The 70,932-nt window shown below is 52.7% G+C and overlaps 1 protein-coding gene across 1 annotated transcript; it reads left to right on the top strand.

Moving 5' to 3' along the window:
* The first annotated feature begins 37,314 nt into the window (after positions 1 to 37,314).
* On the top strand, positions 37,315 to 57,705 carry LOC311510447 (ultra-long-chain fatty acid omega-hydroxylase-like). Its single transcript, XM_084610112.1, is given in 14 exon segments — positions 37,315 to 37,718; positions 39,411 to 39,633; positions 41,057 to 41,201; positions 47,447 to 47,500; positions 49,553 to 49,585; positions 49,588 to 49,679; positions 50,350 to 50,471; positions 51,834 to 52,101; positions 53,063 to 53,117; positions 53,322 to 53,333; positions 53,837 to 53,966; positions 54,418 to 54,551; positions 54,683 to 54,747; positions 55,249 to 57,705. Coding segments are annotated over 13 exon segments (1,419 nt in total). The 5' UTR covers positions 37,315 to 37,718; position 39,411; the 3' UTR covers positions 55,336 to 57,705.
* The last annotated feature ends 13,227 nt before the right edge of the window (positions 57,706 to 70,932 follow it).

Raw genomic sequence — 70,932 nt, 5'->3', positions numbered from 1 at the left:
AACACTCAACAGCCTTGGCTCTGAGTTTTCTCACGTGGGCTACTTATTTCTTTACAATAGGACTTTACATAAGCACTTTGTGATAGCCCTGAAAAGAATGACTTATTAACTTTTGCAAAAAGGGCCCTAACACATGATACTGCACAGCATAATACCAGTAATACAAGCAATACAGGAAAGAAAAGTTTCAATAACAGGCTAAATATACCACCAAGCCAAGACGACAAATCCCAGCCTGAAAACAAGGTTTGCAACCAATCGCTCTCTGGAACAGCATAGGCAACCTGTGCTCCAGCTCAGGCATGGGCCTCAACCTGTACCACCTTTTCATAGATCTCATAACTGCTATCATTGACATATACACAACATCGGGGCCCGACGAGGGCACAAACCCCTCCTTGGGATGCCAAGAGATTAGTCCAAAGCCAGCCTTTTTTGGAGGGAAAATGTCCTGAGCTGCTGTACCTCTTTATTTAATGTTTTTACTGCTGATCCTAAATCACTAACCATGTCCTCTAACTCGAAGGCCACTTTCTCAAGTACCACTTGCAGCCTTGCAGTATAGCGGCCTATGCATGCCGTGGCTGGCCCTGTAAACAGTGGTGCTATTCCCAGTACAGAGCACCCTACAAGCTTCTCGGTTGTGAGGGAATTCTTCATATTGCCCTCCAATGCCGTAGTCAGTCGCCGCAGGGTCTTTTCTCGTGACTCAACAGAGGTGTCTCGGGCATTTCTAATCTTTCCTTTGGGCAGTGTGGCAGTTATGGAAAGATGAGGAACTCCATGAGCTATATAACAGCTACCTGTCCAGTTGGCTGGCAGCACCTTGTAAGCCTTTCGGCCACATACAAAATAGTGACCCTGTAGGGCCCAGTAAGGACTGTTTCTTAAGGGGATTCCTGGGATATTTAAAGCTGCTTTGGCTGTTTTTCCAAATGGTTCATATGCCCTTAAAGGGGTATCCCATCCTCCTGATTGGGTACAAGTGGGGGCGTTTCTAATTATGCTGTTCAAATTACACTCGCCATAGGGACCACTACAAACCCACCATTGGCTTGCTACGTCGGAGATATTAACTGGACGGCAAGTTATATTTCCAAACCTTTCTTTTGTGGTAAAATTATTTGTAAGAGTTTCCCTAAAAGGGGAGGAACCATTACACCCACACTGTTGGCCTCCCCTTTTGGCCTTTACCCAATACCCATCAGCCCACTGTGTAATAACACAAGAGCTTTTTCCCACAGGACGCCCATAGTGATCAGATTGGTTTTGGGTAAAACATAACACTCCCTCAGTGAGTACTGCAACTGAATACTCCTGGTCCTGATAGGCGGCTTGCTGTAAAGAAGTCTTATTCCAGAACGGCGAGTCTGTTCTTTCCTGCTCTTTGGTGGCGGCTAATTCTGCTAGGGTCAAGGACAGCATGTCAAGGGGCATTCCCGTTTTGGGGGACAGTGGAGTCGGAGCACATACCCAGCAATCAGTCTGGTTTGTTAAAGTAGCAACATGGTGCGCAAGCGAAACAAAGGAGTTATGCTCCCGATATGCACAGTTTGGAAATAACAATACAGAGAATAACAATGTTACCCAATTAATTATCATCAGAGTCTTCCCAACCCAGGGTCTCCACTACCTGGGAGGGCCCATTTTAGCGTTAAGATGCCCACTATTTGTGTCTTTTAAACAGTAGCTTTAGCCCGAGATCGTCACTAGATGAGGAGTCAGCAGGTTGGATGGTCCACTGTCCTGCTGACGAGGGGGCAGTTACTGCCTTCAGACGAGAGTGATGGATCCAGTTCTTGTGTCCCTCGATCTTTGCCACTGTATGGGAGATCAGCAGGATGGTATAGGGTCCTTTCCACTTTTCCTGGAGAGGCTCGTCTTTCCAGGTACGAACAAGCACAGAGTCATCGGGCTGTAAGGAGTGGAAGGGAGAGTCCAAGGGGAGAGGCTGGGAATCCTTGGTATACCTGTGAAGAAACAAGAGAACAGCAGACAGGGAACACATATACTGTGACAAAAAAACATTACCCAGCTCCCATTCCCCTGACAGAACAGAGGTACCATTCATAGGCCATGCCCTTCCAAACATAATTTCAAAGGGACTAAGCCCTAATCTACCCTCGGGAGAATGTGGATACGAAGTAGGACGAGGGGCAAAGCATCAGGCCATCGCAGTGAGGCTTCTTGGCACACTTTTGAGAGATGCCGTTTAAGGGTCTGATTGGTACGCTCCACTACCCCACTGGCTTGCGGTCTCCAGGGCGTATGGAGTTTCCAGGGGACCTGTAAGGCATGTGAGATGCTTTGAATGATTTTTGACATGAAATGTGTCCCGTTGTCAGATTCCATCCACAGGGGGAGTCCAAAGCGAGGAATGATCTCCTTAACAAACTTGAGGGCCACTGTCCTGGCAGTGCAGTTACGGCATGGGAAGGCTTCTGGCCATCCGCTGAACCAATCCACTATGACAAGGAGATATTTGAACCCTTGGGTCCGGGGAAACTCAGTAAAGTCTATTTGCCACACTTGTCCGGGGCCCGGAGTGGGTTCTAGGGCAGCTGGTGGCACAGGATGTCCCGGTCGGGGGTTATTCTTTTGGCAGACTAAGCAGTCCGCTTGTACCTGGGCAGCCAGGGGTTGGAGTCCGGAAGTGATAAAGTATTTTCCCATTAGCTGGATAAGTGCTTCCCTGCCACCATGAGCGGTTTGATGTAGTTTTTGCAGCACTGGCTGGATCAGACCCTTTGGTAAGAGGATCTTCCCTTCTGGGGAATGGAGCCATCCCTCCTTTTCCCGGAGACCGAGTTTGTCAGTTAGCTGTCTCTCCTCCCCAGAGTACTGAGGGGTTGGAAGCTCCCCTACTGATGGGATAAGGGCATGCATATGGGCGTTCTCAGTCTGAGGGGATGGCAGGGTGGCAGCATGCTTAGCCTCTCTATCTGCCCGGGCATTACCTCTGGCCACATCTTGATCGTCCCTTTGATGGGCCTTACAGTGTACCACTGCCACTTCCGAGGGGAGTTGTACGGCTTCTAGGAGCTGGAGGATTTGGGGCCCATACTTGACTGGGGAGCCTTGGGCTGTCAGCATTCCCCTTTGCTTCCATAGGCCAGCATGAGCATGCAGCACACCAAAAGCATACTTTGAATCAGTAAAAACGTTGACCTGCTTTCCTTTTGAAAGTTCAAGTGCACGGGTCAGGGCTATTAGTTTGGCAAGCTGGGCAGAGGTCCCAGCAGGCAAACCTTCAGCTTTCACAGTGTCATGGAGGGTCACAACAGCATAACCCGCCCTCCTTTGCCCATCTATTACAGTACTGCTACTGACAGTGAACCACTCATAATCCCTTGAGGGTAAATCACTTGGTTGCCACTCCTTACCACCATCAAACAAATGGCATGGTGGAGAAGTTTAATGGAACTTTGGGGGCCATGTTCTGTAAATTCATAAATGAGCACTCCAATGATTGGGACCTAGTGTTGCAGTAGTTGCTCTTTGCCTACAGAGCTGTACCACATCCCAGTTTCGGGTTTTCCCCATTTGAACTTGTATATGGCCGTGAGGTTAAGGGGCCATTACAGTTGGTGAAGCAGCAATGGGAGGGATTTACACCTTCTCCAGGAACTAACATTCTGGACTTTGTAACCAACCTACAAAACACCCTCCGAACCGCTTTAGCCCTTGCTAAAGAAAACTTACAGGATGCTCAAAAAGAGCAAAAAGCCTGGTATGATAAACATGCCAGAGAGCGTTCCTTCAAAGTAGGGGACCAGGTCATGGTCTTAAAGGCACTCCAGGCCCATAAAATGGAAGCATCGTGGGAAGGGCCATTCACGGTCCAGGAGCGCCTGGGAGCTGTTAATTATCTCATAGCATTCCCCACCTCCAACAAAAAGCCTAAGGTGTACCATATTAATTCTCTAAAGCCCTTTTATTCCAGAGAATTAAAGGTTTGTCAGTTTACAGCCCAGGGAGGAGACGACGCTGAGTGGCCTGAAGGTGTCTCCTACGAAGGGAAATGTGCTGGTGGTGTGGAAGAGGTGAACCTCTCCATGACCCTTGGGCGTATGCAGCGACAGCAGATCCAGGAGCTGTGCACTAGCTACGTGCCAACGTTCTCAGCCACCCCAGGACTGACTAAACGGGCATACCACTCCATTGACACAGGTAATGCTCACCCAATTAGGGTCCAACCTACTGGGTGTCTCCTCAAGCTAAAACTGCTATAGACCGGGAGATCCAGGATATGTTACAGATGGGTGTAATCCGCCCTTCTGGAAGTGCATGGGCATCTCCAGTGGTTCTAGTTCCCAAACCAGATGGGGAGATACGTTTTTGCGTGGACTACCATAGGCTAAATGCTGTAACTCACCCAGACAACTATCCAATGCCATGCACAGATGAACTATTAGAGAAACTGGGATGGGCCCAGTTCATCTCTACCTTGGACTTAACCAAGGGGTACTGGCAGGTACCACTAGATGAATCTGCCAAGGAAAGGTCAGCCTTCACCACACATCTTGGGCTGTATGAATTTAATGTGCTCCCTTTCGGGCCGCGAAATGCACCCGCCACCTTCCAAAGACTTGTAGATGGTCTCCTAGTGGGATTAGGAGAATATGCAGTTGCCTACCTTGACGATGTGGCCATATTTTTGGATTCCTGGGCAGACCACCTGGAACATCTACAAAAAGTCCTTAAGCGCATAAGGGAGGCAGGACTAACTGTTAAGGCTAAGAAGTGTCAAATAGGCCTAAACAGAGTGACTTACCTTGGACACCAGGTGGGTCAAGGAACTATCAGCCCCCTACAGGCCAAAGTGGATGCTATCCAAAAGTGGTCTGTCCCAAAGTCAAAGAAACAGGTTCAATCCTTCTTAGGCTTGGCCGGTTATTACAGACGATTTGTACCGCAATACAGCCAAATCACCGCCCCACTGACAGACCTAACCAAAAAGAAACAGCCAAATGCTGTTCAGTGGACCGAAAAGTGTCAGAAGGCCTTTAACAAGCTTAAAGCGACACTCATGTCTGACCCTGTACTAAGGGCCCCAGACTTTGACAAACCGTTCCTAGTAACCACAGATGCGTCCGAGCGTGGTGTGGGAGCAGTTTTAATGCAGAAAGGACCTGATCAAGAATTCCACCCTGTAGTGTTTCTCAGCAAAAAAACTGTCTGAGAAGGAAAGCAACTGGTCAGTCACTGAAAAAGAATGTTACGCCATTGTCTACGCTCTGAAAAAGCTACGCCCATACGTTTGGGGACGGCGTTTCCACCTGCAAACCGACCATGATGCACTGAAGTGGCTTCACACCGTCAAAGAAAATAGCAAAAAACTTCTTCGGTGGAGTTTAGCTCTCCAAGATTTTGATTTTGACATCCAACACATCTCAGGAGCTTCTAACAAAGTGGCTGATGCACTCTCCTGTGAAAGTTTCCCAGAATCAACTGGTTAAAATCGTCCTTGAGATGTGGAAAATATTGTTAGTCTTTATGTACTTGGTAGTATATTTAGAGATGCATGTGTCTTATTAACTCTGTTTTTCCTAGAGCTCCAGGAAGAAATCCCAGCCAGTGTTTCACCCTAGCTGAGATTTGGGGGGCATGTCATAAATATAAAGGGAAGGGTAAACCCCTTTAAAATCCCTCCTGGCCAGAGGAAAACTCCTCTCACCTGTAAAGGGTTAAGAAGCTAAAGGTAACCTCGCTGGCACCTGACCAAAATGACCAATGAGGAGACAAGATACTTTCAAAAGCTGGGAGGAGGGAGAGAAACAAAGGGTCTCTGTCTGTCTATATGCTGCTTTTGTCGGGGATAGACCAGGAATGGAGTCTTAGAACTTTTAGTAAGTAATCTAGCTAGGTATGTGTTAGATTATGATTTCTTTAAATGGCTGAGAAAAGAATTGTGCTGAATAGAATAACTATTTCCTTCTGTGTATCTTTTTTGTAACTTAAGGTTTTGCCTAGAGGGGTTCTCTATGTTTTGAATCTAATTACCCTGTAAGGTATCTTCCATCCTGATTTTACAGAGGGGATTTCTTTACTTCTATTTACTTCTATTTCTATTAAAAGTCTTCTTGTAAGAAAACTGAATGCTTTTTCATTGTTCTCAGATCCAAGGGTTTGGGTCTGTGGTCACCTATGCAAATTGGTGAGGCTTTTTATCTAACATTTCCCTGGAAAGGGGGAGTGCAAGTGTTGGGAGGATTGTTCATTGTTCTTAAGATCCAAGGGTCTGGGTCTGTAGTCACCTAGGCAAATTGGTGAGGCTTTTTACCAAACCTTGTCCAAGAAGTGGGGTGCAAGGTTTTGAGAAGTATTTTGGGGGGAAAGACATTTCCAACAGCTCTTCCCCAGTAACCAGTATTAGTTTGGTGGTGGTAGCGGCCAATCCAAGGACAAAGGGTAGAATATTTCATAGAATCATAGAATCATAGAATATCAGGGTTGGAAGGGACCCCAGAAGGTCATCTAGTCCAACCCCCTGCTCGAAACAGGACCAATTCCCAGTTAAATCATCCCAGCCAGGACTTTGTCAAGCCTGACCTTAAAAACCTCTAAGGAAGGAGATTCTACCACCTCCCTAGGTAACACATTCCAGTGTTTCACCACCCTCTTAGTGAAAAAGTTTTTCCTAATATCCAATCTAAACCTCCCCCACTGCAACTTGAGACCATTACTCCTCATTCTGTCATCTGCTACCATTGAGAACAGTCTAGAGTCTATTTTGTACCTTGGGGAAGTTTTGACCTAAGCTGGTAAAGAGAAGCTTAGGAGGTTTTTCATGCAGGTCCCCATTCAGAGGAATGGTTTTTCCCCATTCAGAGGAATGTTTTTCATGCAGGTACCCTAGCATTCAGAGTGGGGAAGGAACCTTGACAGAGTCAAACAACATGGCTGGGGTAGTGGTGGCTGAACCCCCTAAAATGGCATACAGCTCGTCACAGAAGTGGCATGTTTGGGGCTCTGAACCGGAGCGGCCGTTCGCCCCTCTGGTTTTCTGGTAGGCTTGCCTCAGCTCCTTAAGTTTCACGCGGCACTGCTTCGGATCCCTGTTATGGCCTCTGTCCCTCATGCCCTGGGAGATTTTGACAAAGGTTTTGGCATTTTGAAAACTGGAACAGAGTTCTGATAGCACGGATTCCTCTCCCCATACAGCGATCAGATCCAGTACCTCCCGTTCGGTCCATGCTGGAGCTCTTTTGCGATTCTGGGACTCCATCATGGTCACCTGTGCTGATGAGCTCTGCATGGTCACCTGCAGCTTGCCACACTGGCCAAACAGGAAATGAGATTCAGAAGTTCGCAGTTCTTTTCCTGTCTACCTGGCCAATGCATCTGAGTTGAGAGTGCTGTCCAGAGCGGTCACAATGGAGCACTCTGGGATAGGTCCCGGAGGCCAATACCGTCGAATTGTGTCCATAGTAGCCCAAATTCGACCCGGCAAGGCTAATTTAAGTGCTAATCCACTTGTCAGGGGTGGAGTATGGAAATCGATTTCAAGAGCCCTTTAAGTCGAAATAAAGGGCTTCATCCTGTGGACGGGTGCAGGTTTAGATCGATTTTACGCTGCTAAATTCGACCTAAAGTCCTAGTGTAGACCAGGGCTTAGTGACATTGGTGCAAAAACTGAGGCAGAGCAGCCCACAGAGAGGCGGTAAAGCCAGGCCAATCATTTACCTGCTGGCCCAGGTGAGATCTTCCTTTTCCTCTTCCTCCGCTGGGTTCCCCTCTCAGCCCAGTTTTCAGAGGTATTCTGCAGCTCTGTCACTGGCAGTGTCTCTGTCCTGAGCTATCTTGGCGTTGGAGTCAGCCAGCTGGAGATGAGAGCCATTTCTTGAGGAACAGACGATTATTATTTATTTGTATTACAGTAGCATCTAGGAGTCCTGGTCAGGTACCAGAACCCAAGATATCATCCCCTTTCTTAGAACTCTACTCAGAAAAGAACTCCCTGAGACACCAACATCACTGTTACAGTCTGTGGGCTGGAGAGGTGATTTTGCATCTCTAGGGGCCAGATACCTTTGAAAATCTGGCCCCAAGTGCCTTTTGAAACTGGGATTTATGCTCCTAAATTACTTAGGGTACGTCTACACTGCGATAAAAAATCCACTGCACTGAGCCACAGAACTGGGGTCAATCGACTCGGGCTTCTGGGACTTGTGCTGTGGGGCTAAAAATCGCAGTGTAGACGTTTCGGCTTGGGCTGGAGCCCCGGCTCTGAAACATGGTGAGGGGCAGGGTCTCAAAGCCTGGGCTCCCACCCGAGCCCAAATGTCTACACTGCAATTTTTAGCCCCTGCAGGCTGCATCCCACAAGCCTGAGTCAGCTGACCTGGGTCAGCCGCAGCCATGCCGCATGGCTTTTGCTGCAGTGTAGACATCCCCTTAGGTGCTTTTGAAAATATTCCCCCTAGTGATTTTAGTTACACGAGTTGTTTCAGCTCCTACTCCTCCCCTGGGTACTCCTGCCAAGTTTTGTACTTTTACCGTTACATTTTCCTTGTTTTCCCCTCCCTGGTGCTGTGAGAGAGATCAGTGCAAACAACAGGGGAACCCGACTCACAGCCTATGCAGGGCTGGAAACCAGTGAAACTGACAAGATGCCAAGTGCCATCAATGGCACAAAGACCCTGAAAAGAGAGAAAGATGTTGGTGCCCTTTGACAAGTGGCTTTTCAGGCCCTTGTAGATTGGCTTCCTGTTTGGAGCAGAAATCGGTGACATGGAGTCAGGTGTTTTCTTAGTGCCGTTTGTTTATTTGCAAGATGTTCACCATTCTGTTTCCCTGAACAGCAATGTTCACAGACTGCACACGCGAGAACCCCTCTTGCCGGGCCCAGGGTAAGGACATGCCCAGCTCCGAAAAGATCCTCCCACTTAAAGATTGTCTGTGCTCCTTGGGTCACTGGGTGGGTGGCTATTGTTTGTCAGCTGCACCAGGAATCCTGATTGGATGAAGGCTCCCAGCTGCTAGAGGAGAAGTGACAGGGTCACAGATCTCTGTGTTCTGAAGAGAGGAAGAGTGGCTGGGTACATGTGTTTCCTTTTCCAGGAAAGATGCTCAGAACCTCAGCTGGTATAAAAGCCGTTTGAGCCATTGGGGTAGGAAGAGGCTCAGAGTGATGCCTTCAGGCAGCATTTACCAAAAGTGCGAAGAGTCCGACCAAGGGACGCTCAAGGAACAGGAGACAGAAATGGCTTTTGGGAGAGCAGGTAACCCCAGGCTGCATTAGTGGGAGAGTGCGCAATCATTTCCTGCAAATCAGCTCACTCCTTGATAACACGCCCTGATCCTGCAGACTCCACACCCCAGTGAAGCCAAGAGGAGGGCGGTGTCAGCGAGGTTTGCAGGATTGGGCCCTAATTATGAAGCGGCATAGTGCTCAGCAGCGAAGTCAGACTCGGAGGCAGGTCTGTACTCTGGGAGGGTGGCGTTTCATACATCACAGCAGGAGGTGCTGGGCAGAGCCAGGCTGAGAATTCCAGGCTTGTCTCAGCAGCATTTCATCAGATGTTTATGTTTGGTGCTTGCATACTCTGGCAATGAGGGGTTTAAAAGCGGGGAGCAAGAGAGAGAGTGTATGGGGATGGAGGGGTGCTGTATGATGATAGATAGATAGATGTGGATGAACTGGTGTGTATGGAGATTGTGAGATAGATAGGGATGGATGTGCATGTATGGGGATGGATAGATGGATGGGGGGTATATGGAGATGGATGGAGGGGAGTGTATGGGGATGGATGGATGGAATGGGGTTTATGGTGATGGGTGGATAGGGGGTATATGGAGATGAATGGAGGGGGGTGTATGGGGATGGATGGATGGATGGATGGATGGACGGATGGAGGAGTATGGGGATGGCTGGATGGGGTTATATAGGGATGGCTAGCATTTATGGGATTGAATGGATAAATAGATCCATTTTGCATCCATATTGCACTCAGGACTAGTGTCCACAATGTACGAGTTGCTGGGCGCTGGAGACCGTCGTACACAATTGCAGATTATACCATCAGGAGCCTTGGCCCTGATCCCTGTCCCAGCCCAGGGGTGGACGTGTTACGAGAGGCATTTCAGAGCCAGAGTTCTGCTGATCAGGCGGGATGTCCCTGCGTTGTGCAACAGGAACATGCCTCGTGCAATTCTGTGCTTACAGCAGATTTGTGCTTCTTTTCTTCCTCTCTTTTTACGTTCATTCCTGGAAAGTGAAGGGGGATATGTGTGTGTGTGTGTGTGTGTGTGTGTGTGAGGGGGCGCTGATTTGAGATGTAGGCGTTGGAGACACAGCTGCTTCCTTCCCCTCCCCACTGACAGCAGCACAGTGGGCTGGGGCAGTGGAGGAAGGGGGGGTTGGCTGGTGAGTACATGGTACTGTGCATGGAGCAACGCTCTGAACCAAGGGCTTGTCCCTGCCTGGAGGAGGCTACAGTGGATGGGACAAAGCAGCACAGAGCGGGGGACAGCCTTTCTGCCTGGCAGGCTTCATGGCGCATGAGTCTGCAGCAAGATGGGGAGGAATCTTAGAAGACAGTGTATGGGGGAGCATAGGGCACTGGGGGGGAGGCCAGGGCTGGCCATAGGGAGGTGGTACAAGCAACCATCAGGAGGGGAGCACGGACTGAACAGAGGGTGAGGGGGAGATGTAGGCAGGGGTTGCAGCCGCGGAGCTGTATCCTGATGGTGGAAGGCAGTCAAAGCAGAGAGAAGAAAGGGTGGGAGGTGAAACCCCAGGGACTCATCCCAGCATCTCACATGGATCTCATGGCCTGGCTCCCCCAAAGGATCCTTGGGAAAACAGAGGGGACTCCCAGGAAATGGGGTTCTCTTACTTCTGGGGCTTAGGCTCAATGGAAATCCAGGTGGGCAAATGATAGATAGATAGGGTGGATATAAGGAGCAATGATCTCAAGTTGCAGTGGGGGAGGTCTAGGTTGGATATTAGGAAAAACTCTTTCACTAGGAGGGTGGTGAAGCACTGGAATGGGTTACCTAGGGATTTGGTGGAACCTCCATCCTTAGAAGTTTTTAAGGCCCAGCTTGACAAAGCCCTGGCTGGGATGATTTAGTTGGGGATTGGTCCTGCTTTGAGCAGGGGGTTGGACTAGATGACCTCCTGATGTCTCTTTCAACCCTAATATTCTATGATTCTATAGGGATAGATAGATAGAGGGTGTGAATTCCCCTGCATGCTCTGTGCTACACAGAGATTCCTGACCCCAGTGGCACGTCCATCTCTATTTGTGAATTACAATAATAGTGAATTCTGAATTCCCCTAGCGCCTTCCCCGCGAGGCTTCGAGCACATCTGCCCCCGCAGCACTGGTTTGCCAGAGGGCAGGGACCAATGCTCTAACCCCCGCTGTCTCTGCTCCTGCCTTCCAGGGAATTCCTTGCTGCAGTGCGGTAGCAGCCTGAATGGGGAGGAAAGGTCAGTATTACCCCTTAACGCTGTGAACGCCGTGTCGTTTGTATTATGGGTCATCCTCCTCGCCATGGTGATTGGAAAGTGTAAGTATCCCGGAGTGCGTTTAGGACTATCACACAGGAATGGACCAGTGGAAAAGACCAGGGGTGAAATCCTGACTCCATTAAGTCAATGGCCAAACTCTCATTGGCTTCAGCAAGGCCAGGATTTCAGGCCAAGAGTTCCTCCCAGCCAGGTCCCCTTGTGTCTGGCAATGGCCAGTGTCAAGACACTGCAGAAGAAGGGATATAGGCCCCCGCAATGTGTTTCATTGTGCCATAGTGCTGCTAATTGTAAGACAAGGCTCATTAAGTCAGGCCACCTGCCCTCCAATTCACAGCAGTGGGGCACCTTCCCAGAGCCCACACTGTGAGCAGAAACACGCTGGTGTTTGATTCTTGAATGTATTCACAGGTACAAGTAAGTACAATGTGTGTTGGGATGCCCTCTAGCAGCTGCTCCACGCAGGATAACAGCCTAACTACTCCTGCCAGTTAAGAGAGTAGCTCCTGTAGCTCAAAAGGTCTTTGCTGTGGCAGGGATTCACATCCTGCTGAGGAGCCTTGGTGGGTGTCATTACACAGAGCAGCCTCAGCGTTGTGAACTCTAGGTGGTGTTTGAATTAAAGCCCCAGCTCCAGGTGTCTTGTGATTAGGTGAGAATCTGAGCTTTCATTTAAAAATACTGAGACGGATTCTAGTTGCAGAGAAAAGCTTGGGAAAGCGATGTAATGGCTCAGAAGCCAGGAGGCAAAGAAAAGAAAAGTCTATTATTTTTCAGCCAATCTTGTGATCGGTTTTTAACCTCTGGAGTTGGCCAGACTGCGCCAGGGCAGAGGTCATTCAGAGGGGACTCTGGGTGAAATCCTTGAAGCCAGTGAGGCACCTAAGGCTCCTACTGCAATCCACAAAACTCCCACTGAGCACTGTAGGCACCTAAACTCACTCGACACCTCTAGGCATGCGCACTCCTGCCTCCCTCGAGGCATCTGGATGCTTGTCTCCCACCTAAACCCCTATACAAATCCTTTCTGCTCCTCTGCCAGGGAGGAGGGATTTGAACCTGGGTCGCCCACATCCCAAGTGAGTGTTCTGACCATTGGGCTATAAATTATAAGGTGGGCAGCAGCATCTCCTCCCCTGCATTTTGTGTAGAACGAGGCAGGCACCTAACTCATTCCCAAAAGACACTACTTAGGTGCCTAAGCCAGGAGAGGAGTTCCTGTTTGTGGATCACTAGCAGAGCTAGATACTTCCCATTCCTGCAGCCTGGATTAGCATGCCCCCTAGCTCTGAGAAAAGGGCAGGGATGGCTCATCAGTATCTCCCATTGGCTACTTACACAGCTCCCCGCCTAGCGTGCTGCATTTTGGGGATTGCACTCAGATGCATTGCTCTCCCCAGTCATTGTATCGGAGCCTGGGCATGTAACTCGGCTTTGTGGGATTTTCTAGGCACTGTGGTGCTCAGCATTGCAATGCCAAAATCCCTTTGGGGATATCACCCTCAGAGATTATCTCCACAGGGGGAAGTTGGAAAGTAGAAATGCAGCATGTCGCTCTACGCTGTGAACCCAAATCGAAAACTCAGCCACTCTCCCCTCGCCCCCCCCCCAAACCATATAAACAACAGCTGGCATCTGTCCTTCTGTCTAGACTCGGAGATGTCCAAGGAGCTGGAGCAGTTGCGGACTGGTCAATCTGTGCTGAGAGGCAACGGTAACAATTCAGTTTACTTATGAGTGTCCGTGTATTTGTATTACTGATGTTGCCCCTTTGGCAGAAGACAAAATCGGAGGTGCTGTCGGGTTTGTTCCTGTTAGGGGGTGTTAGCCGATGGCCAAGGATGTTTGGTGAGGTGCCAGCTATGCCCGTTTATACCATCCGTGACTTTAACCGCTAGGACGCACTGTCCCTTCGCGGCGGGCAGCCCGGGCTAGGCTGACGGATGCCCCAAGGTCCTAACCACCCGTGACTTTAACTGCTAGAGCTCAGAGCTCCTTCGCAGCAGGCAGCCAGGATTGACTGACAGGTGCCCCAAGAGTTTGCCCCGTGGAGGCGGCACAACTCAACGCTAGGCTCTTAGTACTCTCACCTAATGGCCAGGCTTTAGAGCCAAAACGGCTGAGGTTCTTTAATTGTGTTGGCTGCTTTACAGTAAGCCAGAGAAAACAAGTCAGGCTTATGCACAAATGGTTACCAAAATTTATTAAGCTAGATTCTAATCATGTGGTTACAAAATTGCTAGTGCCTACTTATTTAAATGTAGAGATGTTACACACACAAACAAGTTGCAAAACTGAAGCCACAATCCCAAAGAAAGAAAACAAAGTATAGAGCTCTATTTCAAAATATGTGTACACTAAAGATAGGAGATCAGGTGTGGGTGCTTCTTACCCTCCTTGCATCTCTCGATTCCAGCGGTGCCAAGCCAGGATCGGTCACTCAATTCCGCGGAAAGACGAATAAGGGACAAGGCGTAGGGACCCTCTTAGCTGCAGAAGCCTTGGGAGGCTGTCACTTATCTGACCAGCAGATAGTGAAAAGCACTCAAAAATCATGGTGCTGTAGGTCCCCTACTTATACCTCTGTACTCCTTTATTCTCTTTCTCCTTTCTTATGCCAAATTGAGGCTGGTCTGTCTGGGTGACGCCAGCTTTCGCAAGAGTAGTTTACACTTGCAAGGGAGAGAAACAATAGGTGTCGACTACTGGACATTTCTTTTATCAGGGTAAATATTTTCCCACCTAGGATGTTGGTGTGTGTGCATCACGCTATTTAGTAGGGGCTAAGAGCCATGTCTGTCACAGGGCCTCTGCCTGCTGTGAGCTTAATCCTTGTATCTGCTCCCAGAGGCACATTGTAGCAGCACACCTGTGCTTTTCACAGCTTCAAAGGCTGTGCTGGAATATATGTTAAGTGCCCTGTTCCGGCTTCCTCCTGTGTTTCCAGCAATGCTGGTCTGAGGGGGGGGGGGGGCTGTCTGGCTACAGGGGGAGCAATCGCTGCTCCCAAGCAGGTCTGTTCTCGCTGTGATCTTGTTTAGTTAGAACATCTTGTTCCCTTGAACACAGCAGGAACAAACAGCTGCAGGCTGTTCCCTGTCTCGGAAATGCCCCTTCTGCCCCTTCAGCTCTGTGCCCAAGAAACTCCTTCTCTGCTTCCTGACAGGGTCCCGCTCACAGCTCCTTCAGCCTCCCTCACACACAGGCTGCCCCGAACACCTGGGGCTACAACCAGGGTGCCCCTCTGCCCACACACCTCTTTCCTGCCATGCAGCCTGGTGCCTTGGGTGGTCACTTTCATTGTCTGCAGCTGTTTCACTACATAAATGAGGTTGATTGCTCCTCCTGTTGTGTCTAAAAGTGGATACTTAATCACAATCCTTGTTATAGCCAATGAGTGCTGTCTATGGATCCCAGACTCGCCTGTTAGGTGTATTATGGCAGCACCCAGGAGCCCCAGTTATGAACCAGGACTCCATTGTGTGAGGTGCTGTACAAACATAGTACACAAAGCCAGTTCCTGCCCCAAAGAGCTTCCAACCTAAGTGTAAGACATGGGATGATAGGTGGAGACAGACAGACAGGGAGAGGGACACAAGGAAACAAGAAATACCAAACCTCTCTTCTTTTCTGTTCTGCTCCTATTAACTAACTAATGGTTTGATCTGAAACCCACAGCGAAGCCCCAGGCCCTTTAAAGCTCTGCCAGAGCGCAGAGCCCTGGGGTAGCGGTGACAGCCGGGAGCCCCCAGGGCTCCTCAGTGATTTAAAAGGCCCAGGGCTCAGCTGCGGTAGCGGCAGCTGGAGCCCTGGGCCCTTTAAATTGCTCCCGAGCCTCCCAGCCGCCTCTGCAGCTGGTAGCTCGGGTGTGATTTAAAGGGCTCCGGGCTCCCAGCCGCCACTACCGCAGCTGGAGCCCTGGCCTGGGGAGTTAAGGCCCTGCCTCTTCCAGTTGAGGCCACGCCCCTGCTCCAGCATACCGGTAAATCCTCTAACTTACTTTCACCCCGGGGGCGCCCCAGGGATGTGGGGAGCTCAGGGACTAGTGGGTAGGGTTGCCAGGTGTCCAGTTTTTGACTAGAACGTCCGGTCGAAAAGGGAAACTAGCAGTGTCCAGTCAGCACAGCTGACCGGACACTAAAAGTCCAGTTACGTGCAGTAACCCGCCTCTGCCACCGGGGAGCGGTAAGAGCAGCAGCTGTTGCTGGAGAAGCGGCTCCGCTCAGCAGCTGCTGCTCTTCCCACCCCTCCAGGCCTGACAGACAGAACTGATTGGCTCCTGGATTTGTCTCCAAAGTAGATACCAGTGCCGTCCAGGGGGGGCAGGGGGTAACCTGTGCCTCCCACCCCGATTTCCCCAGCCCCTCGCTCCAGGGACCCCCCACCACACTGTGCCCCCAAAAAGTTATGGTTTGCTGAATATGATTATCCTATCTTTTTATATCTAACGTTATGAATATTGATTGTATATCTGCATTTCAAATGTGTTTGCTCCTGGGGTCACACCCACAAGACAGCTTACTTCTAGTCTGGCCAGCACATTGTCAAGGGATTATACAAGTTGAATGGCCCATCAAAGAACACTTAACTCACACTGGACCATAGAAAAGGCTTATCCCTACCTGATGGACTTTCCAGCTAGAGTATGGGTCATGGCCTCTGTTATGACTCATCGAAGCAGGCGTGGGCATGTGACTAGATCATGGGATACTAAACTCCATCTTGTGCCTATACTGTTCCACAAACTGTGCTGAGGGCTTTGCTTGGAACAGTGGGTTTCCCTCCACACAGCAGAAGCTATAACAGGCCCAAGAAACATCTCCATTTTGCCTCGTTCCTGCTGTAATCTCTGGGCTATGGAAGCATTCTAACCAAAGGCCTGAGGACCTTCTAGGTCATTTGGAAGCAACCAGAGATTTAACAAGCCAGCAGTTTAGTGCATCCCTGCTTCAAGCCTGAACCAAGAACTTTGCAATTATTGTATGTATTTGATTCCTTTAACCAATTTTAAGGCTCACCTCTTGCTTTCTATAAATAAAGCTTTAGATATGAGATACTAAAGGACTGACAACAGTGTGATTATTGGGTAAGATCTGAGTTATATATTGATCTGGGTATGTGGCTGCTCCTTTGGGATCAGAAGAACCCTTTGTTTAATGAAATTGGTTTTAAATAATCACGCATCATTAAGTCTAGTGTCTGGATGTTGAATCCAGGACTGGAATATCTAAGGAGGCTGAATTTCTGACTTCTTGTTAGCCAGAAGTTTACTTTTGTTGCTGATTTGGTATATTTTATGGAAGAATAACCACCAGTTTTGGGGTGTATCTGCCCTATTTCTCAGCAGTTTGGTCTGAATTTGGTATTCAGTTGTGACCCACTGAGGAATGGTGACAAGGCAGCAGGTAAGTCCTAGGGGCATGAGTCATGGGGGCTGGGGTGGAGAGCGAGCGATGGAGTGGGGGAGAGGTGGGGCAGGGCCTCAGAGGAAGAGGTGGGGCAGGAGTGTTTGGTTTTCAGGGTTTAGAAAGTTGGCAAGCCTACTGGTGTGGAGGAGGGAAGGAGGGACAGGGATGTTGGGGAGGGAAAAGGGGACAGAGGAATTGTGAGGGTTAGCAATAAATGCACTCCAACCCAAGCCCTGTGAGTGAGTGTCCCATGGCACAGGGGCTGGCCTCTCCAGGGGAACACTCACTATGCCTTTGGCTACACTGCTCCCAAAGGAGCCAGACACTGCAGCTTAGCAGCTACACCTCAGAACACAGCTCCACTTGAAAGACAGCACTTAGACATGTTTATATAGTGAAGCCAAGTACAAGTTCAATTAAGAATAGAAGTTTGAAAAGCAGCAAGTAACAAATATTGGAAACAAATAGTTACCTGTCAAATAAAATCATAACATGGTTTCTAGAGCCTAAACTTAACTAACTGGAGATACTTCCCTGTCTAACAAAGCTTATCTCACCCAAAGTCTCTCTCAGCACTTAACAGCTGGGACCCTCCTTTCATAAGATATGCATGCTGGTAGCCTGTCCCCTAGTTGTAGGCTCATATGTGTACTCCCAGTTATACCCATCCTCCCACATCCATTGTCTTTGCTGGTAAACAGGATGCCCCCTGCTGGATGCTTTCTCCTGTCTGCATCTTTCTTGTAGAATTTGCAAACTCTTGATTAGGTTCAGGCTCCATAAAGCAAATAGGCATCCAGTGTGAGTCTTACAGCACACACCGGCTCAGACGGAGAGAGAAGCATCTCTCACCTCCTGCTTGAAAGGAACCTGCTTATCCCTGTCACGGCATCACTCGCCACACTGGCGCCACCTGCTGGTCATTTCAGGAATTAGCTCAGTGCAGCAGGTGCGTTCTCAGCTGGTGGCTCTCCCGTTCTCACCTCCGCCTGCAGACCCATTACAGCTCCTTTCTCTCATCTGCTTTGTGGCACAGCCCTCCAGCCATGTCACCATCCGGTTCCCCACTTCCAGGGGACTCCTCCAACAAGCATCCAGCCACTCCTCTCAGCAGCTTGGCAGTCCACAGCCAGGCTGCTCCTTCCTTCCAGCTCACTGTGTCTATTCCCTGGGCCACTTCCCCGCAGCCTCGGTTCCTTCTGCTCCTGCCTCCAGCTCCTTTTCCCAGGGCCTCAAGCCTGTAAGTCCTGGCAGCCTGTCAGGAGCTCTCCCGGTCCCTGTTAGCACCTGCCCTTCCCCCAGTGCTGGTCTCTCTGTAGCCCTCTAGGAAGCCAGTCTTCTCCCTAGGCCTCCCTGTAGCAGACTATATGCTCTGGTCTGCAGCTTCCTTTTATGTAGGTTGTCTGGGCCCTGATTGGCTGCTCCAGCTGCCACCCTAATTTTCTGCAGCCGCTGCCCTAATTGGCTGTTTCCCCAGCAGCCCCTCCTTTGGCTGCCTCCCCCTCAGCCTCCCTAGATGGATTTTAACCCTCTTAGGGCCAGTGCGAGGCAAGCGCCCTGTTACAATCACCTTCTGGTAAGAAGCCCCCAACTTAAACCACATATTTTTCAGCATCTATACATAACTTCTTAACTATTATCCGTACATACGTTTCACAGTGATTGTGATGACCAATGAGCTACTGGCTTTCGGTAGAGACCTTTCATGTCACCTTTGGTGAATTATTATACTTATTCCTGACCCAGGGGATCCATGTTAACCCTGTGCATCCACTTTGTCCCCTCTGCCAGTTGGCACCAAGAGGTCCCTGGGGTCACATGGATAGGATTTGGGGGAAGGGCAAATGTGTGCGCGGGGGATGGGTTCAGGGGTGGAGAGGGCATGTGCATGGGGTGCAGGATGGGATCAGGGATGGGGAGGGAAAGTGTGTGGGGTCGGGAGATGGGATCGGGGCAGAGAGGGAAAGTGTGTGGGGTGGGGGATGGTATCAGGGCCCGGGAAGGCTGTCTGAGATGCGGGCCCTGATACCATCCCCCATCCCACTCACTTTCACCAGGCTGGGGCAGGGGGTTGGGGTGCAGGAGGGGGTGCAGGTTATGGGAGGGAGTTTGGGTGCGGGAGGAGGTGCAGTGTGTGGGCTCTGGGCAGGAGTTTGGGTGTGGGAGAGGGTGTGGGCTCTGGGAGGGAGTTTGCGTGCGGGAGTGGGTGCAGGGTGCAGGCTCTGGGAGGGAGTTTGGGTGTGGGAGGGAGTTTTGGCTCTGGGAGGGAGTTTGGGTGCGGGCTCTGGGCGGGAGTTTGGCTGTGGGGTGGGGACTCAGGACAGAGGCTGCAGAGGTTTGGGGTGCGGGAGGGGATGAGGGGTGAGAGCTCTGGGAGGGAGTTAGGGTGTGGGGTGCAGGCTCAGGGCTGGGGCATCAGGTGTTTGGGGTGCAGGAGGGGATAAAGGGGCGGGCTCTGGGAGGCAGTTTGAGTGTGGGAGTGGGTGCGGGTTGCAGCCAGGCAGTGCTGACCTTGGCGGTTCTCGAAAATGACCAGCACTGCAGCATGGACTTTGTTTGGCCCAAAGCGAGGGAGAGAAGCAGTGGGGTGAAGCTATGGAGTTAGCTGCAATACTTTACCTCTTCAGATGCTTTGAGCAGGGGGTTGGACTAGATGACCTCCTGAGGTCCCTTCCAACCCTGATATTCTATGATTCTATGTGCAAAGAGCAGGGCAGGGCATCACAGCAAAACGGGCCCAGAAATCACCAGAAACAGGCTACAGGGATGAGCAGGGCTTTTCCTATAATGGCTCCTCCTGGCTGCTGGGGGATGCTGTGGTGCTGGGCCTCAGACTGTCTCTCCTGTGCACTCAATGCTCCCCCGGAGACAGAGGAAACAGCCTAACCATAGGGGTGAGAAAGAGGGGAGAAGGGAACACAGCGGGGCTGGCTGTTTGTGGGGCTGAGAAGTAGGGGAGAGTAGTCGGGGAAAAGGATAAGGGCTAGGCGCATAGGCGCAGAGGGGAGAGGGGGAGGAGGAGGGAGATGTTAGGGGCAGGGGCAGAAGGGGTGGGGTGGGGGAGGGGGTAGCAGAGTCAATAGCCCCTGGAACAGATGCCCTTCCCAAAGCTGGCACAGAGCCCAGGATTCCTGAGTTAGCGCCCTTTAAGGGTTTGTGTTGTGTGTACGCAGGCATTTTCAAGCCACACTCATTCTCGTTAGGGTGGACTAATCCGCCGTCTTAGACAAGCCCTGCCTCTCAGCATTCCTCCGCTGTCAGGCAAATAGCTGTGAACCCACTGGCAAAGCGTGTGTCCCATCCCTCTCTAGAGGCTGGTGCAGAGAGAGGATAAGAGTCGACCACTTCTACCAATTCCTCCGTTAGCTCAAGTGGCAGAGGTCCATGCTGTATATTGAAATGCGTCAACTCTCCTGTGGTCCCACAAGGAGGGTTATTTTGGCTCCACTTGGTGGTATTTTGTTTTTTTTCAGGTTGCAAAGCCATGTACTCAAAAGTGTGGAAATGCCAGTATTGGGGCCAGGGTCCTGTGGGTAATAGTGAACGATCATGGCATTAAAAGCCGTGTCATAATGCATATGCACAAGGGCCAAATTAAAGTTGCGGGGGTAACCTTAATTAACCATTGCCTGTTTGGTGCTCGCATTTGCAGCTAATTCTTTTTATGTCGCTTTTTGAATGTAGTTCGTTATAAATATCCCCTACTCATTGGGTCGTCTGCAAACTTCGTCAGTGACTTTATGTTTTCTTCCAAGTCGTTGAAAAAAACCTTAAATAATGTGGGGCCAAAACCGGACCCCTGTGGTGCACTGCTGGAATCACCTGTTTGATGATGATTCACCATATATATAGTCTCAAAATGTAACTTTCAGTTAGTTCATTCAGCTTTAGTCCATTTAATGTGTATCATCATGTTAATTTTATATCGTTCTAGTTTGAATGCAGTACCAAGTGAAATGCCTTTCAGAATATTAAAGTATATTAAATCAACACTACTGCTGTTATCAAGCAAACTTATAGACTCAACAAAAAAGATATCTAGTTACTTTGACAGGAGCTGTTTTCCATAAACCCATGTTGATTGACGTTACTTATATTACTGTTCTTTAATTCCAGTATCAGCTGCTCTGTTATCTTGCCTGGGATCAATCTCAGACGGACAGGTATATAATTACCTGGGTCATCCTGTTTGCTTTTTTAAAATATTGGCACAGTGTTGGCTTTCTTTGACTCTTCTGGAACTTTCTCCATGTTCCATGACTTGTTGAAAATGAACATTAAAGCAAGCTCTTCAGCAGGCTTTCTTAATACTCTTGTTTGCAAGTTATCCAGACCTACTGATTAAACATGAGTCCCTACTGGTTAACATCCTCCTGAGATACTAGTAGAATGGAAAGAGTGTTATCATATGAAATGAATCATCATTTGTGTTTTTCCCAAATATAGAACAGAAATATTTATCGAACACTTCTACCTTTTCTCTGTTATTATTGATAATTCTACCATTTCCACCTAGTAATAGACCAATACTATTGTTAGGATTCGCTTTGTTCCTAATAGACTTTAAAAACTCCTTATTGTCCTTAACTCTTCTGGCCACAAGATTTCGCCTTGTGTCCCTTTGCTTCCCTTATCAATTTTCTACAATTCCTAGCTTCTGATTTATATTCATTACTACCAACTTCCCCATTTCTTCCATTTATTTGAGATATATATGTATATAGTTGCCTTCACTTCCCCTCTAAACCAGGTCTTTTTTTTTTTTTTTAAACCAGTATGTTCATCTGTCATTATTGTGGCTTTTCGGGCATCTAGCAAAGTGTTCTTAAACAGTTCCGAATTCACTGTTTGAACTCTGACAGGGCTGGAGACACCAAACTGAAGTCAGAAATCACCAGGGGCTGCCTTTTGAGTTCGTCCTCAAAGACACTTTGAATTGACAGATCACTACAACTCTGTCACTCTTAGGATCTAGATTGCAACTCATTTGTTTATTTATTTCTTTTTCCTAGTTAATAAACGTTCAGATAGGACTGGCTGCGGGCGTTGTGTTTGGTAGAAGATTGAAGGTACCAACTGATCTGGGATAAGTGACTGGTGCCTTGGGACTGGAAGCAACCTGAATGTGGTGCGATTTTTGGTGTAAGTGACCATTTATCACTAAGTCCAGTTTGTCTGGGTGGCAGGATAGACTGGAGAGTCTAAGGGGACTGTCTGTGACTCCATGGTAAGGCTGGTATAGTGATCCAGGAATTCACAGTTGTTACTGGCTTGGTGAAATCTAATTATAGAACACAGCACCAGCATGGGGTGTCTGCCCTGTTATTGACAGACTGCCTGGAGGTCAGCACTCACAGTTGTGAGCCTCTCCACACAGCGTGACGGGGTAAATTGAGGTGACTGACCATTCTTCAGCTCTCCCTGGCTCCGTGTGTGTGTGTGTGTGTGTGTGTGTGTGTGTGCGTGAAAGAAGAGGCCATAAGGTCCCCTTAGTCCCACCCTGTGCTATGGGTCACTGTAAGAGATGGGCCAAGATACCGAATTCAGATCTGGGCTCCATCTCTAACAGCCCAAATTGCCGGGGTCTGGGGCTGTGGTTCACCTCATAGTGAAGATGGCGTCAACTGGGACCCAGATCCCAGTCTGGGTTTGAAATCTCTGATAGATGTGGGGCTTTGGGGCCCAGGGCTCTGTTGTTTGGGCCCAACAGGTCCGAGGTGATAAGGGTTAGGAGGTTGGGGATAAAGATAAAGGAGAGATGTGACGAGTGACCCTAGAATGTGCTCAGAGCAGGGGAGACCTTGTTTCATTGACCCTGCCACTCTGGAGCCACTTTTGCCTTTGAAGTAACTGGAACATCTTGGCTCAAAGCTTTTCTGCCAAGTGTAAAATCCCGGCCTGGGCGGGGGGTTCAGGCCCCACGGTCAGTGGCTCTGGAATGGAATCAGAACAGACTCATTGTAGAGGGGAGGAGACGGACTGGCTCCTAACAGGGCTCAGGGCAAACAGACCCATAGCATGGTTGAGGGAGAGAGAGCAGCTGAAATTCAGCAATGCCTGCAGGCAGAAGCAATTGGAAGGGTGGGGACTGCCATGGTGATGCCATGGGGGGGCTGATGTTGGGGATTGTCCCAATGTCCACTGCTGTCTCTCCTGTTGCTAGGGGACAGACTCGGGTGGCAGAGCAACATCCTAGTGGGGATTAGCATTATTGCTCTCAGAAGGAAATCTGTTCCCACAGGTCTCCTAGTGCACAAGCATCCTGCTTCCACACGCAGCCAGAGAGGGCAAGAGAAAGAGATGGGAGCCCGGCAACCAAGCCTGGCAGCCCCACAGGGCCAGTGCAGGGAGCGCTTTGTGCTCTCACCCAATGCAGAGAAGAAGGTGGGATGGATTTGTGCTGCTTGTCTCTCTTACCTCATTCAGTCTGCGAGCTCTTTGGGCAAGGCCTTGTCCGATTTGTGTGGTGTAAGCGCAGAGCACATTGAAGGCACTGTTCACATAATTTATAATAACCCCACCCCTGTCCTGTATCTCTGGCTCCAGCACCAGGATAAAATACCATCCTCTTTGCTCTGGCTTGGAGAGCAGAGGAAGCGCTGCATGGTCCTCACCATGCTGAGAACACTCACAGCTTTACACTTAGACAATTTCTACAATCAATGCTCATGCTTCAGGGCTTCAATTTGTCACCTGCAGGGGTCAGGGAGGAATACTTTCCCCGCAGATGCACAATTGGCCCAGTGCATTTTGGTTTTCTTTCGCCTTCCGCTGAAGCATCAGGGATTGGCCACAGCTGGAGGAAGGACACAGGACGATCTGGACCAGGGCATAGACATAGACTAGGGTTGGAAGGGACCTCAGGAGGTCATCTAGTCCAACCCCCTGCTCAAAGCAGGACCAATCCCCAATTTTTGCCCCAGATCCCAAATGGCCCCCTCAAGGATTGAACTCACAACCCTGGGTTTAGCAGGCCAATGCTCAAACCACTGAGCTATCCCTGCCACCCACCCTGAGGTGGTACAGTAAGTGCTTTGTTCCTAGATGCCCAGTTGGTGATTCTTGCTCCCAGGCTCAGGGTCACACTGATTGCCAGTTTTGGGGTCAGGAAGGTATTTTGCCCCAAGTCAGACTGGCAGGGACCTTGGGGGGGCAGGGGAAGTTGGGGTTCGGCTTCCTCTCCAGCATGGAGCAGGGATCCTGCTAGGATCATCTGAACCTGTCTCACCCAAACAATTCTCTGCCACTGCAGGGGCCTGAGGCCTTGGTGGCATCTCGGTCCCTCCTGCTCTGTCTGTGGCCGCAGCCCGTCAGTCTCTGGAGGGCTGGGAAGTGGAGAAGAGAACTGACTGTGATTTGGTCCGGTGAAATCTGTTTGGCAAGGCTCTGATAGGAGTTGTGTCTTTAACTCTGGTTATTTTTGAAGTGGGGTTCAGAGGCGCCATGGGATTTACCCCAGGTCACCCAACCAGTCAGCAGCAGAGCTCAGGGGTCCTGACACTGAACCGTCTACGTCTAGCAAAGGACTTGTACCATCACAAGGTGTGTTTTTTTTTCCTCGATGTTATTGTCATTAACCGTATTGGCCATTGATATTTCAGTGGTTCCTTTGACTTCCCTTCTCAGTCACCTGTTGTGGAGAATGTGGACATTTTTGTAATGTTTTTATGAACAATATGCATGACTCCGTTTCCCCACTCACTGTGTATTGCCACAGCCTGGGTGTAAAGGGGTTAATATTTCCTCTGGGACAAGGTGAGACAAGGGGTGTGGGTCATAAGCAGGCAGGTCTGAGTTGGTTTGAATGAACTGTCAAGGAGAGGAGAACGTGTGTGCTCAGCAGGACGGCACCTGAGAGAAAGGGACCAAGTGGGTGTGTGGGGTGTTAAGATGACTGCTGTGTAGCAGAGAGAGCTGAAATCCAGGGATTTTGGAGCAGAGGGGCAGGGGATGCTGCCAACACAGGCTCTGAGCTCGGTTTGGCTTTCCCAGACAAACCTGCCCCCCTTGGTCCTGGAGTCCAGGTGACCAATGACGAGGGCGTGGTCTGAACAGGCCGTGCAGTGTCACTGCCAATCCCTGCTGGCTGCATCGTTGCCAAAGGGGTCGAGTCTCTCACAGGGGTCTACATTCAGCTGGACTCACTGGGGAGCCCCGGCGAGAAGCAGAGGGGCTGGAGGCCCAGGCCTCCATCTCAGAGTTGTGGGGCCATGGCACTCCCCCTTGCAAAATGTGGAGGCCTCAGGCCTAGAACAACGAAGGGAGCAGTCCCAGAGCGACTGTAATGGCTGGGTCAGAGCAACCTGTAAATCCACGACAGCTGGCGGGAGAGCTGAGACGCTGAATGCAACAGCAAAGTTTTGCAAGAAGTGACCGCAACAGTAGAAACAAGCTTAGTTCCAGAAAACAGTGGGGGAGGTGGCATGTAACCAGTTCCTTGAGAGGCATATTATAGAGCTGTGCAGAGAGGACTAAACATTGGGAAGTGAACCCTGATCCAGACCATTACTACAGGGAAATAATAGAATAATCAATCCTAATACAGAAAAGGCAGAAAGCAGAATCCCACTATACATATAAAATGATGGGGTCTAAATTAGCTGTTACCACTCAAGAAAGAGACCTTGGAGTCATTGTGGATAGTTCTCTGAAAAGTGGATACTCAATGTGCAGCGGCAGTCAAAAAAGAGAACAGAATGTTGGGAATTCTTAGGAAATGGACAGATAATAAGACCGAAAATATCCTACTGCCTCTATATAAATTCATGGTACGCCCATATCTTGAATATTGCGTGCAGATGTGGTCTCCCCATCTCAAAAAAGATATATTGGACTTGGAAAAGGTTCAGAGAAGGGCAACAAAAATGATTAGAGACATGGAACAGCTGCCGTATGAGGAGAGATTAATAAGACTGGAATTATTCAGCTTGGAAAAGAGACGATTAAGGGGGGATATGATAGAGGTCTATAAAATCATGACTGGCTTGGAGAAAGTCAATAAAGAAGTGTTATTTACTCCTTCTCATAACACGAGAACTAGGGTCACCAAATGAAATTAATAGGCAGCAGGTTTAAAAGAAACAAAAGGAAGTATTTCTTAACAGAATGCACAACCTGTGGAACTCTTTGCCAGAGGATGTTGTGAAGGCCAAAACTACAACAGGGTTCAAAAAATAAAAACTAGATAAATTCATGGAGGATGGCTCCATCAATGGCTATTATGAGATAGTATTTCTAGCCTCTGTTTGCCAGGAGCTGGGAATGGGTGATGGGATGGATCACTTGATTATTACCTGTTCTGTTCAGTCCCTCTGGGGCGCCTGCATTGACAGGATAGTGGGCTAGATGGACCTTTGGTCTGGCCCAGTATGGATGTTATTATGTCTGTCTGACCCCCTTTGTTCGACTCCCAGATGTGTGCCCCGACTGCTTCCCTCAGCCCACCCTTAACCTACACTTCTTACCTCTCCAATCCTTTGTTCTTGAGCTGGGGAGAAGCTGTTCAGCCTCCCTAAGAAGAGGTGGGGAAGTTCATTGTGGCATGACGCCCCATATTCTTTATAGTAATATTACTGTGATGTGAGTATGGCATAATTATGATGTATTTTGTGCAAGATAAGGCATGTGAGAGATCATTGGAAAAGTTATGATTTACTGAATATGATTATCGTACTAGTATGCATGTATCTTTTTTGTATCTGAAGTTTGGGATATTGTCTATGCATCTATTACAAATGTGTTTACACCTGGGGAACACCCCACTAGGCAGAATGCAATCAGTCTAGATGGGTGGCTGGGAAAGGCCATTAGGGAGAACAATAGGTCTTCGAAGATGCTAGTCACCCGCCAGGGAGCCTTCCTGAGAAGCCTTCCTGGGGACGCTGCAAACAGTCTCTGAGTTATGGCTGCAGGGACATGTGACCAAGTCACTTGGTACTGGACTTCATGATAATACTAGTGTTTTTCCACTGACCAGGAGTGGGAATCAAACTGGGAGACAAAGGGTCCCTGCCATATGCAAAAACTATTTAAGGCAGGGAGGTGACATCATCATTGTTCGTTCTTCACTGACTCCCCGCCCAAGAAAGAAGGCTGCTGGAAACACCTGAGAAACAAAAGGACTGAACTAGGGGGAAGGGCTGAACCCAGGCTAGAGTGTTGCCTTCCCTGTGTCTGGAATATCTGGAATTTAGTTGGATTTAGTTGGTGTTGGTCCTGCTTTGAGCAGGGGATTGGACTAGATGAAATCCTGAGGTCTCTTCCAACCCTAATCTTCTATGATTCTATTAATTTTAAGCTGCAAGCAAGGGCAGCATGTCTTCAAGACTCTCTGTAAACTGCCTTTAGGGTGAGAATTTGCTGCTCATATCCAATTATGTGAATATATTGAACTTAGATTGCGTTTTTGTTTTATTTGCTAGATAATCTGCTTTGATCTGTTTGCTATCCCTTATAATCACTTAAAATCTATCTTTTGTAGTTAATAAACTTGTTTTGTCTAAAAGTAGTGTGTGGAAATCATAACTTGGGGCAGAAAGCTGTGTATAGCCTTCTCCACACTGAGGGAGGGGGTGAATTTCATGAGCTTATGCTGTACAGTTATCTCTGCAGTGCAAGACGGAACAATTTTGGGTTTACCCTCAAGAGGGATGTGTGTACTTGAGTACTGGGCAATTCCTTAGCTAAGCCTTCCCATGCAAAGGTGATTTCAGTGTCTGTGTGTTTCTGCAGCTAGGTGTGTCCCTACTTGTGTGGTGGTGAAAGTGTGAGGCCGGGAGCATGTCTGCAGCTTGTCACAGCACTACAGGGTGAAAGGGAGTCAAGGCTGGTGGGTCAGGCAAAGTCAGTGGTACCCCAGTTCCAGGCAGCACCTCAAAGAGCTGGGGGGAACCAGTCACATCCTTATCCCCCTGCCTTATTGGTTGCTAGGCATCAGTGTCCTGGCAATTGGATTTGGCATTTTCTTCTCAGATGCTCCACTGATATGGGAAGCATGGCCCAGACAGCTAGGCAACACTCACACTTCTGGTTTAGCCTGCCCAGAGAGCAAACAATCCCTTTCCACCCACTAGGTAACAATGCAGCATATAGGGGAAACTGAGGCACACATAGGCTTTATATAAATATTACAAAAAATTACCACTTTGTCACACAAGTCAAAATGGGGTTATGGCAAATAGATCCTGTCAAACTAACTTGATAGCTTTTTCTGACAAGATTACAAGTTTGTTTGATAAAGATAATAGTGTTGATGTAATATACTTAGACTTCTGTAAAGCATTTGACTTGGTATTGTGTGACATTTTGATTCAAAAACTAGAACAATATAAAATTAACATGCCATAGAGTAAATGGATTAAAAACTGGCTAACTAATAGGTCACAAAATGTAACAGTAAACAGGGAATCGGTTCTTGACCCTACGTTAGTTAGCATTTTTATCAATGACCTAGAAGAAACATAAAATCACAAAACTAAGGTGTCATACAGCTAAGGGTAGCCTAGAATTCCTGCTTACCTGTAAGGGGTTAAGAAGCTGAAATAACCTGGTTGGCACCTGACCAAAAGGACCAATGGAGAAAGAAGATCCTTTCAAATCTTGGGGTGGGGAAGGCTTTGGTTTTGTGTGTTCTCTTGGGAAGCAGAGAAGCATCAGGTCAGAAAACTCCTTCTCCTATAAACCATCCTAACAGTCTCCCATATTACAAAAGTTGTAAGTAAAAGCCAAGCAAGGCGTGTTAGATTATCTTTTGTTTTGCTTGTGAATTTTTGCTTTGCAGGAGGGAGGTTTTTTTCCTGTTTTTTGTAACTTTGAAATGAAGCGTAGAGGAAGTTCTGCTGTGTTTTTGAATCTTTTGTTACCCTGTAAAGTTATTTTCCATCCTGATTTTACAGAGGTGATTTTTACCTTTTTTTTTTTTTAAAGAACCTGACTGATTTCTCTATTGTCCTAAGACCCAGGGGTTTGGGTCTGTGATCACTTTGTAACCAATTGGTTAGGATATTATCCTCAAGCCTCCCCAGGAAAAGGGGTGTAAGGGCTTGGGGGGTTATTTTGGGGGAATAGGAACTCCAAGTGGTCCTTTCCCTAATTCTTTGTTAAATCACTTGGTGGTGGCAAAATTTGTGTCTTGGGGAAGTTTTAACCTAAGCTGGTAGAAATAAGCTTAGGGGGTCTTTCATGCAGGTCCCCACATCTGTACTCTAGAGTTCAGAGCGGGGAGGGAACCCTGACATAAGGGGACTAGTAAAAAACAAAGAGGACAAGTCACTGATACAGAGCGATATGGATCTCTTGGTAAACTGGGCACAAGCAAACAAGATGCGTTTTAATATAGTTACATGTAAATGTATACATCTAGGAGCAAAGAATGTAGGCCACACTTACAGGACGGGGATTCGCTGGGCGCAGAGGTGGATAATAAAGTGAACATGAGCTACCAGTGTGATGCTGTTGCCAAAAGAGCTAAACACATAAACAGAAAACTCTTGAGCAGGAGTAAAGAGGTTATTTTACCTCTGGATTTGACGCTGGTCTGACAGCTGCTGGAATACCGTATCCAATTCTGCTGCCCCCATTTCAAGAAGGAGGTTGATAAACTGGAAAGGGTTCAGAAGAGCCACAAGAACGATTAAAGGATTAGAAAACATGCCTACAATGATAGATCCAAGGAGCTCAATCTATTTAGCTTACCAAAAAGAAGGTTAAAGGATGCCTTGATTACACGCTATAGTTACCTTCATGGGGAACAAATATTTAACAATCAGCTCTTCAATCTAGCAGAAAAAATCTAACACGCTCCATTGGCTGGAAGCGGAACTTAGGCCATGTCTACACTAGCGAGTTTCCAGTGATACAGCTGTACCGATACAGCTGTGCCGCTGTACAATCACTTTTGTAGTCGCTCTCTACTGGTGGGAGGAGCTCTTCTGTCAACATAATTAAATCACCTCCAACAAGCCGTGGCACCTCTGACAACAGCGGGGCTGGAGCCCAAGGGCTCCATCTCTGACTAGCAGAGCCATGGGGCAAACAATGGAGGCCTCAGGCCCAGCACAATGAAGCATGGCTGTGTAAAGGCCGGGGGGCACAGACCATCCTGGAAATCCAGGATACTGACATTGTTTAACTGTAACTTACGTTCATTGCCAGTTACTTCCCCTTTCCCCCACCCCTTATATACTGATTTTTGTGTGTTTTATCGCTGAACCCACATCTCCTTTGACCCAGGCTGGGTTTTGGCCCACTCTCACTTTTTCTGTGTCTGCAGAATTGTAGCTTTTTGGTCATCAAGTAAGTTCTCCCCAAACACCTCCCAGTTTTCGTTACCGTTTCCCACTATATATTCATGGTCCCACTCACTTAAGCCAGCTGCTGCTTTAAGCTTTGGGAAATTGGCCCTCTAGAACTGCAAGTACACATGACCCTAATTGGTGCCGTATTCTGTTCGCACAAAGTAAATGCAACCGGATCATGATCACTGGTACCTCGGCAACTGCTAATGTTCAGCTCAGTGATTAACTGTTCTTTGTCCCTCAGAACGAGGTTCCATACTGAGTTCCTTTGCATTGGGAGCAGGATTCTCTGTGTTAGGAAATTATCATCTATTGTTTTTATACACCCCAAGGAAGTTTTGTTACCAGCCAAAGGAAATGTGTAGCAAGTGTTTCCCAGGTTGAAGTCCCCCATAATAACAGTGTTTCTTCCTACACGTTATTGACAGATGCTTAAGAAGCAGTTTGTTCTGTTTCCTAGTGAGATTAGGTGATCTGTAACAGATGCCCACCAGTACACCCCCCCCATATCCTCAGTTTTACTTTTAGCAGTGAGAACTTTAATCCATTAGCCTTTGTGGTCCTGTGAAACGGTGCCTTTGAGGTAAAGTACCACCTCTCCCCTTTTTCCCATTCTGCCCTGACGGAACAAGTTTTAACTATTGATTTTTAACATTCCAGTCACAAATCCAAGCCAGCAAGTTTCAGTAATACCAGCCATGCCGTGTGTCCTCTCTCCTACCTGAGTGTCTCCAACGCCTCTTGTTTATTCCCCAGGCTCCAGGCATTAATATAGAGATAATTAAACATGTGCTCCTTACATGCCCCTTTGTGCTTAGATTTGTCAGATGCATAACACTGAGTCTGGTTTACATATCTGGGGGTTTGTACCATGTGAAGGGGAACACTCGCTGGCAGCTCCACCTAGTGGTCAGGCCAGGTGTGCTGAGTTGTCTTCTTCCCAGGCTTCCCATTTGGGTTGGGGTTTGGGATTCTGGACCCTTGCACCTTCAGGATCACAGCCAGTTAGGTTCCCACCAAGGGATAGACTTCTGTCATTGTCAACTTTTCAGGGGTTGGTAGGGGAGCTCGGGCCCACCCTCTCCACAGGACTCTGATCCAGGACCCAGCGGTAGGCTGTTGAGATCGGCACTTTGGAGTGTGATGCAACTGCCTCCCTGGATCGCTTCCTACCAGCATCTCTTCCTGCAGGGTAAATTAAAATCGCTGAGCTTCAAAAGTCCCCCGTCCCTCTTGGTTAGGTCTGTATCTCCAAGCCTCAGGCTGCAAGAGTTCCTGGGATGCCCCTTCCCAAGAGTTCAGAGCACAGGTCTGCTCCCTTCCGCTGCCTGCCCCCTTCTGAGATGCTCTGCTTCCCCTTTTAAGCCCTGCCTCCAGCCTGTGCAGGCACGTTCCAGGATCTGCAGAAGTGTGTCTGAATTGGCGTCTTTGTAGGTCACTGCAGAAGGGGTCTCTCCTGCTGACCTCAGAATCTAGTTTATTCTGGTGGTGGCGTTCTTCATCTTCGCTCACGGAAGGCAGCTAGCTGTCCTGCCGTGCTTCTACCTATTGCAGAATGCCCTGTCCATTCTTCTTAGCATACAGTCCCCACTAAGGACTGTCTGTCTCCTTTGGGCAGTTGTGGATGTTCTCTTGGGCTTGTCTGGGTCTGTCTAGCCTGAGCTGGCAGCAGTTCTCAGTTCTTTTCTCTAATGTCTGTAGGTCCTTCCCTCTGGTTCGTTCTTGGAGGTTGCTCTCTTCAGATGCCTTACTCTGCGCCTGGCAGCGATTTGATACTTCCAGCTGTGAGCAGATCCTTGGGGTTCTCCTACCTCCGGAGATAACAAATTTCCAGTCATCTTTTCTGTTTTCTTGTCTCCCTTGGTCACTGGACTCCACAGCCTCCCAGTGTGGTATCTGCCATGGTGCTGGCTGGATCTGAGTACCCAGGAATTTTGCCATAGCCTTGGTGTTTTGCAACATGATCAGCTGTTCCTCCGGACCACAAACCTTCTCCTCCATCAAGCTGCCAGCCTCACACCTCATGCAGATGGAGTCTCCTCAGGCAGGAAGTGAGTGTGGCATATCTGGTGCAGGTCACAATAGCTGTTCACTCTTGTAATGTGCCGATAAAGGCTTCAAACGCTCTTCCACAAACTCCCATGGAAACTCGGCCCTTAGCCGCTTGCTGTTATCCTGTCCCTATGGAGGAGATTGCTGATGATCTAGGGCTCTTTAATCTAAGAGACAATGGCTGAATGAGATGCTGAAGTGAGACAAAAATCAGACTAGAAATTTTTATCAGTGAGGAACCATCAGAACAATGGATCTGGGGACATAGTGGTGTCTCCATCACTTGGAGTCTTTAAATCTGACCTTAACATCTATTAATTAAATATATATCTGGTTTAATTGGTTTGCAAAGTGCTTGAATTTCTCAAGGAGAAAAAAAATCCAGTGATGGCTCATAGGTGTTTATATCCCAAGGCTGGAGTATGAAATGGGGTAAAGGCGGCATGCCCCAAGGTCCGTATATGCTGCCTTATCACTCGACAGAATCATGAAATGTGAGGTTAATATAACAGTATTTACAACTCTCTCATAAACATTGTATCCTTGGTAATGAAAAAGCAAAGTAATGTTTGTTGGGTTGCAGTAGGGATAATGCAGGGCCTGTGTACTTATATGTATATTTTGCTAACCTTTTACCTCAGTAGAACAAACATTTAAACATAGAGTCGTGTGACTGAAAGGAAACCTGACTCACTCTTCTAGCTCAGATCTACCTTGCATAGGACAGCCCAGGATTCAGTCACCAGTGCCCTGAAGGACCAAGGGAACTTATCCCATGTTGGTTTGGTGGGGCTGGAGCGACCCAGAGTTCAGGTGGCGGCAGGGTTTTCTTTTCCACAGGACTCTATAGAACAATATTATCCAGCCAAAAACTGTAGGACCCGATCCTGCGCCAGATTGTGCATCCCCTGGGGCTGCAGTTGCTGCAGGATGGGGGTCTTGGTTTGGAGGAAGTGAACATTTATCTTCATAAATGATCTGGAGGATGGTGTGGATTGCACTCCCAGCAAATTTGCGGATGATACTAAACTGGGAGGAGTGGTAGATACGCTGGAGGGGAGGGATAGGATACAGAAAGACCTAGACAAATTGGAGGATTGGGCCAAAAGAAATCTGATGAGGTTCAATAAGGATAAGTGCAGGGTCCTGCACTTAGGACAGAAGAACCCAATGCACAGCTACAGACTAGGGACCGAATGGCTAGGCAGCAGTTCTGCGGAAAAGGACCTAGGGGTGACAGTGGACGAGAAGCTGGATATGAGTCAGCAGAGAGCCCTTGTTGCCAAGAAGGCCAATGGCATTTTGGGATGTATAAGTAGGGGCATAGCGAGCAGATCAAGGGACGTGATCATTCCCCTCTATTCGACATTGGTGAGGCCTCATCTGGAGTACTGTGTCCAGTTTTGGGCCCCACACTACAAGAAGGATGTGGATAAATTGGAGAGAGTCCAGCGAAGGGCAACAAAAATGATTAGGGGACTGGAACACTTGAGTTATGAGGAGAGGCTGAGGGAGCTGGGATTGTTTAGCCTGCAGAAGAGAAGAATGAGGGGGGATTTGATAGCTGCTTTCAACTACCTGAAAGGGGGTTCCAAAGAGGATGGCTCTAGACTGTTCTCAATGGTAGCAGATGACAGAACGAGGAGTAATGGTCTCAAGTTGCAGTGGGGGAGGTTTAGATTGGATATTAGGAAAAACTTTTTCACTAAGAGGGTGGTGAAACACTGGAATGCGTTACCTAGGGAGGTGGTAGAATCTCTTTCCTTAGAGGTTTTTAAGGTCAGGCTTGACAAAGCCCTGGCTGGGATGATTTAACTGGGAATTGGTCCTGCTTTGAGCAGGGGGTTGGACTAGATGACCTTCTGGGGTCCCTTCCAACCCTGATATTCTATGATTCTATGATTCTATGAACTTGGAGGAATGAACTCAGGAGATGTGGATTCTCAGATGATGTTGGGCAAGGCCCTTCCTTACCCTATGCTTCAGTGTCCCCATCTGTAAAATGGCAATAATGATACTGACTGACCTCCTTTGTAAAGCGCTTTGAGACCTGCTGGTGGAAAGTGCTATATAAGAGCTAGGTGTTGTTGTTATATAGCTCATAACCATGAAGACAAGAAATAAGTTTAAAAACTACCTTTCTGGGGAGCATCCCCTCTCAGAAAAGCTCCTTATCTCTTATCCTTATTTCAATTGTCTTCAGCTACTGTGTGCTGTTTTCAGTTATTTTCTGTAAAAGCCCTGGAAGCAAATCCAGCCCCACACTTAGTTTGCTGGAAGTCAAGGTTGCTTTCAGACATCCTCAGAACGCAATGAGACCAGGAGTAAGTGAACAAGGTGTGATAAATGAAGGGTGGGGGGTAGCCCCCATTTATGAACACCCAGCCAGCCAGTTAGCTGTAACATTCCTCCTTGTCTGTTCTCTGCTTTACCTGTAACGGGTTAACAAGCCCGCAGGTAAAAGGAAAGGAGTGGGCACCTGACCACAAGAGCCAATGGGAAGTTAGAACTTTTTAAAATTGAGAAAGAAACTTTCCCTTTGTCTGTTCTCCGGAGAAGGAGACATGGAGCAGCAGTGTTGTGTAAGGCTTGAACCAGGTATGACATTTCATCTTCCATACCTAGAAGAAATTATTTGGACAGGGAATGTTTCGTTAGACACAGTCAGGTTTATTTTTTTATTTTGGCTTGGGGATCTCCTCTGTGCTAACCCCGATGCTATTGTTTGCTTGTAACCTTTAAGCTGAACCCCCCCAAAAACTAGTTGGGTGCTTAATATTTGGAATTGCGCTTTTAAAATCTAGCAAAAGCCTAAGCTCTAGATATATTTTTTTCTTTTTAAATTTTTTTTTTACCTTTTTTAAGAACAGGATTGGATTTTTGGTGTCCTAAGAGGTTTGTGCATGTTGTTTGATTAGCTGGTGGCAACAGCTAATTTCCTTTGTTTTCTTTCTCAGCTCTTCCCCGGAGGGGCATGAAAGGGCTTGAGGGTACCCCACAGGGAGGAATTCCCAAGTGTTCCTTCCTGGATCCAAGGGTTTTCTTTGGGGTTTTTGTTGTTGTTGTTGTTTTGTTTTGCATTTGGGTGGTGGCAGCGTTTACCAAGTCAAGGTCAGAGAAAAGCTGTAACCTTGGGAGTGTAATACAAGCTTGGAGTGGCCAGTATTAATTTTTAGAAGCCTTGCAGGCCCCCACCTTCCGCACTCGGAGTGACAGACTGGGGATTCAGCCTTGTCACACGGACATGAGCTTTGACACACGTTGGCTACATCTTCACTGACAAAACAGTTGTTTCTACAGGGGTAGGGTGACCAGACAGCAAATGTGAAAAATCGGGACGGGGGGTGAGGGGTAATAGGAGCCTATATGAGAGAGAGAGCCAAAAATCGGTACATGTGTTCACCCTGTACAGAGGTGATAGCTCTGTAAAGGGGGACTAGCCATTGGAATAAACTCCCAGGGGAAGTGGTGGATTCTCCATTTCTTGATGTTTACAGATCCAGGCTGGAGGCCTTTCTGGGAGATGCTTTAGTCCAACGCAAGTTACTGGGCTCAATGCAGGGGTAGCTGAGTGACGTGGAAGGGCCTGTGGAGGTCAGATCTGTTACAAACAGATCCAATTTTGAACTGGAAAGTGCTTATAAAGTAGTACAAAAATGAAGGGCAAGAGTCATAATTAAACTCTAGATTCTTTCACGGAACACCTCTTCACCTCATGAGGAACACCAGTGTTCCACGGAGCACAGCTTGGGAAACGCTGATCTAATGGTCTCTTCTGGCCTTAAATTCTCCGCATCTCAATATACAGCCCTAGTGGAGACGAGGGACAAGTAGTTTTTACCTCCATGTAACTTGCTGAGGTCAACACTAGACCCCCCCGCACGCACACACTTCAGCTTGAGCTCACCTAGCTACATGGAAGTAGAAATTCCAGAGTCTTGTGTCCACTAGGGTTGTACTTGATCAGCGCTATGCCCGTTTTGCAGTGACGCCATAGCCCTAGGGGTCTACTGAAGCTCCAGAGCTGCTCCTTTGGCCCCCAAAGAGACTCACACTTGTATGTGCTGAGGCTCAGGGTCACTCACCGCCAGTGACCAGCGAGCACCATTATTAATATGGAGTTATGACTGCGTTCCAAGCTAGTTTTTTATTCTGTACCATAACTGGTGTCAATTTGCTAGTAGAGGTAAATTGATGAAAGATTAACAGTGTGTTAACTTCCTGCATGTTTAACTTTGAATTAGGTCTCAGAGCAACCTGGACTACTGTTTGTTTACACTCCCTAACTTCGCTTTCAGACACACACAAGGGAGCAGTCCCAGGCTGTGGGTGTCAGATGTTCACGGGGTGTAAAGTGGCGGGTTAGTTGGGCTTTTTCTGAAAATGACACTGTTCTGGATGGGCTCCCTGGGTGTGTGTTTGGCTCTGTGCAGTGGCTTCGTGTGATGGGCACAGGTTCATCCAGTGCAGAGCCAATTCACGCTGGCTGGTGGGGGGAGGCTGGGCTTTCCCCTCCCGTGTCCGGCCAGCTGCAGAGGCCCTGAGCACCAGGCTGGGCTCCCTGCCCCCTCGCCAGAGAGACAAGGGCCCCTGGCTGGCACCAGCGTAGCGCTGCGGCCTCTGCAGTCGCTATGGGGAGAGCTGGGGGGGGCGGGGAGGGGCAGCGGCACAGTGCCCCCCGGGTGGAACCGGGCAGACAAATCAGCTGCTGATACAAGAGCAGAGGTGGCTCCCGGGCCCTGCGGGCTGGAGCGTGAGCTGTGGCCCCTGCTCTCTGGAGCTGGCGGGCCGGGCTCTGCCGGCGCTGGAGCCAAGCGACTGCCCCGGGCTGCGGCCGCTCGGAGCCACACCCCGACCCGCGCGGATCCCCGGTAGGGGGCAATCGTGTCCCAGCCTGGAGCCCATCACCCATGGAGCCGAGCTGAGCCAAGCCGAGCCGAGCCCCTCCTCTGGCCCCGCCTGGCTATGAAGGCCGCTCCCGGAGCTTAGCCCGTGAGTCCCAGCGTCCGTGCCCGGCCCAGGTGAGCGGAGCGGCTGGTTTGTCCCCTGCCCGGGCCGGGCTCTGCATGGCCCAGCCCCCCGGCTCGGTGTCAGCGGGGCTTCCCATGAGCCGGGATCCTGGCAGCAGCGAATGCCCCGGGCTGGGAGGGGGAGCCGGGGGCGGGGGGCAGGGCTCGGAGGGCTGCTGGCGGGGCGGCAGTGGAGGTGCCCCATAACTATTGAGGGCGCGGAGCGATGCAAAGGCTCTGGGGGCACGCAGCGGGGCTCAGGGCAGGCGCGCCGGGGACAAAGGCGTTTTGGTTTCCAGAGCGGCTTTGCACGCCGTGCTATGGAGTCTCAGCTGGGGACCGGTCTTGCAGGCAGCTGCTCCTGAGGTTACAGCCCACCGCGACGGGGAAGTCCCTCCTTGGCTGCACCAGACTTGTCAGGCTGTAGGACCCAAGGGAAAGGCTGCTGCAGCTGGTGTCCAGGGAGCTCTGGCAGGTAAGGAAGCCAGGGCCTGGGGAAGGCCGGCTTTGGGGTAGGTAGGCAGGCGGGGAGTGGCCGTTGTGCCCCCCAGGAGAGCCCAGCCCCAGGTGTGTGATGGGGGGAGACGGGCAGGAGCTGGAGGCGCCGGGAGTAAAAGCTTGAAGCCAGCTGTGTGCAGGAGGGTCCCGGAGAGGCTCTAGCTGGGCGGGAACCGCCCTGAGCCTGCAGGCAGCTGGGGCAAGGTCCAGCTCTGTGCGGCAGCCCTGAGCCAGCTCTGTGCAGGGGGGAAGGGCAGGAAAGGAGCCAGCTGTGCCAGGGAGGTGCTGGGCACGGAGGGCTAGAGCCAGCTGTATGCGGAGGGAGCAGGAGCCGGGAAGAGGTGCGAGCACTAGCCACTCTGCAGCATGGCCGAGGGAGCCAGCGCCCTGCTGCCAAGTGCCTTGCCCTGCCCGCCCAGGGGAAGCTCGCGGCAGTTTTGCAGAGCCCAGGCCTGTGTGAGGAGAGGGAGAAATCGGCAGTGAGTCTCATACACCAGCCAGCCCCAGCCTGTGCCCTGGGGAAGAGCCAGTTGGCTCCGGTGGATATAAACCCTGGTAGAAGTCTTGGGGGGAGAGGGGGATATGTGACCCTGTGTGACCCCCCCCACACACACGCACACGCTGCCTCTGGGGAGCAGAAAGGGCTATTGGCTGTGTGGGGGAGCCTGGGGGGTTAGGAGCAGGAAGGGTTATTGGCTGGCTAGGGGGGCTGGGTTCTCTCCTGGCTCACACATAAAATCATAGAAGATTAGGGTTGGAAGAGACCTCAGGAGGTCATCTAGTCCAACCCCCTGCTCAAAGCAGGACCAACCCCAACTAAATCATCCCAGCCAAGGCTTTGTCAAGCTGGGCTTTAAAAACCTTGAAGGAAGGAGATTCCACCATCTCCCTGGAGAACCCATTCCAGTGCTTTACCAACCCCCCAGTGAAATAGTGTTTCTTAATATCCAGCCTAGACCTCCCCCACTGCAACTTGAGACCATTGCTTCTTGTTCTGTCATCTGCTACCACTGAGAACAGCTGAGCTCCATCCTCTTTGGAATCCCCCTTCAGGTAGTTGAAGGCTGCTGTCAAATCCCCCCTCACTCTTCTCTTCTGCAGACTAAACAAGCCCAGTTCTCTCAGCCTCTCCGCGTAAGTCAGGTGCCCCAGCCCTCTAATCATTTTCATTGCCCTCCGCTGGACTCTCTCAAATTTGTCCACATCCTTCCTGAGGTGGGGGGCCCAAAACTGGAAGCAGTACTCCAGGTGTGGCCTCACCAGTGCCGAATAGAGGGGAATAATCACTTCCCTCAATCTGCTGGCAATGCTCCTACCAATATGCCGTCGGCCTTCTTGGCAACAAGGGCACACTGCTGACTCATTTCCAGCTTCTCATCCACTGTAATCCCCAGGTCCTTTTCTGTAGAACTGCTGCTTAGCCAGTCGGTCCCCAGACTGTAGCGGTGCATGGGATTCCTCCTTCCTAAGTGCAGGACTCTGCATTTGTCCCTGTTGAACCTCCTCAGATTTCTTTTGGCCCAGTCCTCCAATTTGTCTAGGTCACTCTGGACCCTTCCCTACCCTCCAGTGTATCTACCTCTCAGCAGCTCAGTAACGTACATACAGCTTGTAACAAAGGGACCCAGTGGCAGTTCACCCCCGGTAACAGCCCGGTCTTTCCCCCCAGGATGCTGCCGCTCACGGACTGGGTGCTGGAGCTGCTGAGCATGGAGCGGACCCCCTTCTGCGCCTACACCGTTTCCGCCCTGCTCCTTGCTCTGCTGGCCCTGCTCTTCCGCACCCTCCTGCAGCTTGGGAGATCCTGGCACCGCTACTATGTGACCTGCCAGCGGCTGCACTGCTTCCCGGAGCCCCCGCATCGCAACTGGCTGCTGGGACGCTTGGGGATGGTAGGTGTCATGTCCCGTGGGGTCGAGAAGGGGGTGAGTGTCTTTTCTCCCCTCTTACTCCTTGTTGCCACTGAGACATGGCTTGACCCCTGCTGGGAGGAGCCACCCTGGCCCACCCCAAGGGAGGGGCTGGTAGAATAGCCCCTAAGAGGGCTGGGGGCAGGTGACCCTGCTGGTTCAAGCCTCTCCCTCTCTCCCAGGTGAAGGGCTTTGGCCCCAGCTGGTGCTGGCAAGGGGAGCATGGCATGGCAGGTTGCTCAGGGCGCCGTGCTCGCTGCAGCTGCATGACACATGGGAATGGGGTTGGGACCGAGCAGGGGTAGGAGACGAGGGTCCTGGGACAGCTCCGCCAGGTTCTCAGCACGCGCCCTGTCTGGCACCAGAGTGAGCAGCGTCTGAACTCAGTCAGACTTCCTGACCCAATGAGGCGGGCCTGAGCTGGAGGCAGAGGCATTAGCCACGCTGCCGCTGCTGCTCCCCCTCTGCTGTGGGTGGGGCCCTTCCTATGGCTGCTGGGTCTGATGCACCCCGGATACGGCAGGGCCCTGGGATCCACCTCTGGCACTGGATGGGGCAGGTGGGATGCCGGCCCACATGCAGAGTGAGACAGGGGTGCAAATGGCCCCCTAACCACTCAGTGCCCTGCACTCAAATGCCACATTCTCCAGGCAGGGCCCCAGGCTGAGCGTGGGATGTGCCCTGGTGGGTGGCTCTGGGTGCTTGTGCCCAGACACTTGCCCAGTGGCAGGGGCTCTAAGGGAACCAATCCATAGAAGCATCTCTGCTCACCACTGGCCCCTGCCATGCTCCCTGGCCCAGCCCCGTGACACCCCTGCCAGCCAGCTGCACCCCAATGGCTCTGCCTGCATTGGTGGTAAGTGGCCCCTGGGCCTGTTCGGCCGCCTTTGCTGTGGAGCAGGGAGGGTTATAAAGCTCCTGGCAGGATGGCCCCACCTGGTGTAGCTTTGGCAAGGGCATAGCCAATCACCATGTGCTGTGACATCGGGCATTGCAGGAACTCTGCCCCTCAGAGCACAGAGGGACCTAGGAGACCCAACTGGCTGCTTGGAGTGAGGCATGTTTGGCCTCAGAGCAGCCACCAGCGCAGTGAGGGGAGATAGGGTTGGTGTCGGAGGGTCCCCTGACACTAGGGGTCAGGCCAGTCTGTAGGTCCTTGGGGAGAGGGGCAGTCTCGGAAATGTACTGCCTGCTCTGGGGAGAATCCCCCAAGATGGATGGGATGTGAGCACTGGGCCAGGAGCGAGGGTCTTGACAGATACATTTGGTGAGGCATTGCACACGGCAGTCCTGCCTCTGATCACAGGATCCGATTCTGCCCCTGCCTGGCATGCGCTGACTTGCTCAGGAGTCCCGGGTACGATTGGGTCCCTCCTATATTAACTCTGCCCCGTTCCTCCTGCAGTTCATACCTGGTGAGGAGGGGCTGAGCCTGGTGTCCCAAACAGTGGCTACATTCTCCCAGGTCTTTGTGACATGGATGGGGCCCTTCCTGCCAGTCCTGTGCCTGGTGCACCCTGATTTCCTCAAGCCGATCACAACAGCCTCAGGTACTGGGGGTGGACTCCTGGGGGTGGTGGTGAGGCTCTGAGGGTATGTCCGTACAGCACGTAGACACCTGTAGCTGGCTCGGGCTCAGACTGTGGGGCTGTTACCCTGCAGTGTAGATATTCCAGCTGGGGCTGGAGCCTGGCCTCTGGGACCTCCTCCCTGTGGGATCCCAGATCTTGGGCTCCAGTTAAGCCCAAATGTCTATACCTCAGATTTACAGCCCTGAGTCCGAGTCAGCAGACATGGGCAGGTCACGGGTGTCTACGTGCACTATAGACACAACTTGTGGGGCCAGAGATGGGAGACACCAGCTGGGCCCCTCTAGCCCGTCCCCTGGGAACCTATGCAGGACTGGCCCCAGCAATCTGTTCTCCAGGGCCCTGGCCAGGCTAGCTGTGAACATCCCAAGGGACAGGGCTTCCAGCCAGTTCCTTACCCCCAGTGTGACATCATGGTGGTATGAAGGCTTTCCTGACTTCCCCAGGGCAGGGCTGGGAGCCAGTCACCTGAGACCCTGCAGAGCAGCCCGACCAGAGCCCTGGGGAAGGCACCAGACAGGACAATCCGCCTGGGGAGCTAATGGCCGTCTCCCTGCAATAGCTCCTCGGAGTCCGCACTGTCCAGCCTGGGTTTCCCTCTGCTCCAGGTCAACCCCCCAGCCCCGTGGGTCACAACGCTCGTGTTCTCATACATAATCAGTGCAGGCCCCTTGGCTCAACTGACTCGCTCCTCTGCCCGGGTGAACCAATCCTTCCCTGCCACCTTGGCTGCTCTCCCCTGCGTTCTGCACTGTGTGGGCCCAGCAGCCTCTTCTGGCCTTGACCCCTGGGATTGGTTTACTGTCCAGGGGGCCCAGAGCTGAATGCAGGGTGGGTCAGGCCAGGAGGGACCATTCTGCTCCTCTAATCTGACTGCCGGTGTCACACAAGGCAGAGACTCTCCCCAGAGCTCCCTTCAGCCAGCCCCAAGCTCCTGGCTGTGCTGGAGGGAGCATTACAAAGGGACAGCCCATCTCCATGTAAAGACTCCCAGGGATGGCAAAGCCCCTGTGTCCCTGGGCCAGCTGTTCCTGTTAGGGGGCTTATTCCTTCACCCACTTACTTCCCTGGTCCTTCTCGCATGAACCGAGAGCAACAATACCCGAAATCCAAAGGTGCAAACAATTCGATGTTTATTGGGGTGAACTTCCAGCAAGCATGATTCCAGTTTCCTTCCTTAGTATCCTCCTTCCCAGCTCTCAGAGTAACAGCCGTGTTAGTCTGTATTCGCAAAAGGAAAAGGAGTACTTGTGGCACCTTAGAGACTAACCAATACAGCTGTAGCTCACGAAAGCTCATGCTCAAATAAATTGGTTAGTCTCTAAGGTGCCACAAGTACTCCTTTTCTTCTTCCCAGCTCTGACACCACAGAGCCTTACACCTGTGTCCCTGTTCCCATTCCTGCCCTTAGCCAAACATTATTCCAATTTCCCCAGCCCCATTCCCTGTTCCCATTTCCCTCACCTACATGCCCACCCCCTCCCACCCACACCCACTCACTTCCTCATTGACTACAGATTATATAGTAAAACTTGAGTTCTGCTTAGCTATACCTTAACCAATCATTTTCCTGAAATTTAACTAACCAGTCCTAACATATTGTAAGATGATTATGTACCCAATTATATCCCACCACCTTAATTAGTTTACACCCAGCAAAATTAATTATACAGCAGACAGGAACAATCACAGAACCAGACAGAGTTTATACAGACAAACAATAGCAAAGTGGGAACTATAATGACAAGACAATACAGAAATGAGGATTTCATATCCCAGCTATTGATAAGTGAGTTCTTGCCAGACAGGATGCTATCAAACTAAGTTTCCTTTTACATTTTCTAGGCACTTCCCTTTCTCTGGAGGTGATAGGAATACAATCCTGTCCTGATAGTGCCTAACAGCCCAATAGCACCTTATTTCAATGTGACTAGTTTGGAATGTGAGGATGTGACCGTTCGCTTCCCAGCTTATGGCTGCCTCTGCTGCTTAGCCAAAGGTCTTAGCTAAGAACAGGGCCTCAGACTGTCATAGTAAGAGAAGGCCCTTACACCAGCAGACAGTGATTTTGATTCTTTCTTTTATACCTCTATAATTAGCCAAGTGATAAGAATACACCTAAATTCTTAGGGGATAGGCCTTTACAGACAGGCCTGAATATCTATATCCTAACAGTTCCCAGGGCTCGATCCCCTCCCTGTTTAACACCTGCACTGTGTTGTCAGTCTGAGTTCGTTCCCGCTGGATCTGACTCTGCCGCTGTCTGCTGGATGACAGAGCCCCCTGCTGCCAGGCATCCCTGCCCATGGAGGGGCTGGTAGCAGGGATCTAGGCACCTCTTTTCCTGTCCTTGAAGAAATTAAATCCATTGGGCTCCTGTAGCCTCCCCCAGAGAGGCAGGTTTCCCAGAGCTTGAGGTGTTCTGGTGGCTCCTCCCAGACCCCACCCCAGCTGTCGCTGTGCTATTTGAGGTGGGGGCACATTGGAGGGAGGGGCTATTGCCTCCCTGCTCCATTGTGGGACAGCTCTGCCCAGGCAGCCCCAGGAAGCTTCAGCCTGTCTCTGGGGCCGTGCTGCAGTGGAAACCTTGTCGGGCAGGCTGGGCTGTGCAGCTCTACGGAATCCCCTTTTCCCCCCCGGGCGGTTCTGGATCCCCCCTGGAGGACAGGCTGCCTTAGTCCAGCTCCTCCAGCTCCCTTGATGTGACTGCTCTTGCTGCAGGCCACTGTCTGCACCAGCTCACCCTGGGCAAAGGCCGTCAACGTGCTCTGTGCAGGGAGGCAGGGGAATAAAATGGGGCCATGTAGCTGCGGGGGCCAGGTGTTTGGGGGGTGGGGTCTTCCTTGTGCCCTAGTTTGTACCAATTCCTGTTTGGCTCTTGAGAGATTGTGTCATTTACTGCTTTGGGGAGTCCAGCCCAGCCCCTGCTACTCTCTGGATCCAGGGGCACCCAGAAGGCTGCCTGCTGCCATAGGGGGATGGGGCAGAGTCCCACTGGGGTGTGGGCGAGGAGTGCAGGAGCAGGCAGAACGTCTCCAGGTGTCCCAGCACCGCCAGCGCAGGCCCCTCTCTGGTGAGCGAGTTGCTGGGGCTGTGCGCTGCAGGGGGACGCGCGATGAGCTGAAGCCAGACTCCGACGGAATCCAGCCCCCAGCCTGGTCGCTGCTCCCTGGCCTGGGGGCTCCTGCTCCAGCCTCTTCTGCCCCCTTGCGGAGGGGACATCTGTCCCCGTTAACGTACTGCTGCCACTCTTCCCAATTAGCCCTGCTCCAAGTGGCGCCTGGGCCCGCAGGGCCAAGGGCACGTGGCGCTACGCTGGGGCTTGTTTGCTCATCCCTGAACTGCTGCCCTGCAGGGTGGTTGAGAAGTGACTCTGGAAGTTTCACCAGGGCCCTAAGTCCAGAGCCAAAGCAACAAATAGAAATGCTGCCCCTCCCCGCCAGCCTAGCATCCAGCCCTACCCCGCCAGCCCTTTGTATGACTCGCTGTGCCCAGGAGCCCAGTGCAGTCTGCGGGAACTTTGTAAACAATCCCGTTGCTGATGCAGCAGCGGGAACAGAGTCCAGCTCCCTCCCCCAGTGCCAGGCGGGCTTGGCAGGACACAGAGAGGGGAGGTCTGGCCTTAGTCCTCAAAGCCAGCAGCTGGGTCTGAGCAATGAGCGTTGCTCCCTGGAGCAGAGTTGGATGTCACGGGGCCAGGAGAGAGGTGCTTCGGGGCTCAGGAGCCCTCAGTCTCCTGCTCAGCTCAGCTGGATGGCAGAGAAGCGCAGGGCGGGGATGCAGTGCTGGGGCTGTGTGAATGCATGTAGCCAGTTCATGCCGGGGCTGAGGGCTCATGCTCACTGCCCACTGAGCCCCCGGGTTCACCTCTGCACGGAGAATGGCTGGGAGCCGTGTTTGCAATAACACAGGGAGCCCCAAGTGGCCCCATCCAACCGACTGCCAGGTGAGGGCAGCCCTCCCTCCCCCATTAGAAAGGAAGCCAGAGGCGCTCTGAGAGCAGCCAGCAGTGGGTCTGCTTGGGGAGCTGCCGCTCCTGCAGTGGGCTGAGTCGGGCGCTGGGCCCAGCATGTCGCCCTGGCCGGAGACGTGGCCGGAGTCCCAGCTGGCCCGTGGCTAACCCCTGGCTCCTCGTTGTAGGGTCAGAACACGGAGGAGGGGATGCAGTGCGTAGATGAGCTCGTCGGGGGCTACAGCCACTCCTGCCTTTGGTGGTTTGGGCCCTGGTTTCCCATTCTCCGGCTCTTCCACCCAGAGGCCGATAAACCCGTGCTGCTGGAGTCAGGTAGTGAGGGTGGCCCCAGCCCCAGGAGTTTGTGTGTCCGTCCGTCTGTCTGTCCTGGGGCTCAGCAGGGGTTGGATTCCCAGCAGGCGCCTGGAGCTCTCGATGTTATGTGTGCTGCACCCGCCATGACGGGACCTCTAGGGACATGGGCCCAGTGGTGAGAGGGCAGCTGCTCCCTAGAAAAGCCCCCGGCCAGGAGGACTGGCTGCTGCGACCAGCCCTCCTCCACGTGGCTGAGGAGGAAGCTGCCTGGCTGTCGGGGCTGGGGGAAGGGATCAGGTCTCAGGCCGAGCTCAGCTCGGCAGGTGGCTGTTCATTGGGCTGCTTGTCTGGCTGGGTGCTGCCAACCCAGGGTCCTTAGTGAGTCCCCCTGGCCCCAGAGGAGTTAGGGTAGAGGCTGTAGCCATCCCTTGGCGTCCTGAGAGGAGCACGTCCCACTGGCTGAAGCCCAGCTGGAGCTGCCGTCAGGCTCTGGGCCAGTGACCCATGGGAGCAAAGGTTCATTGCAGCCCTGCCAGCATCCCTGGCTGGTGATAGGCGAGTGGGGGATCTGATAGCATCCAGCTGGCTCAGGGACACCTTCATCAACTCAGTCCATGGTCCCAAAGGGGGCACGGCAGGGCTGTGGGGTGAAGGGGACAGTGAGGGAGGTGGTCCAGGGGAGAAACAGGTCAGGGAGAGTCATAAGGACCAAATGGCCGATATTCTTTGGGGGGGCCTATGGGGAGCAGCAGAGAGTGTGAGGCTGATACTGTTGTGGGGGTGCATGGCCGTGAGGCTAGTGGGATGTTGGGGGTGGGGGAATCTGGAGAATGGTGCAGAGAGGGGGTGGTCCTGGGGCTAGTGGTGCAGGGGGGGCAGTTTCTGCCCCTTATTGTCTCTGGCTGACCCAGGGAGAGGAGCAGCTGTGGCCAGCTCAGTCTCAGAGAGCTGGGCCTGCCAAGCCACCTTTGCCCGTCTCCCGTGTCACCCACCCGAGTGCCAGCCATTCGCACAGCCCTGCGAGGTAGGGAGTCACTGAGGTACAGAGGGGGCAGGGGACTCACACAGCATGTCCATGTAAGAGACAGGAATAGAACCCAGGAGTCCTGGCTCCCAGCCCCCTCCAGACCCTGCTGTAGCCACAGGATCCCCACTCTGCTCGCAGAGCCAGGGAATACAGCTAATAGGGAGTTTTAAGGATGCCAAGCTCTCTATTGTGAAGGCCCCATGTGACTGCCAAGCTCACGCAGTCCGTGGGTCACAGGCACTGCCCCAGGAGGAGTCTCTGTCGCGCTGCAGGCCCAGCCCAGGCTGCGGATGCTGCTTGTGCCCCGTGTCCTCCTACCTGTCTGTGACTCGCTCAGAGCAATACTGCTCTGCGTGAGGGGCCTGGTGGCTCAGCACCTTGTCCCTGTCGTGTGGCTCCTTCACGCTGTTCACTGAGCCTGTCCCGTTGCCCCAGCAGCCACCCTCCTGGCTCCTAGGGTAGAGCCTGGAGCAGGGTGTCCAGCAGGGTTCTGCCTTGTCTGATGGGGGCTGCTTTCACAGGGCGATGCGCCAAGGCTCCTTAGGAAACAGCCTGTGGAGCAGGTGGGCACTGGACAGACCCACATTCCTGCAGCTGCCCCTTTCCAGACCAAAAGGGGGCCCAGTGGAGCTGCAGCTCCAGCCGGGGCTCTGATAACAGTAGTCCTGCACTCCTTCCCTGTGTCCCAAACCGTGTATGTGTGTGTGAGCGCTAACGCCAGGGTGCACCCCATTACCGCCCCCAGTGCCGTGTGTGTCTGAGCACTAACACCGGGGTGCGCCCATCTCTGTTCCACTCTGCCGTGTGTGTGTCTCAGCACTAAACCCCAGGTGTGCCGCATCTCTGCACCCCCGAGCCATGTGTGTCTCAGCACTAACCCCTGGGCCTGCCCGTCTCTGGTCTCCCCCACAGTTGCCATCGCACCCAAGGACTACCTGTTCTACGGCTTCCTGAAGCCCTGGCTAGGTGAGTGCCCTTTCTTCTGGGCTTGGATCTGTTGTGCTTGGTGTCATGGGGCCCGGACCCCAGGGGAGGGGCTTGTGGGGAATGGAGGGTGTGATGTTCCCCTCTGGTGTTATCTGGACCAATAATCAGCTAGGTCACTCCAATCCTTGACTCTGGGAGCCAGCCTTACCCTGCTCTTCTGGGAGAACCCCCACTCTGGGGCTGTTCACACACAGCCCCTGGCATGGAACTTGCTCCTTGGTCTGTGCAATCAAATGACACTAGCCAATATCTCTGGTCCCAGACACAACCCTAGGAACCTCCGTCTTGCAGTGTCCAGTTATGCCCGCTGCAAGCTTATGAGATTTCATCAATTTAACAAAGAAATTGATATTTACCAGGCTTGTTCTCCCAAGGGGAGTCTCTGACACACTTCAAACCAAATGCACTGTGTCAGGTAGAATAAACAAAGAGATTTATTGACTACAAAGATAGATTTAAGTGATTTATAAGTCAAAGCAAAACAAGTCGGATTTGGTCAAACAAAATGAAAGCAAAACACATTCTAAGCTGATCTTAACACTTTTATTGTCCTTACAAATTTAGATGCTTCTCACCACAGGCTAGCTGGTTGTCCTTCAGCCAGGCTCTCCCCTTTGATCAGCGCTTCAGTGGCTTGGTGAGGTCTGTAGATGGAGGTGGAAGAGAGAAGAAGACCATGGCAAATGTCTCTCCCTTTTATCATGTTCTTTCGTCCCTCTTGGCTGTGTTCCCCCACCCTGACCCTTCAGGGTCAGGTGAGCATTACCTCATCGCAGTCGCTGACTGACCAAGGGAAGGGGAGTGACTCACCAAGTTCCTACACCAAAGGCTCTTAAGCAAAGTAAGCTATCGTGGGATAAGAGGGAAGGTCCTTTCTGGATCAGTAACTGGTTAAAAGACTGGAAACAAAGGGTGGGAATAAATGGTCAGTTTTCAGAATGGAGAGAGGTAATAGTGGTGTCCCCCAGGGGTCTGTACTGGGACCAGTCCCATTCAACATATTCATAAATGATCTGGAAAAGTGGGTAAAGAGGTGACGACGAAATTTACAGATAATACAAAACCGCTCAGGATAAGTCCAAAGCAGACTGCAAAGGGTTTCAAAAGAATCTCTCCAAACTGGGTGACTGGGCAACAAAATGGCCGATGAAATTCAATGCTGATAAATGCAAAGTAACGCACATTGGAAAACATAATCCCAACTATACATAAATAATGATGGGGCCTGAATCAGCTGATACCACTCAAGAAAGAGATCTTGGAGTCATTGTGGATAGTTATCTGAAAACATTCACTCAATGTGCTGCGGCAGTCAAAGAAGCGAACTGAATGTTGGGAACCATTAGAAAAGGGAGAGATAATAATGCAGAAAAATATCATATTGCCTCTATATAAATGCATGGTACCCCCACATCTTGAATACTGCATGCAGGTGTGGTTGCTCCATCTCAAAAAAGATATATTGGACGTGGAAAAGGTTCATAAAAGGGCAACAAAAATGACTAGGGGTATGGAACAGGTTCTATATGAGGAAAGATTAAAAAGACGGGGATTTTTCAGCTTGGAAAAGAGACGACAAAGGAGGGATATGGCCACTGTTGGCAGACAGGAGACTGGGCTGGATGGACCATTGAGCTGATCCAGTCTGTCCATTCTTATGTCAGTGTGGAGCTGGAGCTACTCGTGCCATAGCCGTGAGCGCCAGCACATGGGTGTGCCCAGGATCACACACACGCCGTCACATGCGCACGTATCTCTATACGCATACCACCACGCACCTGCACGTACACACACGCATGCGCCTGCATGTTCATGCCCACACGTGCCCCCACAAACACACACACACATGCTTCACTCACACGCCCACCCATGCACGCATTGCACACGTGCACGCACTCTCGTGCTGCCCAACATGCACCAGGGAGGTTGATTCTCGCTGAGCACCCCAGCTGGCTGCGACTCAGCGGGCTGCAGGGGGCCTGGGCTGCGGGATCTCTGCCAGGGCTCTGAGCTGAGTGCCTGTCATCTCAGGGGACGGTTTGCTGCTGAGCAATGGTCCGAAATGGGTCGGCACCGGCGCATGCTGACGCCAGCCTTCCACTTCGACATCCTGAAGCCCTACATGAAGATCTTCAACCAGAGCACTGACATCATGCATGTGAGTAACCCCCTCCCGTCATGGCACCAAATCTATGCCTGTGCCTCTGGCCCCTCCCACGGCACACGCTGCCCTGGCACCCGCCAGCCTGCCCGGGACCCTCCCGCATGGCACACGCTGCCCTGGCACCCGCCAGCCTGCCCGTGATCCTCCCCCCATGGCACACGCTGCCCTGGCACCCGCCAGCCTGCCCGGGACCCTCCCGCATGGCACACGCTGCCCTGGCACCCTTCAAATCCCAGCCTGCCCGTGATCCTCCCCCCATGGCACACGCTGCCCTGGCACCTGCCAGCCTGCCCGGGACCCTCCCCCCATGGCACACGCTGCACTAGTGCCTTCCTCCCTTGGCATATGTGGAACCAGCAGCCTGCCCTCCCCATGCCTCCCCCACGCCCTATGCAATATGCTGTACCATCACTATGCAGTGCTTCTGGCCCTGCACCGCCCCCCGGGCATATACTGCACCGATACCCTGCCCACCCACCCGCCTGCCCACTGCTCTTTCACCTGCCCCCACCACATGCCCAGCCCTGTCACTGCACCAGTCCACTAGCCTCCTCCCCTGTCTGCTTGCCTGTCTCTGACGCTGGCCCACCCGCATTGCATGGGCACTGGGCTCCGCAGTGCTGTCCCTGCAGGCAGCTGCTCGGGGGCTGTTGTTCCCCCACAGGCCAAGTGGCGCCGGCTGGTGGCGTCAGGCTCCACCTCCCTGGACATGTTTGGTCAGATCAGCCTCATGACCCTGGACAGTTTGCAGAAATGCGTCTTCGGCTACAACAGCAACTGCCAGGAGTGAGTGACGCGGGGGCAGCTCCCCCAGCAGGGCCCCGCGCTGACCCGAGGGTGGGAGCCCCCTCACTGGGGGAGGTCAGAGTGGGGAGAATGGGCTGCAGGGTCCCTCCCTCCCTTCCTGGCCTGGCCCCAGTGAGCCTGGCCGGATTCACGGAATGGGTCCCTGAACTGGAGATCCCAGGGCGGGGAGGGTGTTACTGCAGGCCTGGGCAGGGGCTCTCCAGTGGGGTGTCTGGAGGCGTTGGGGGGTTGCTATAGTGGCTGCGCCAGGCCCGGGTCAGCACTGGGGGTGGAGCTCCTGCAGCTCACTGCGCGGAGGCTGGTGCTTGGTGCTTGCACTCGCAGGTCTGTCTGCTAACGCCTGTGGGGTCGGCATGGCTGTGCTGTGACTCTTGGGGGATGATCCTGCTGTTGCATGCCTCTCGCTGCCAGGAAGCTCCTCGCCTCAGTCCCATCACCCCAGAACCCTCCTTCCCCCAGTTTGTACGTGTACTGCAGGGCCCTCGTCGGCAGCTTGTACCTGTTTTACTGCACTGGTGCACATACAGACATGAGTATAATTCTTGAGGTTCAGATTTATAGCCGAGATGGAGAGCTTTGCAGAGGCAAAGAGTTCTTTCAGAAATAGTCCATTGGTTATAGTCCAGTGTTTATATTCAGGGCGGTCCAGTCAGAACTGGGATCTCAGTCCTTGTGGCTTAGGCTTCCCCTGCATGAAGCCTCAAGCAGATCTGAGATAAACAGGATCAGGACCCAAGGGTCTTTTTATACAACTCCAGGCCTTCTTTGACAGGTTGGAGTCCTTAGACCAACAATAGGCAATCGGGGCGACTCTGAAGTAGGTCCATCACCAGTAATTAGCTACACGAAGTAACACAAGGCAGTTGCCGGTTTTTCCACCAGTCGCAGATGATTGGCTGTACATTTCAAAGAGAGAGGAATACAGCGACGATATCCTGCGTTTACAGTTCATTGATGTTCTTTTGATCTCTGAATTAACCGAATACAGCATGGACAGGGACTGTTTGATTACATTGTTGACCTCTGCTAGTATGTACGTAAATACCCAAAACCACAAACGTGATCTCCCCGTATGTTTTTAAGGGTTGAATCTGAGTCATTTGTCCTGCAGGATGCTTAACCCTTTCTGGTCATTTGTCACCGTCCCACACTGGCTGAGCCGCAGCAGCAGCCAGAGGCACCCAAGCTTGGTCCCTTCCCCGCCGGCCGGCCCAGAGATCCCGTGGCTGGGAGATCACGCCATCGCTCTGTGGCGAGGCCCAGCCCGCCGGGATCCCCCAGCTCTGATCAGGGGGCCCCCGCCCCGGCCTGTCAGGCACATGCTGGCCTGTTGTGTTGCAGGACACCCAGTGACTACATCGCAGCCATCCTGGAACTCAGCTCCCTGGTGGTGGGACGCCAGCACCGCCTGCTCCTGCACTGCGACTTCCTGTACCGCCTGTCACCCGACGGGCGGCGCTTCCGGCGCGCCTGCGACACCGTGCACCGCTTCACGGCCGACGTGGTGCAGCGGCGCCACCAGGCCCTGAGCCACTGGGGCAGGGAGGCCTGGCTCAAATCCAAGCAGGGCAGGACGGTGGGCTTCATTGACATCCTGCTCCTGGCCAAGGTAACGTGGTGGGGGGGCCTGCCCCGTGGGGGTGGGAGGAGGTCACGGATGTCCTGCGATTGGCCAAGGGGACATGGGGGGCCTGCCCCGTGGGGGTGGGAGGAGGTCACGGATGTCCTGAGATTGGCCAAGAGGACATGGGGGGGCCTGCCCCGTGGAGGTGGGCGGAGGTCACGGATCTCCTGCGATTGGCCAAGGGAACATGAGGGGGCCTGCCCCGTGGGGGTGGGAGGAGGTCACGGATGTCCTGCGATTGGCCAAGGGGACATGGGGGGGGCCTACCCCGTGGGGGTGGGGGGAGGTCATGGATGTCCTGCGATTGGCCAAGGGGACATGGGGGGGCCTGCCCCGTGGGGGGGGGGGGAGGTCACGGATGTCCTGTGATTGGCCAAAGGGACATGGGGGGGCCTGCCCCATGGGGGTGGGCGGAGGTCACGGATGTCCTGCGATTGGCCAAGGGGACACGCTGGGAGATCCTGCCCTCGGGAGTGTGGGGGTTCGTTGACGTCCAGGGCAGGGCCTGGAGTTCCCATTTGGCACTGCCAGAGAGTCCTGGGGAGCCAGGTGGAAGGTGCTGTGTGATGTCTGTCACACCGGGACTTGCCCCCCGGCCCAGCTCTCTGGGGCGGCCCAGCCAGAGCTGCCTTCCCGGCATGCTCAGCGTGGAGCGATATGAACTGCACTTGGCGACATGAGGCTGGCACCTCTGGGGAGCTCTAACACCAGAGCCAGGCTGGGCATGGGGGAAAGGGGGAGCCCACCTTGGGGCCTGGGGCTGTGGGGCAGGGCAGGGACTGCCTCTTTCCCCGGGCTGGGTGGAGGGGAGATGGCCAAGCTCACTCCACCCCAAGATGTCCCATCCTCCCAGGCTCTGAAGTGGGGGAGGCGTGGGCCGGTGGGGCTGGGGTCCCTGAGTCACGGGGAGCCAGGTTACCCATCCAGCAGTGTGTGCTTTGTGCAGGATGAGGACGGCCAGGACCTGTCAGACGAGGACATCGCAGCTGAGGCCGCTCATCGCAGCTGAGCACCGCCTGCTCCTGCACTGCGACTTCCTGTACCGCCTGTCACCCGACGGGCGGCGCTTCCAGCGCGCCTGCGACACCGTGCACCGCTTCACGGCCGACGTGGTGCAGCGGCGCCACCAGGCCCTGAGCCACCGGGGCAGGGAGGCCTGGCTCAAATCCAAGCAGGGCAGGACGGTGGACTTCATTGACATCCTGCTCCTGGCCAAGGTAACGTGGTGGGGGAGCCTGCCCCATGGGGGTGGGGGGAGGTCACGGATGTCCTGCTCCTGGCCAAGGGGACATGGGGGGCCTGCCCCGTGGGGATGGGGGGAGGTCACGGATGTCCTGCGATTGGCCAAGAGGACATGGGGGGGCCTGCCCCGTGGGGGTGGGGGGAGGTCACGGATGTCCTGCGATTGGCCAAGGGGACATGGGGGGCCTGCCCCGTGGGGGTGGGGGGAGGTCACGGATCTCCTGCGATTGGCCAAGGGGACATGGGGGGCCTGCCCCGTGGGGGTGGGGGGAGGTCACGGATATCCTGCAATTGGCCAAGGGGACACAGTGGGAGATCCTGCCCTCGGGAGTGTGGGGGTTCGTTGACGTCCAGGGCAGGGCCTGGAGTTCCCATTTGGCACTGCCAGAGAGTCCTGGGGAGCAAGGACACCCGGACTCTCCACGGTCCCTCTCTGCCCCCGGCGGCTCTCACGCTGCGCTGGCCTCTCTCTCTGCAGGCCACGACACCACAGCCAGCGGCCTCTCCTGGGTGCTGTATAACCTGGCCTGTCACCCCGAGTACCAGGAGCGCTGCCGGGAGGAGATCAAGGACTTACTGCGGGACAAGGAGTCGGAGGAGGTTGAATGGTGAGATGGCTGCTTCAGCTGCAGTGCTGACCCCCAGCACCCCCACTTCCACGCCCTGTAGTTCCAGCACAGCCCCCACCCCACCTGTGAGGGTTAGCCCAGCCGCTGCCCTCCCCTCCCCTCCCCACCAGTCTGTGCCTAGCACTGGGGTCCCTTCACCTCTGCCAGCCCCACAAGCTGGAGGGCTTCCCCTGCAAGATGGCCCTAGGCTGCTCCCCAGTGCCCGAGGGCCCTGCTGCTCTGGGTTTTGCATGTCCCCCCTGGATGCCCAAGGACCCTGCCACTCAGATGTGCATGCTCCCCCCCCCCTCGTCACGGTGTTGTTTGTCCCCTCAGTGCCAGCTCCATGCCTATGCGAGTCTGTCCCAGCCCCATTGCCTGGCTCATGGGCTCACACTGGGTCCCCCATGCATCCACCTCTGGGGCCAGCGCTAAGCTCTGCTCTCTGCAGGGAGGACCTGTCCCGGGTGCCCTTCTCCACCATGTGCATCAAGGAGAGTCTGCGCCTGCACCCGCCCGTCACGGCCATGTCCCGGCGCTGCACCGAGGACATCAAACTGCCCGACGGACGTGTCCTACCCAAAGGTACCAGCCTTCTTCCCTGCCCCCCAGCCAGGGGCATGGCACCGGAACTGGGCCCATAACCCCTGTGGTGCACAACCCCTCCCCTCCTTCTCCCTTTCCTCTCTCTAATGAGGCAGTTTCCTCTCTGGCAGGGAACATCTGTCTGATCAGTATCTATGGGACGCATCACAATCCTGCTGTCAGGCCGGAGCCCCAGGTACCACTGGTCACTCTGTTCTGCCCCTTTGGCTCTACTCCACCCCACGGCCACCTCCAGCGTGGCACCAGGGGGCGCTGTGCTGCAGAGAGTGGGATTGCGGGGCTCGGTAGGGGCACTGTCCCCTCGGAGTCATTGCTGACCCAATGCCCCAGCGTGGCACCAGGGGGTGCTGAAGCGCCGTCAAAGTAGCAGCTTCCTATGCCCAGTGACCCTCCCCAGAGAGGAAGCTCCTCCTCCCCCCCCCAGCTCGCCTAGAGGGGAGTGAGGGTCACACCCCCATTCACACTGGGTGGGGATGGGTCACTGAGTGCTGGGTGGAGGCAGAACCATCCCCGCTGCCAGCGCATGGCCCCAGTCAGAAGCTCACTCTTGGGGAGCCTGGTGCCCAAGCTGCACCCAGGGAGGGGCTGCCTTTGCTCCCCCTTGGCTCAGGGACCAGCCCCACACCCCACCCTTCGCCCTCGCTCCCCTCACCGTGCCTTGTGCTTGCTGCTCCAGGTCTATAACCCACACCGCTTCGACCCAGAGAACTCCAAGAACCAGCCCCCACTGGCCTTCATGCCCTTCTCTGCTGGACCCAGGTAACCTGCCTGCCGGGCTCAGAGCCCCTCGCCGCACGAACTGCCCCCTCCCCCACCCCCGGCTGCCCACCAGCAAGCGGCTCCCTGGCTGCAGTGAAGCATTGTGGGACAGGCAGGAGGTGGCCTCTGGTCAGTGCTGGGGCCAGCTGTTATTGCTGAGGATCTGTCCCTTCTCCCATAGGGGGGTGGGCTCCCCCCAGCATCTGTCTGTCCCTGCTCCCCCATCCCTGCCCTCACAGGGGGTGTGGCTTCCAGGCGAAGAGCACCGGCTGACACCCCTGGCTTTCTCGCAGGAACTGCATCGGGCAGAGGAGGCTCTGTGGGGTCCGGGCATGGGGCCCCTCAGGTGCTGCAGGCTCCTTTCAGACACCAGCTGCTTAGCCCTCCCCTACCTGCCCCTGGGAGGCAGGGTGACAAGTGCCTCTCCCCAGCCCCGCTGGATGCCCACGGCCACCTGGTGACTCAATGTCAGAGCTAGAAATGGAGCCAAGCAGCCTGGCTCCCGGCGCTGCCCACTCACAGCCTGGGCGACCCCTTGGCCTGCGTTCCCTGCCCCCACTGGCCAGAGGCAGGGTGCCAAGCTGTCTGGCCACTAGTCTAGGATGTGGGAGACCCATGTTCAATTCCCCGCTCTGCCACAGGCTCCCTGAGTGGCCTTGGGAAAGTCACTCAGCCTCTGGCCCTCAACTCCCATCAGTGCAATGGGGCTAATGGCCCTGCCCACAGGGGATGAGGGTAAATGCAGTTGGGGGGTGAAGTGCCACATACTTATGGTGGGGCATCTAAGAACATGTGGTCAATAACCCTAAATGCTATGGGCTTGTTAGTGGATCAGCCCACCTGTGCCCCGATGCTGCTGTCTGTAGCTGAGGGTCTGGTCTGTCTCTCACTCCTCTTCCCCGGAGGGTAGGCATCTTTCCTCCTGCTCTGTCCTGCTCCCCCCACTCCTGCACTCATCAATCCACCTGCCTGGCCTGGGGCATGAACAGCTGAGAGGCCTGCAGGCACGTGGCTCAGTGCTCTGGCCAATCTTCCTGAGGGGCCTCCAGTGCCCCAGGTGAGCGCTGGCAAAGGCCATTTCTCACTCTGCTGCAGGTGGCTTTGGGGTGGGGCAGCGATCCAGGGGGCAGCTGCCCAGCAATCGCAACCTGCTGCCTGCAGTCACCTGCGGGAGTTGGGGCAGGGAAGCCTTTGTTACTCACGCACATGTACAATTCCCCATTGTGTGTGTGTATCGCCAGACCGTGTCCGGGAGGGCTGGCTGCAGACCCAGCAGGGACCCACTCCCTCCCACAGGGAACTCATGGCTCAAAGAGACAAACAATGGTTGAGAGAGCGAGCAGGGGGCCATATGTGGCCGCTGAGGCAGATGGACCTGGAGCTGCGGGACAGTTGGTTTCATGATATTTCTAAGTTGGTTCCGGACCATGGTGAAGTCCAAGGCCCCTGCTGCACGGTCAAGGCCACGAGGCTTTGGGATCTGGCCTCGGGGTTTCAGGATCTGGCCCTGGAATCTGGCCACTGAGCTTTGGGTTCTGTCCACCGGCCACGTGGCGGCAGGCTCCAGTCCCAGGCCCCCCCGCCGCCATCTCCCCAGTCCCCACTGCCTCCTCGAGCCCCAGACTTCAACCGCGTGCTCCGTTCCTTGGCCACAGGGCTTCAGGCCCCAGGATCTGGCCACGGGTCTTCTGGCTCTGGTCCCCAGCTGTGAGGCAGCAAGTGCCAGCCCCAGGTTCACCAACCCCCCTTTGCCCAAGCCCACTCTGCGTCCTCCAGCCCCGGGTTTTTGGGCTCTCTGGCTCTGGCTCCTGACCATGCAGCAGCGGGTGCAGACCCCCAGCTCCCCCCTCTCCACCATCAACTCTGGCCCCTGCTGCCACTCCCACCCCCACAGTCCCACATTGCCTCCACCAGCTCTCTATTCATTCCCTTCAGTGCTCCGCGCCCCCATTGCCTCCATATCCACCTCCCCATACAGGGTTTAATTTGTCTCCGGGCTTGCCAGGGCTGTGTAACTGCTGTGAAAAGTGATAATTGTAAGTTTGGTAATGTCACTTTTCACAGCAGACTTAGTAGCTAGCTGGGAGGCTGTGAAAAGTGATATTAACATACAAGTATCACTTTTCACGGCAGCAGATTTACTAGCTCACAAGGCTAAAAATAACCAAAGCAACCAAAAAAGCAAAAGAAACTACAACAAAAAAGACAAGAACATGCAAAGCACGTTTGTTTGCGTTTCTATTCTGTTTAGGGCCAGTAAAGAATAGAGAAAACTGTACTTTATTTTTATTATTCAGTCTGCAAAAAAACCCCAAACCCTACGTAAATAAATTACACTAATTTGGACGTGTGTGTATGTGCGTATTTGTTTATTTTTTCTTAAAGTTAATTAAGTATTTTAGGAAGAAGTGTCAGAGTGGCCACCAGCAAGAGTCACTGCCGCTGGCGAGGGGCCCCTGCGTAACGGTCAGGCTGAAGAAAACTGGGGGAGATGAAAGAACTGCTTGTTGACCTGTGAACGACTGATTCTTGTAACATCGGTGTTGTCCAAAGTCTCAGTGAACACCTTTGTGTAGTGACCCCGGAAGTAATACTCCCATGAGGTGGGACTTCCAGTGACCTGTGTGCAGGGCTTACAGGGTCAAGGGGTGGGGTTAACATTTGATTGATGGTAGGGCCCTTATACTACTCGCTCCCGCGACCCAAAATTGGAACAAGAGAGACTATAATACTGGAGAGAAAGAAAGGAATGCTTTAAATGTTTTAAATTCTTGTACTGTGCTGTAAATTCTTTTCCCCAAATTAATTCAAAACATTCATTTGTATTTTTTATTTTTCTATTTTTTTGTTGTTTTATAAAACAATACAGCAACTATAATACTGGCCAGTATTATACTTTTATAAATAGAATACAGCAACCATAATACTGGCCCGTATTAGCCATTCTCCTACTGCTCAGATGCTGTAAGGGAGAGATGGATCAGGCCCTGTAAAGTAGGCCGGGGTGATTTTTTTATGACTCCAGGTGTCTTTATTACACATCAGGACATCTAGTCATTCTGATGGACGTGCAGCCTCTGGACAAGCTCAGTGATAAGCATGTATATTACACTGCTTGCTCAGGGGTCATTACTATAGAAACAGCCAAGTACTGGCCCAGATCCTCAAATACACCTGAGCTTTAGACTCTGGGTTGTTCTAAATTATGCTGTCTTGTAACAGCGATTGCTGTACGGGAGATTGCTGTAGCACCGGGGTCGGCAACGTTTGGCATGCAGCCCCGCAGGGTAAGCCCCCTGGCGGGCCGGGCCAGTTTGTTTACCTGTCGCGTCCACAGCTTTGGTCGATCGCGGATCCCACTGGCCGCAGTTCCCCACTGCAGGCCAACGGGGGCTGCAGGAAGCCGTGGCCAGCACATCCCTCGCCCCGCGCCGCTTCCCACAGCCCCCATTGGCCTACAGCGGGGAACCACGGCCAGTGGGAGCCATGATGGGCCGAACCTGCGGACGCGGCGGGTAAACAAACTGGCCTGGCCCGCCAGGGGCTTACCCTGGGGGGCTGCGTGCCAAACGTTGCCAAACCCTGCGGTAGCACAGCGCACACTGTGTGTGCCTGTAGTGGGCTAGTCACCGGCTCCTGCTCTGAAGGGCTTGAAATCGGCCCTGGGAGAGGGCTCAGCGTGCCAGAGGGCTGCTGCTGCTAGGAGAGCAGCGAGCCTCGGCTGACTGGGGAAAGAGCCACAGAGGCGGCCATGCCCCAACCAGGCCACAGCTGGCCTGTATGAAAAGGCTGGGATCCAGGCGCTCAGAAAGGCTCTGTCCAGGCTTGTAGGGCGTAGGGCCTGGCTGTCTGCAGAAAGGGGAGTGGGAGTGAAGCCGGGCTGGGGAAAGGCCAGAGGAGCTCCAGGCTGGCAACTCCCCAGGCTGCAGGGCCTGGTCCTAGGCCCACAGAGGTAGTGGGTGGTAGAGGAAGGCAGCTGGTCCAAACCCCCCTGGCCTATGATGAGTGGCTTTTACACTGCAGCCTGCCCCAGGGAGTGGGGGCTTGATAGTGACTGGCAGTAGCGCAGACTGAGGCAAGGTGGAGATTGGAGGGTTGTGGGTTCCCCGGAGAGGGGAGACCCAGAGGCAGGGTGTGGGGGGTATTGCCAGGGGGCAGCACCCCAGATAAAAAGGCACCAGGGTCCGGGAGGGCCAGGGGGCCAGGGGACAGTGAGACACCGGCCGAAAGAGGGTGCTCCGTGCTGGAAAGAGCTAATTCCCGGACGACCAGCAGGAGGCGCCGCAGGGGTGAGTCGTAGTGCTGCTCCCGTGCCATCTTCTGTTTCCAGCTCACACCCCATATACTTGGGTGGGAAGCTAGGAGTTGGTGACCTACAGCCAGCTATGCTGGCTCTACGCTATATCTGCTAGTTCTCTGTGTGTTAGGGATTTGCACATGCTGGGGAATTCCTAGCTGCCTCTTAGGGCAGCTTTGTGGCTACTTTGCCCTGCTCCACTGCAACATAGGGCAGCAAAAAGGTGACTTTACAACTAACCCCACCCCTATTTATGCACCTACATGTGATTGTTAGGAGTCTAAGTTTAGGTACCCAGGTTTGGAAAATTCAGTCACCTGGCATAAAGTTGTCTGACAAATATGCCTTTAAACATCATTCCCCTTGTTTTTCAAATATCTATTTTAAACACCACAATGTTGATAGAGATTTAGGTGCCCTAATCAGCACCTCTGCAGGTGGCTATAATGGGTATTTAGGCATAACTGCAGATTTTAGTGCTTAACTTTAGTCACCCAAAGCCTTTGTATTTGTATTGCCCAATCCTATGAGTTGCTGAGTGTTCTCAAACTCCCACTGATGTTGTTGGGAGATAAGGATGCTCTGCCCTTCAAAGAAGGCACTCAGCAGATATAACTCATCCTCCCAAGTTAGCTACTGTGATCCTCCACCTCCATATAAAAAGGTCACTGAATGGTCAGGTTTCTAGTCTCCATCACCACCTCATTCTCCAGTTTACTGTCCCCCTGGGTTCAGGGCCTGTGAGGATTCCTCAGGCAGCAGTTAGCAGAGGAGGGCAAAAGGCAGAGGGAGTCTGGGATGTTATTGCTTACAGCTCTCAATGGGGAGACAATGTTCCTCTAACAGTTGGATATTGGAAGGAAATCAATAGAGACCCCTGTTGAATTGACACATTCTGCTCATTCAAAAGCGACAATATTAAGTAATATGGGTTCCCCTAATCTTGTAGTGTTTCCTGTTCTGGTGATTGCTTTCTATACCATATCTTGCAGCTTATTCCCTGTCCATGTCATCATATTATTGTTCCCTAGTATTCTCCTCTCTGTTTATGTGTAGTAAGGGGCACTGTACAAAAGACTGACGACTCTTCACATTTCTTTTTCAGGTGCTGGCCATGTATCTCACAAATAAGGTCAGATGTAAATAACCCAGCCCCAGACTTTGTATTCACTGTGCACACATTTCCTACGAAACTGTTTGAAGTATCTGCTTCAATTGCTCAGAGGCCTGATTTCTTCTTTCAGAGAAATTGGGGCTTCTTGCCTGTCCACTGTAACCATGATGTGCGGGCTTCTTCCCTTGCCCATTCTCCATGGAGATGGAAGAAGACCTCAGTGCCTCTCTGGGGTCTCTAACCACTCTTTCGGGATCCCCACAAAGCTAGATCTAATCTCTGTAGTTAGTGATCTGGGGACTGGTTCTTAATCATATTCTCTTCTTTGTTTTTCTGGGAATTCAGTGTTGCTGATGAATTCTGGCTTGTAAGCGGCACGGACTGTGTTTTGGTGAGTTAGCCTCCCTCCTGTCTAGCCTATTTCTGGGTCAGAAGGCTATCTGTGAACTGCGTCTGTTTACTTACAGACTTAGGATAGGTGCCTGTAATAGTGTGTGTGGGAAGGCATCTCTGCTTTTCTAAGCCAAGTCCCTGTTTGTATACTGCAAGACTTTATCAGAGAAGACCCATAGGATTCCCTAATTTCCCCCACTGCACTACAAGGGAATGACTGTCATTGGGTATCTCTGATAGGGTATGTCCTGCTGTGCTGACTGGTCTTGTGACTTCTCTGTATCAGGGACCAGCTCATTTTGTTAATAATTCACATTGGACTAGAGCTGGGTGAAGGCTGAAGGGTCAGTTCACTGTAGGGCTCACCAGTTAAACTCCACAGTTCAGAGAATCCTAGAAATGTAGGGCTGGAAGGGTCCTAGAAAGATCATCCCAGTCCAGCACTATACTTAGACCCTCCCTTACAGCTCTTTGTCTAATGGGTTCTTAAAAACCTCCAATGATGGTGTCATAAATATAAAGGGAAGGCTAACCACCTTTAAATCCCTCCTGGCTAGAGGAAAAAACCCTTTCACCTGTAAAGGGTTAAGAAGCTAAAGATAACCTCGCTGGCACCTGACCAAAATGACCAGTGAGGAGACAAGATACTTTCAAAGCTGGAGGGTGGGGCAGAAAACAAAGGGTTCTCTCGGTCTCTGTGTGGCCTTTGCCTGGACCAGAGCAAGAATGCAGGTCAGAACTCCTATAAAAAGTCAGTAAGCAATCTAGCTAGATGTGCATTAGATTCTGTTTTGTTTAAATGGCTGATAAAATAAGTTGTGCTGAATGGAATGTGTATTCCTGTTTTTGTGTCTTTTTGTAACTTCAGGTTTTGCCTAGAGGGATTCTCTATGTTTTGAATCTGATTACCCTGTAAGGTATTTACCATCCTGATTTTACAGAGGTGATTCTTTTATTTTTTTCTTCAATTAAAATTCTTCTTTTAAGAACCTGATTGGTTTTTCTTTGTTCTTAAGATCCAAGGGTTTGGGTCTGTGTTCACCTATGCAAATTGGTGAGGATTTTTATCAAGCCTTCCCCAGAAAAGGGGCTGTAGGGTTTGGGAGGATTTTGGGGGGAAAGACGTTTCCAAGCAGGCTCTTTCCCTGTTGTATATTTGTTAGACACTTGGTGGTTGAAGCAATAAGGTCCAGGGGCAAAAGGTAAAATAGTTTGTACCTTGGGGAAGTTTTAACCTAAGCTGGTGAAAATAAGCTTAGGGGGGGTTTCATGCAGGGCCCCACATCTGTACCCTAGAGTTCAGAGTGGGGAAGGAACCTTGACAGATGGGGATTCCACAACCTCCCTTTGAAGCCAGTTCCAGAGATGAACTATCTTTATAGTCAGAAAGTTTTTCCTAATATCTAACCTAAATCTCCCTTGCTGCAGATTAAGCTGATTCCTACTTCCAGTGCACATGGAGAACAGTTGATCGGGGTCCTCTTTAGAACAGTCCTTAGCCAAACCTCAAATATGTTAAGATAAAGAGGCATCTGGAGGAGGGAAAGCAGGTGACAGGGGTATGTGTGCAGCTTTCTTGGCTTGCCCAGGGCTCTGAGTCACCTTGTTACCCATCCGGCGAGAGGAAGATTTTCTCAGGGAGCTGATATCTAGTCAAGCATAACATCACCAGTCTGTTAGCCATCCTACCAATCTCCACAGGGCTCTGCCAGCCCTTGCTCTGCCGTGCACGGTAACAGTAGTTGCACCGCAGCCCCCAAGCCCCTCTGAAAGTGTCCCCCAGTAGCATCAGGTTACAGTCACAGGAATTACCACTCACACTCACAGAAATTACCAGGTTAGCTGTCCCCAAGGGAACAGAATCCAAACAGCGTGATTGGTACAGCTCAGGATCAGATCTTTGATAACCTCGCAGCACTGAGATATATGCAGAGTGGAATAATCCTAAAGTTATTATCAAAGGTTAAGAGTTAAGAGGGACTGAGTCAGGATAATGGAAACAGAACTGGTTACATACAAAATGAAAATCATAACATGCTTCTTAGTCTAAATTTAACATTAACAGGCTAAAATCAACTATTACAGCAGTTTTTCCACCTAAAGTAATCTCCCAGCATCATTAACCACCGTGCCTTGGATCCAACTTTCATGAGGAAGGAAAAAGGCTTTTTGCATGCTGTGACCCCAAAGTAACAGGCACATCTGGTAGGCTCATTGATTAGGGTTACTCTTCTGGGGAGGGAGGGATTCTGTAATTCTATTAATGTGCTGCTTTTGTCACTTGTGTGTTCATAGGGAGCTCTACTCCTTCCTTCTGCAAGTCCCCTCCCAGTGGAGCCACCCTGCAGGACCTCGGTTCCCCAGGGCTGGGTCCCTCCAGCCTAGAACTAGATGAACACGCACGCACGCACACACACACGCACTAGCAGAGCAAGTCTGAGTGGACCGGGTCCATCAGCCCTCTCCAGCTGATCCCCACATATGTCCCTGTACTCAATGGGCTGGGTGAAGCAGCACTTTCAGCTTCCCATCCCCCTTATGTGCCCCAAGTTTAACACATCCCCATCCCACTTTCACGTTACAATTGTACTGGTAGTAACCCACTTCATGAGCAAACCCCACAGTATTTTTGGGCGCTACCGGGACCTTTAGCTTCGGTAAAAGAAGGGTTGCTGCAGAGTAAATGGGGGAAGCGGAAAATACAGAGTAAAATTGGGAGGGAGAGAGAGAGAGGCAACCAGCTGAACCATAGAAGTTATTTATTGAATAATAGTGATAACTACACAAGGAGGGCTAAACAAACATAATGGTTACATTTGAAAGGTTAATACCTGAGGAAGAAAAGAAAACGGAGGGGCGAGGGGCGGGGGAATCTCACCCACTCCATGAGGCTTGAACTGGGCGGGGTTCCCGGTAATGGTGGTAGCTCAGGGTCCTGAGTGCTGGAGACAGGCAGAGCCCCCAGCACAATCAGTCAGGAGATGGAATCCCAGGGGAACTGATGCAGAGTTTGGGTCTATACATCAGAACCCTTACTTGGGCATAGGTAGGGGGTTTGTAGAGAAAATACAATAGTTCAAGGGAGAACACTAGATTTGTTTATGGGTAAACTGATGACTCAAGGGTTTTCTTCTTTGCCTTTGTTTCTGTCTTTCGTGAACAGCACATACCCTTCAATCCCTGTACTCCAGTCATGCCTGTTCCACCAGGTTTCTGTTATCCCTAGAGCGTCTGGTTTCACTTCCTGTATCAGTCGCTCTAGCTCCTCGGTTTTGTTACCCAGCCTCCTTGCATTGGTGTACAGGCATCTTAATGGCTGCTGCTTGGCTTCACCCACATTCCTCGCCCAATTGGGTACAGTCATTCTGCTTCCAGTATCGCCTTCCTGAATGGTATCGGCACTGTCCTTCCTCTAAATGTCCATTCTCCTACCCACTGCTGGTCCTTTCTCCATTGCTGTGTCTGTCCTTCTTGATTTTTTCCTTCCGGTCAATATTAGAATCAGGCATGGAGATTACGTGAGCATCTCCCAACCATCTCCTGTGAGTTCCTAGTTTAAAGCTCTTTTAACCAGTTGCACCAACTCCATCCCAAACGGCTATTTCCCTCCCTACTCAGGTTTCGGTCCATCCCATGAGAACAGTCCTCTGCTCGTGAATGCCTCCCAGCAGTCAAACATCCCAAAGCCCTCCTCCTAGCACCACTGCCTGAGCCCTCTATTGATCATCTCATCTTGTCTTGCCTTCACTCTCTCCTCTAGGGAGGGAAGAATCCCACTGAAGATCACCGGAGCCTCCATTTCCTTAAGTATCTTCCCTTGCCTGGCACAGTCTCCCTTGATGCGAGAATCTAGTGTCATTTGTTCCCACATGAGGGACAATCAGTGGATTCTTTCCTGCTCCCATTAGGATCCTCTTCAGCCTCATATCCACATCCTGAATCTTAGCTCCTGGCAGACAGCTCATCCTGTGCTCCGGATCAGCTCTGGTGACAGGCCTGTGTGTTCTTCTTAGTAGGGGAGTCCCCAGTCATGTTGACCTGCCTCCTCGTGGTGGTGGTGTGATTCTCAGGCCTAGCTCTTGAGCAGCTTTCTCCCCAAGAGGACAGAGCTCCTGCATCACCACAACTTGCCCCCACCCCGGCCTGCCCTTGCCTGGACAGCAGCACCCACAGCGTGGCCAGCTGAGGCATGGGGATGGGCTGTTCCCATCCCTCCCTGCAGGAAGTATCTGCACTTAATATTGTTCAGGGTGCCCTCGGGCAGCTTGGCCAGCTCTATGTCTCTCTCGGCATGGAGAGTGGTGTCTCGGGGCTGCCGGGTCAGGGCTTCCACCTAGAGAAGAACACACAGGCCACAGGAGAGACCAGGTAGGGGAGTCCTTTGCCCTCCCAGCCAAGGGCTGCCTGGCATCCGAGAGAGAGGCACCTGGAGAGGTACAGAACCCAGGCATCCTGGCTCTCTGTTTTAACCCACAAGCCCTCCCCGAGCTTGGAAGAGAACCCAGGAGTCCTGATGCCCAGTCCCACCCTCCTCACTCTAGCCAGGAGACTTATTGAAACATCCCTGAGGGTGAGATTTTATCTGTATTCAGTTCTATTACTGTATTAGAGATAGATTTGCGTGTTTTATTTTATTTTACTTGGTAATTCACTTTGTTCTGTCTGCTACGACTTGGAACCACGTAAATCCTACTTTCTGTATTTAATAAAATCACTTTTTACTTATTAATTAACCTGGAGTATGTATTAGTACGTGGGGGGGCAAACAGCTGTGCGTATCTCTCTATCCGTGTTATAGAGGGTGGACAATTTATGAGTTTACCTTGTATAAGCTTTATACAGGGTAAAATGGATTTATTTGGGGTTTGGACCCTGTTGGGAGTTGAGCATCTGAGTGTTAACGACAGGAACACTTCCTAACCTGTTTTCAATTGAGCCTACAGCGGTTAGGGGACGTGGTTCAGACCTGGGTCTGGGTTTGCAGCAGGCTAGTGGGTCTGGCTCCAACCGGGTAGGGCACTGAAGTCCCAAGCTGCCAGGGCAGGAAAGCAGGGGCAGAAGTAGTCTTGGCACATCAGTTGGCAACCCCAAGGGGGTTTCTGTGATCCAACCCGTCACACTGGCTCAGCCTAATTTCCTGCAGACAGGCAAGGCTGGCACCCAAGGACCACGTTTTGGGCCTACCCTGTGTAACTGTGTGGTCCTTGGGACCCATCACACTGAAGGGGTCACTCCCAAGGGACTGGTTCCAGGGGGAGAGGCATAGGCTAGACCCTGTAGCTCTGTGACAGGGAGGATGACTCACCAGAGAGAGGGGGAAGCCTTGGCATTTAACCTCCTGCAGCTGTGTGGGCACGTGTGTGCGCCGGGGCTGCACCAGCACCAGTGTCCAACCTCGCGGAGTCCACCCCGGAGCCAGGAATAGAGCATGGGGAGCCGGATCCCGCGGCCAAAGGCCAGGCAGGACTGGGAGCCTGTGGCCAAAGGTGGGGCTGGCAGAGGAGGGTGGGCGGGGGGCGGGCAGGAGCTGGTTCTGAGCTGGGAAGTGGCCCTGCATGGCACTGAAGAAGGCACAGCGAGTGACTGGGAGGCCGTGCTGCAGCCCACAGGGCGTATGGCATGATACCCCCACGTGTCACCTCTGCTGCCAAGGTTCCTCCAGGGCAGGCCACGGAGCCACACCGCCCCCTGAGGCCGAACTGCTGCGGTGCCGGCAGCACTCCGGCTTCACCCCCTGAGCTCTGCTCAGCGAGTCCAACGGAGAGATTCCTGGCAGAGTCCACTCCACAGGGACCGATGCACCAGAGACACTCACCCAGGCGGGTTGATTCGGCAGCTGGAACCCAGCATGGGAAGTGCTCGCTTCACCATGAGCCTTAAAGCACAGGCAGTTCCCGCCAGCCCAGAGCAACGCCATGCCAGCTGTCTCTGACTCCCTTCCTTGGGCCAAGCAGTGAGAGCTCCCAGCATATTCCAGAAGCGCACTCTTTTCCCCCCACCTCCCACCACCCAGTCCTTTGGTCTCAAGCCAGGGTCTCTGCTCAGCTTCCCTGCTGACAGGCGGTGGGGCACGGGTTGCCAGTTATCCATGTCCTGGTGACCGGGGTTTTCCACTGATATGGGTCGGCCTCAGCCAGTCCTGTCTAATGACCACTTCAGCCCCTTCAGACAGCGAGGACACACACACACCCCTCCCCCTCCCCCTCATGTCTCTCAGTCTGCCCTGAGAGCAAACAATCCTTTTCCCTCGCTGGGTAGCCATGCAAAATATAGGGGAAACCGAGGCAACGGGACTCCAAAATATTACCAAAAATTCCCATTTTGTCACACCTGCCCCTGTGGTGTAGGATCCCAAAGAGACAACAGAGCCCCAAGGACTGGGCTGTTCACAGTTAAGCCGAGGCAGGCTGGGTGTGGGCATGCAGCCTGGCTGGAGACCAAGGGAACAGATGGCTGCAGGGTGCTACTGGGAGCAGAGACTCCAAATAGGAGACCACGAGGATGGAGCTCAAAGGATCAGGACGTGGCACAGCCCTGGCTCCCACCACGACAAACTGTCCCATGCTCACCTGTCTCATGCTAACCTAAGGGTCCCCAACACCCTATTGCAGGGGATTAGTAACTACCCCCGCTCTGGAAAGGCCGCACAGTGTCACTGCAGGTACTAGCTTATGCAGCAATCCCTGACAGGGAAATGTCCCCAAACATGAGCTCACTGTGGGCAGCAGGGGCCGCTGGAGCCCAGAGGCCCAGGCTCAGAGGTGCTGAGGCTGTGTGGCTTGCCCTGCGGAGACAATGTGACCCCTGGGATCTGATGCATTACAGGGCTCACCCCAGGATGCTCTGCAAAGGCCGCAGCTCAGACCCCAGACCCTGTGAATCAGGAACAACCGGTCCCAGCACATAGAGCAGCACCACAAGCCAAGCACCTGACCTGACCAGGCTGCGACCGCATGGGCCACATCACAGGGAGGGGGGCTGCACTGCAGGGTGCCCGGGCTGTACAGTAGCTGGGTTGGCTGCTCCATCAGCGAGGCTGCCCCTGGCCAGGTCTTGGGAGAGGAGGGAGAACCCCCCACAGCCTGCCCTTCGGCGAGTGACTATTCCCGCCTGCCACACACCCCACCCCTGCTGGCAGAGGGACCAATGTGAGCGGGGCAAGGCAGCCACACACAGCACTAGAGGAACTGGAAGCCAGCAGGCTCCCCACAGCTCAAACCAGGGGGAAATTCTTTCCCAGTCCCTCCAGCAGTCCAAGAACAGTGTCTGACCCCATCAGCCCCTCCACCCACCTCCTGGGCAAGTACCAGAGCCTCCCATCCCACCAGGAGCTGTGCTGCCTTGGGCCCGGGACCGTGGGCTATGCCAGCGGGCCAGCACTTCCACTGCCCACGGGAGGGACCACGACACTGCTCCATATCCCCCAGGAACACAATCCCTCCAGGAGACACCACACCTGGCCCCACCTGCCAGGCATAACCCCCAGCCGCCCCTCCTCACCATGCTGGTCTGGAGCTGATTTTCCACAAAGACCTTAAGGTTGGGCAGCACAGCTGTGAGCGCTGCATCCTGTGTGGAGAGAGATGCAGACAGCGCCTCAGCGCCGGCAGGCAGGCTGATGCTGCCATCAAAGCCCATGGGCCCAGCCCTATGGCTGCTCCCCCCAACATCTGGGCATAAGGGTTTCTCTATAGCACCTTCCATCCCAACACGCCTTGCTGAGTGTGCAGTGTGTGCAGGGACCACTGGCCCACCACAGAAATGCAGCCACCACTGGAGTGAGGCTGACAGCTGTTCAAGGGGCACGTAACAGTGCAGAAGTAGAAAGGACCTTGAAGTGGAGGGCAAGACTCCAGCAATCCTGGGACACTGTGTCCTGGGCAGGCCCCAGGAGGCCACACCTTCCCAGACACATCCCAGAGGGCCGCTGGGCTCTGGAGAGGCTTCTGCCAAACCCAGGACCACATCTGGGAAGAAGGTTCCCATGGGAGATGGGGGATCCTCGGAGCTGGAACGTGACCTGGATGCTGGATTGAACATTCCCAAGTCAGAGGGGAGGGGCATCCTGCTGGGGCAAGTGCAGGTCCTGGGGAGGACTCTGACTGGGATTCCAGCCAAGGTGCCCTGCACTAGGGAAGTGTCCCCAGCCCCCAGGAAATGGTGCTGGTGGGGAGGGTCTCTTCAGGTCCTTGTCCAGTCAGTGGACAGCACCAGAAGGGGGAGCTCTCTGAACGTGGGTGGCCCGGGTAGCACGATGGGTTGAGAGGCTGGGAACTCGTTCGCTCCAGCGACTGCCAGGCTGCGGAGGACAAACTGCCAGGGGCCCCAGCAAGGAACTAGACAGCACCTACCTCCTGCTCATCCTGGGGCTCGGACTCACTCTGCCCCATGTCTGCTCCCGGCCCTGGTCCCAGGCCTGTCCCAGAAAGGTGCCTGAGAACAAGCAGAGACCTTTATGCTGTGCCCTTTGGGGGAAGCCAGGGTCCACCATGCCCAGCTCCCATGACCCCCCAGCACCACAGATCTCCTTCCTCACCCTCCCAATAGTGTCCCTCCCTCACCGAGGGCCCCATTCCCCCCACCCCACCTCCCCAAGACAGCACCCTCCCAGCCAGCCTGTTACCTCCTGGCTGGGAGCACAGGTCACTGGGCAACATGGGGCTGGCCCTTCCCTCACTGATCCTCACCCTACTGCCCTTGACCTGAACTGCAGACACACCTGGGGAGCAGCTGGTCCTGTGGGGCTTCCCACCAGTGCTAGTCCCACTGTTTGGGGCAGGAGTGTTGCTGCTTGACGTCTGCCAAGGAGAAAGGTCTCAGGCAGAGTCCAGACCCTGCCCACTCACCTCCTGAGCCAGGGGTGTCCCTGCCCCATTCCAGGGCAGATGGGCCCTCTGCACCTGCCCTCCAAGTCACCACCTTGTCTATCACCAGACACAGACCGGAGATGCTTTGCCCAAGAACACAGGCACCATGACTCAGACCCCAAGCCCCTGCCAGCCGTGCAGCGTGCGGGGTGTGGAGGAGAGAGTCCCAGTTCGCACTGTGGAAGTGGGCAATTTCCAGCTCAGGACAGGGCTGGGCACTGGGGGTCAGGCCTGTACTGAGACGCAGGGGCTGCCTCCCAGCATGGGCAGACGGGTACACAGGAGTTCGGCTGCTTCCAACAGCAGCATGGCCACGGCAGCCGGTTGACTCCCAGCTGAGTATGTTCCCTGGGGGTGAGCGGGATTGTACTCTGGGGGCCACCCGCACACTGGGGCCACACGGCTATTGTTCACGCGCCAGCTTGCGTAAAACTGTGCCTCTCTCCACCTGGCTAGGGAGCAACCTCCTAGCTGCTGTGCAGATAGACCGGGGTGACCAGCCTGAGACGGAGCCAGAATTTACCAAGGTGCCTTGCCAAAGAGCCACAGTAACACGTCAGCAGCCCCCCGTCAGCCCCCCCCCACCGCCCCCCGTGTCTCCCAGCCGCCAGCAGCACCGCCAACCAGCGCCGAACTCTCCATCCCTCTGCCTCCCCCCGCCGCCATCCGCTGTTCTGTGGCGTGCCGAAGGCTCGCGGGGGAGGGGGGAGGAGGAGCAAGGGCGCGGCAGACTCCGGGGAGGGGGGGGCCTTGGGGGAAGGAGTGGAGTGGGGCTGGGGGCTGGGGCTGGGGCAGAGCCCGGAGTTGAGCAGTGAGCACCCTGTAGCACACTGGGAAGTTGGCGCCAGTAGCTCCAGCCCTGGAGTTGGCGTCGATACAACGAGCCGCATATTAACCTCTGAAGAGCCGCACGTGGCTCTGGAGCCGCAG

This window comes from Lepidochelys olivacea (genome assembly GCF_965140295.1).
Source record: "Lepidochelys olivacea isolate rLepOli2 genome assembly, chromosome: 20".
Lineage (NCBI taxonomy): Eukaryota > Metazoa > Chordata > Testudines > Cheloniidae > Lepidochelys > Lepidochelys olivacea.
The sequence above is the reverse complement of the archived record's forward strand: the minus strand, read 5'-3'. Positions and strand labels throughout refer to the sequence as shown.